The 71,655-nt window shown below is 47.0% G+C and overlaps 1 protein-coding gene across 1 annotated transcript; it reads right to left on the bottom strand.

The window, feature by feature from the left end:
• Positions 1-18,382: 18,382 nt before the first annotated feature.
• Parp1 (poly(ADP-ribose) polymerase 1) lies at positions 18,383-50,506 on the bottom strand. Its single transcript, XM_028755267.1, has 23 exons — positions 50,236-50,506; positions 45,829-45,994; positions 42,673-42,788; positions 40,999-41,213; positions 39,736-39,838; positions 37,280-37,396; positions 36,152-36,328; positions 33,887-34,034; positions 32,452-32,592; positions 31,666-31,905; positions 31,388-31,456; positions 31,034-31,166; positions 30,036-30,231; positions 27,954-28,082; positions 26,473-26,556; positions 25,330-25,452; positions 24,728-24,856; positions 22,191-22,289; positions 21,345-21,497; positions 20,546-20,673; positions 20,144-20,205; positions 19,450-19,564; positions 18,383-19,190 (listed from the first exon to the last, which is right to left on the bottom strand). The coding sequence occupies exons 1-23, from the start codon at positions 50,353-50,355 to the stop codon at positions 19,109-19,111; spliced, it is 3,045 nt and encodes a 1,014-aa protein (XP_028611100.1). The 5' UTR covers positions 50,356-50,506; the 3' UTR covers positions 18,383-19,108.
• Positions 50,507-71,655: the final 21,149 nt, after the last annotated feature.

The raw sequence follows: 71,655 nt of genomic DNA, 5'->3' as shown, positions 1-71,655 counted from the left end.
TTACTTATTTTAATTTTATATGCATGGGTGTTTTGCCTGGATGTATGTCTGTGAATGTATGTTTGTGTGAACATGTCTGATCCCCTACAACTGGAGTTACAGACAGTTGTGAACTGCCATGTGGGAGCTGAGAATTGAACCCAGGTCCTCTGGAAGAACAGTCAGTGCTCTTAACAGCTGAGCCATCTCTCCAGTCCCAAAGGCCCCACTTCTTTTTAAAATTTATGTGTTTGAAGCTGGGCATGATTTCATCTCAGTATTAGGGAGGCAGAGGGAGGCAGATCTCTGAGTTTGAGGCCACAAATTGAATTCTAGGACAGTCAGGGCTACACAGAGAAATCAAGTATGGGGAGGGTAGGTATGTGTTTGAGGTTTTCTGGGTTTTTTGTTGTTGTTGTTACCTCTCTCTCTCTCTCTCTCTCTCTCTCTCTCTCTCTCTCTCTCTCTCTTTCTTTCTTTCTTTCTTTCTTTCTTTGCCTGCATGAATGTCTTTGTGCACCAGAAGAGGGCTTTGAATCCCTCTGGGCAGAATCAACCTTTTACAGAGCCTGGCACTCCCCCACAGCACCACCAGGTAGAGTGGTTTTCAAGCATGTTTGCGGCTGCTGAGCATCTGGAGAGAGAGAGGCTGTGGGAGGGCAATGGTGAGCACACTGGTGCCTGACAGAACCGCCTGCCTGCTGCTTCTTACTGCTCTGAACGTGTCAGCTAGCAAGAAACAGTTGATGTTCTGTTTAGTGCTTGTGATGATTTGTATATGCTTGTCCCAGGGAGTGGCACTCTGAGATACGGCCTTGTTGGAGTAGGTGCAGCCTTGTTGGAGGAAGTGTGTTACTGGGAGTGTGGCCTTTAATACCCTCATCTTAGCTGCCTGGAAGACAGTCTTCTCCAGTTTGCCTTTGGAACAAGATATTGAATTCTCAGCTCCTGTGTCATACCTCCCTGGGCACTACCATGCTCCCTCCTTGATGATAATGGACTGAACCTCGGAACCTGTAAGACAGCCCCAATTAAATGTTGTTCTTGCAAGAGTTGCCTTGGTCATGAGTTTAGAATAGAATTTAAATTCCCAAAACTACCCAACAGTGCTTCAGTCTCCTCCCATTTGTGTCCTCAGTGAATCCCTGGGGAGGATTTTGCCAGTTTCTGGAGGGGGAGTAATTGTCACACAGCCTGGGGCTCTGGCTAAAGATTCTGGCTTATAACAAACCACAATTTTCTTTTTTAACAATAGACTCAGTGTCCTTGTGAGGTGAGAGATTCGAGCAGTATCCATTTAACCAATGCTCAGGTCCTGAGTTTAAAGACTGCTTTGGCAAAATTCTGTTTGAAACTCATTATTGTTGTTGTGTGTGTTTGCCTGCCTGTCTGGGTATGCACTCTTGTGTGCATGTGTGTGCGCTTGTGCATGTGTATGTGTGTGTGTGTGCATGTGTGCATATGTGCAAGTGCCATAAGCTTGTGGGTGGCACTCAGAGGACCTCTTTCAAGAGCCTGCTCTGTCCTTACATTGAGGGCTCCAGTCTGGAGTCCTTTTTTTTTTTTTTTTTTTTTTTTTTTCTTGAGGTTAAGTCTCCTTACAACACCCAGGCTGTCCTGGAACTCACTATGTAGACTAGGCTGACTTCAAACTCAGAGATGTGCTTGCCTCTGCCTCTCAAGTGATGGATGAAGGCATGTGCAATCATGCCCAGCTAGATCTGGGGTTCTTAATCTTAAGGCCAAGGGTTCCTGAGAACCTAGGGGAAGAAAAGGGCCTTTCCTCTGAAAACTCTCATACTCCCTGAATTGATAATCTATTGACACATAGAAATCATCTAGAACTTAGCAACTCATTGTCTCAGTTTCTGTGGCTCAAGAAGTAAAGCAGTGTATTGGGTGACTCTAGCCCAGGGTTCCAGGTCAAGATGTCACCTGAGGTCATAGTCATCTAACACAGCAGCTTTTGGCTCCTTAGGGGACATCTGGCTATGTCTAGAGATGTCACTGGTTGTCACTAAGTGGATGGATATGCTATTGGCTTCTAGAGGGTAGGGCAGGGAAACCACTCAGCTTCTTACTGTGCACAGCACAATTCTCTGTAACAAAGTATTATCCAGTCCATGTGTCAACAGAGGCACTCAAATACCAAGCAAGGCCTTCCAGTGTTGAGATCGTGGTGTGTCCTACCCTAAGTTACTCCATATTGTATAAAATTGTGTCTTTTCAGGCTGTGCCTTATCCTAAGAGGCTCCACTTTACAAGCAGCTTCAAGTCCACTTTGTATGTGAAGAGAGATAGATAACCCTCTCCGCCCACACTGTGCCTCACAGTCCTCCATGACTCCAGTTATTGTATAGACCAGGCTGACACTGAAACTCACAGAGATCCGCCTGCCTCTGCCTCCTGGGTGCTGGGATTAAAGGCGTGCGCCACCACTGCTCAGCTGGATGCCCTCTTCTGACCTTTGGTGACCCCAGGCGTATATGTGATGCATGCGTATACACACATGCAGGCAAAACATTCATCTGCATAAAGTAAAGAAAGAAGTCCAAGTAAAATAAAACAAAAGAGAGACCCAGGCAGGGTATAGTAGGGGCCTTGCACCTGACACTGTCACGGAATAGGTGATAACAGTGCTTGTGGCAGGAAGCTCCTGTAGGAAATTAACAATGAACTCTGACCTCTACCCCAACCCTGAAACGAAGTGTAGGCAGCTCTGAGGGAAAATCCTCAATGCACATGCTATAACTCAGGAGAGAAGGCTTCCCAGATGAAAGTGTTACAGTTCTGAGGGGAGAGGTTTCCCTCGTGTGTTAACAGCTCTGAGAGGAAAGGTATCCTGGCAGTCAGGAGCCAAGCATTACCACATACCTCATACTGAAGAGTCACACCGCACAACAAACCTCACCCAAGAGATTTATGAAAACACAACATGGTGGGTGCCTCGGCTAGGGTGAGAACCCCTAGGGAACTGAGCAGGAGGCAGCTTTATATAGGGTTTCTTGGGGGAGGAGTTTTCCAGTGTGGAGATTTCCAGAGTGGGGATTAGATGAGATTTCAAGCCAAGCCCAAGGACTGGTGGACTTCTGAGCTCAGAGATTGGTGGGACTTGATAGGTTTTCAAACCTAGAAGTTGGTTTGGACCTTTTACCCAACAGGCATCATGCAGCATCCTGATGGAGAAAGGCTCGGACTTGGCTGGAAAGGCAAGGCGTAGGGCCGTGCACAGGCCAAGATAAGTGAACAGCATTTAACAGCGTAAGTGTAACCATCTCAGCGCTCACGGAAGATGAAAGATTTTTAAATGTGAACATGTTAGTGCTATGGGTGCCCTCCTGTTCAGGCAGAGTTCTTTGTATACCGGAGAGGGTTCTGAGCCAGCCTTCCTTCTGAGCTGCCCCTGGAAGACTGAGGAGTGAGGTCCAGGCTTCCCTCCTTTTCTTTATTTTTGCTGCGAAAAGCAAATAAAGGGGTTTTCCTGCTGACTGTCACAGAGAGCAGGCAGCCAAGTCAGACCAAACATGGGAAAGTTCTTGGCTTCCAGAACCCAGTGCAGACTCTGCATGAGTCCTCCACACTTAACCTTCAGTCAGCCACGGGGCACTCGGGCTCCTCCAAGGAGTCTACCTCTGGCCAGCTGGACTTTGCCCTATAAAATGCAACTTCCCAGTCAGGAATGATACTGTCTTCTGCAAGTGATTCTGGCAGAAAAGTGAGCATCCCTTTGTCTTGACAAAAGTAATTATAGCAGACCGGGAACGAGGCACACCCAGTGCCCTTAGAGACTGAGGACAGCAGGACTCTCTCAGGCAGAGTTCTATATCTTTGGGCAGAGGCTCCAAATTTTACTGAGGATGACTGGAGTTCACCAAGCTTGCTACAGCAGCCCAGACCTGGCTAAGGAGGCTTTTCCCACCACATACCTATTCCTGGGAATAACCAGGGAAAACTAGGGACACAAAGAGGGACCCCAGGACCAGCACTTCTCTGTAGCAACAGCACAGAAAGCATGGCACGAAGCTTGTCAACTGCACGACAGAGATTTATGGTTTCATCAACAGCTTATTCAGGCTTATTGCAGAAAATACAAAAACCCAAAGAATGAGAATTACTCTGAAGATGTGGGAAGGGGAGCTCAGAGAGTGGGTGTGTGCCTTGCATATCCAAGGCTGTGGGTCCCATTCCCATATTTAAAGAATGACCTTCTTGACCAGGAATAGTGGCACACGCCTGCAATCCCAGCATTTGGGAGGCAGAGGCAGGTGGATCTCTGTGAGCTGAGGCCAGCTTGGTCTACAGAGGGAGTTCCAGGGAATAGCCAGGGCTACCCACAGAGAAAAACCCTGTCTTGAAAACAAAGAAAAGAATAATCCTTTTTTAATCACACAGAGATGAGATTCTGGCTTTACATTTTGAGGTTTTCTGTCTGTGCATGTATATTAATATTTTTCCTCACAAGTTTCTACTGTGCTATATAACACAAATTTTTTTTCATTATATAGCCTAGGCTGGTTTTGAATGCATATACTTTCTGCCTCAAACTCCCCAGGGATTACTGATGAGATGTTTTTTGTTGTTGCTTTTTCCTTCTGGGAATAACAATTGGGGTGTCACCCATGCTAGCAACCACCCTACACTGAGCCACAGCCCCAGGACCAAAGATTAGTTTTATTTATTTATTTATTTATTTATTTATTTATTTATTTATTATGAGTACACTGCAGCTATCTTCAGACACACTAGAAGAGGGCATCAGATCCCATTACAGATGGATGTGAGCCATTATGTGGTTTCTGGGAATTGAACTCAGGACCTCTGGAAGAGCAGTCAGTGCTCTTAACCACTGAGCCTGATTTGTTTTATTTTTAATTATGCATATATGTGGCATGGGGATGGAGGGTGTGTGCACCTGTGAATACAGATGTTTGTAGAGTTCAGAAGACTTCTAGGGAGTTTGGAGCCACTGGTGTGGTTGCTGGAAACCACATTCAGGTCCTCTGGAAAAGCAGTACATGCTCCTGACCACTGAGCGATCTTTTTAGCCCAAGAAATTTTAAAAAGTCTCTAATTATCTATCAATGTATCTATCTACCCATCCATCATCTATCCATCCATCATCCATCCATCCATCCATCCATCATCCATCCATCCATCCATCCATCATCCATCCATCCATCATCCATCCATCCATCCATCATCCATCCATCATCCATCCATCCATCATCCATCCATCCATCCATCCATCATCCATCCATCCATCCATCCATCCATCATCCATTCATCTATCTATCCATCATCCATCCATCATCCATCTATCATCCATCCATCCATCATCCATCCATCCATCATCCATCCATCCATCCATCCATCCATCATCCATCCATCATCCATCCATCATCCATCCATCCATCATCCATCCATCCATTCATCTATCCATCATCCATCCATCCATCTATCTATCTATCTATCTATCCATCTATCTATGTGTGTCAGGGTCCAGCTGTGGTTCCACATCCTCGGTTTCCTCCCTCAAACACTGCTGTACACCAGACTGGAAGGATGAATCTGAGCCTGGAATGGGCAGGATCCGAGTGAGTTCGGGGCTGGGTGTTCCTCTGAAGACTTTAGTGTTATAGGTCTTTTAGATGACACTCAGTTAAACAGCCTCTGAGACAATCTTCAGTGAAACAGCTTGTGCTCATACACTTCATTCAGGGTGACTACGGGCTGTATATGAACCTTGGAGAGTGGGAAGGAGTTTTCAGGGTAAATGTAAAATCATTGGCTGGAGTTTAAAGTACTGTGAATGCTTCATTTGTATGGAGAGGCATTCCAGGAATCCTAGGTACTCGTTGGGTGGGCTCTTACTGGGAAAGAGGAAGTTAAACTTGTAGTCTGCTGTGGACTATGTGACAATCCTCAGGTAGAGGATGTGGGGGTCAGGCACCTCAGATTAGGCAGGGAAAAGGAAACCCTGCTAAGAAAAGGGAGTTCTCCACTTTGCTCCAAGCTCAGAGGAAATATCGCAATGTGGTAGACTGTGACCTTAATGTATCGAGGTGCAACATTGCCTGTCTGTCTGTCTGTCCATCCATCCGTCTGTCCACTCACCAATCATTCTATCCATCCATACGTATGTGCTTGTGTGTATGCAGGTAGGAGGCCATTCTCTCTTTCCACCATGTGGGTCCTGGGGGCTCATCAGGTTTGTGAGCGAGCACCTTTACTCTTGAGCCATCTCACTGATCCCCAAACACCCCACCCACCCACCCTTTTTTTTTGAGACAGGCTGGCCTGGGACTCACAGCAATCCTCTTGCCTCAGCCTTGTATGTGCTAAGATTTTGCATGTATGTCCTCTTACCTAGCTCCAGATTTATGATTTATTTTTATTAGTTTTTAGAATGTGAAGATATGTGCATGCGAGGCAGGTATCTCCCTCAGTGAGTTAGATTCCCTCAAGAACTGGAGTTATAGGCAGTGAGACACCCGATGTAGTTGCTGCAAACTAAGCAAACAAGCATCCTTTTGAAAAACAGTACATGCTCTTAATTGCCAAGCTACTTCTCCAGCCCCCAAGTTTTTTGTTTGTTTGTTTTTTGTTTGTTTGTTTTTGTTTTGCTTTTGTTTTGAGGATAAGCTCTATTGAACAGATTTTGAACCTTTAATTTTAATCAAGTCAATTTATGTAACAGCATGACAGGTAAGTGCAATGTTGGAAGGGTTAGGTCAACCTGGGCTATACAGTTACTTCAAGGCCAGTCTGTGCAACTTAGTGAGAGACTGTCTTAAAATGCTGCGAGACAACAGCATCAAAATGACATGGGAGTGAGGGCTGGAGACATGGCTGCTTAGTGGCTGCTCTTCCAGAGACCATGGGCTATGCTCAGCACCCACATGGTGGCTTACCACGTAAGTAACTCCAATTTCAAGGCATCTGATGCCCTCTTCTGGCATCCTTGGGTACTTCACACACACAGACACAGAGACACAGAGACACAGACACACACACACACACACACACAAGCAAAACAGCTACTCACATAAAATAAAAATAAATCAGTCTTTAAAAGGAGTTGAGGGTGTACCTCAGCAGTAGAATATTTATGTGTGAGACTCACTAAATTCCCAGTGCTGCAAGCTAAATAAATATAAAAATTAAAACAGTTTGATGGAGCTCAGAGGAAAAGTTGTCGAAATAGCCAGGACAGCAGCACAAGCTGAATGTCTGGGATAGAGGCCAAGAACAGCTTAGCACTGCTGGTCAGGACTTTTCCAAGGCTATGAACCTTTGTCACTGTGGTCACATAAGTCAGCTAAGTATTCACATCTATTAAGTACAACAGCAAACCTGCCAAGATAACCTCCACCTACAAGTATTCAGAGGCGCTCCTTGAAGCAGGCACTATTTGTTGTTCCCATTTTATGGATGAAGACTATGAAGCACAGAGAGGTCCAGCAAGCTGCCGGTGGCTTCACAGTTGGAAAAGCTATCATGCACAACCCTGAAGGTTGCAGGCTGGCTTCTGTTCACTTTCCCAGCCTTACAGGGACTTCAAACCCCAGGGGTGGGGGTGGGGAGGGAGTTAACCAGGTTTGATATTGTAACATAACACCTGAGGTAGTCAACTAAAGAAGAAACTTTTGATTAGGCTCACAGTAGGCTAGGCACCACTGTAGAAGCAACTCTCTTATGGCTAGCCTCACAGCTGCTGTAAAAGAAACGGCAGGCACAGTCCTAGCTTGCTTTCTATTGCTTTGGCAAAACACTGACCAGGAGGAAAGGGTTTATTCCAGCTTGACGGTAGCTGAGGCACGAATGCAAGGCAGGAACTGAAGTCAGGAACTGAAGCAGCAGAGTGATGTAGCCTATTGGCTTGCCCGCCATGGCTCACTCAGCCTTTCTTATACCTGTTCAGGGTGGCACCACCCACACTGGCCTGGGTTCTTCTACCTCGATCTTAATTAGGAAAATGCTCCATATACCCTCCCATGTGCATATGACCCCTCCCCACCCCAGACACACATTAAAAAAAAAAAAGAAAATGAATGTTAAAAAATTAAAGGTTTATTTTGCCAGTTGGTTTCAGCCAGTTGGCCTACTTGGAACTGTGACACAGCAGTGTATTGTGGGAGAGTGTGGACATGGAGCTGCTCACCTCATGGAGCAAAGATGGAGAGACAGCTGGGGTTGGGAGAGTAGTAGCCAAAGGCCCAATATCCTTTCTAGGACATGTCTCCAGGGGCCCAAATTCTCTCATCTAGGCTTGTCTTGCTTTGTGTGCTATTGCTGTGAAGAGACACCATGACCATGGCAACTCTTTTTTTGTTTTGTTTTGGTTTTTGTTTTGGTTTTTCGAGACAGGGTTTCTCTATGTAGCCCTGGCTGTCCTGGAACTCACTCTGTAGACCAGGCTGGCCTCGAACTCAGAAATCCGCCTGTCTCTGCCTCCCAAGTGCTGGGATTAAAGGTGTGCGCCACCACCGCCCGGCGACCATGGCAACTCTTAAAGGAAAGCATTTAACTGGGGTTGCTTAGTTTTAGAGGTTAATTCCTTTCTCATCACAGCATGGGAGAATGGTGGTGTGCAGGCATGGTGCTGGAGAAATAGCTGAGATTTCTACATCCAGACCTGCAGGCAGCAGGATGAGAGAGACTCTGGGCTTGGAACCGGCTTTTTGAAATCTCAAAGACCACGCCCAGTGACACACTTCCTCCCTACAAGGCCTCGTTTCCTAATCCTTTCAAAGAGCGCCACTTCCGGGTCCAGATATTCAAAGAGTGCCACTTCCGGGTCCAGATATCCAAAGCTATGAGCCTACGGGGGCTATTCTCATTCCCACTCCCACAGGGCTCCTCTGACCCTTAGAGGGTATGCCATCTCAAAGTGTACCATAGACTAGGGACCAAGCCTTCAACACATGGCCTTTGGGAGCACGGATGAGAACCACAGCTCTCCTACAGACCACTGTGAGTAGAAGGGGAGTGGGGAGGGGCAGAGTGGAGGCCCAGCACAGGTCTCAGAGACTCTGACTGAGGTGGAATTGTTTTTACTCTGGGATAAGTATTTCTTAGGAAGAACTGCTTCCAGTTGGCCTCCCAAGGTTTTTCCAAGCCTAGAACACTATCACTGCTCAGCAGCCTCTTAAGTGGCATCACTGAGATTCTTGGACCTATTACTTCTCCTGTTGGGGCTTGCCATTCTCCTGTGGCGAGCCTCCAACCTGCCCTAGTTGTTATTCCTCCATGTCTGTTCACCCTTTGCTGTCCCTACACTATATTCTTTGTTAATCTTTAAAAAATAGTTATCTTAGGCTGGAGAGTTGGCTCAGGGGTTAAGAGCACTTATTGCTCTTGCAGAGTACCTGGGTTCAATTCCCAGAACCCACATGATGGCACACAACCATCTGTAACAGCAGTCATGGGAGATCTAATGTCCAATTCTCACCTCCAAGAGTACTGCAGCATGCAGTTCACAGATATACATACAGGAAAAACAACCATACACATAAAATTTTAAAAAAAAATTAGCAGAGGCAGAGGCAGGCAAATCTTTGTGAGTTTGAGGTCGGCATGGTCTACAGAGCAAGTTCCAGGACAGCTAGGGATACACAGAGAAACCCTGTCTTGATGTCCGCCCTCTCTGACCCTTTTTTTTTTTTTGGTTTTTCGAGACAGGGTTTCTCTGTGTAGCCCTGGCTGTCCTGGAACTCACTCTGTAGACCAGGCTGGCCTTGAATTCAGAAATTCACCTGCCTCTGCCTCCCAAGTGCTGGGATTAAAGGCATGCACCATCACTGCCCGGCTAAAAATGTGTAGCCCAGGCTGGCCTCGAACTCGTGATCCTCCTGCCTCTGCCTCCTTCAGCAAATCCTACCGGTGTGCACTACCACTACCAGCTCCCTGACCCATTTTTAAAATCTTATTTTATGTGTATGGGTGTTTCACCTGCTTGCACGACTATGTACCACATGCATGTCTGGTGCCTGCTGAAGCCAGAAGATAGTACTGGATCCCGTGGAACTGTAGTTACAGATAGTTATGAATTGCCAAGTCAGTGCCGGTGTTTTGGAGAACAGCCAGTGATCCTAACCATTGAGACATCTCTCTAGACCCAGAGCTGTGGTTTGAGCATGGACCATGTCTCCAAAGGTTCATGAATGAAAGACCCATTGAGTGTGAACCGCGTCTCCAAAGGTTCATGAATGAAAGACCTGGTCATCAGTTGGTGCTGCGGGGAGCTGGTGGAACCTTTAAGAGGTAGGCTCCACTAGGCATGGTGGTATAGTGGAAGTTCCTTTGGCCAAGGCAAGCCATGACCTTCCTGGGGCTCTAGGACTCTGCCTCTTGCTCTTTCCATTGTTGTCTCACTTCTTGCCATGAGGTAAGCAGTGTACTTGGCCACACACTGACTACGATGGCCCTCACCAGAGCCTCAGAACAGGTCCCTCAATCTTAGGCTGAGACTCCTAAAACTGAGGCAAAATATTTTGGTTTTATAAGTTATTTGCCACCGGGTGGTGGTGGCACATGCCTTTAATCCCAGCACTTGGGAGGCAGAGGCAGGCGGATTTCTGAGTTCGAGGCCAGCCTGGTATACAGAGTGAGTTCCAGGACAGCCAGGGCTACACAGAGAAACCCTGTCTAGAAAAACCAAAAAAAAAAAAAAAAAAAAAAAAAAAAAGTTATTTGCCACAGGAATCAGTCTTAGTGATTGAAAGCCAAGTAATACTGATGGGGAAAGAGGCTGTGAAATAAAGAAGGAAACTTTCTTTTCCAATGGTGGGAAAGGATGGGACCCTGGGTGAGCCAGTGATTCTCACATCTAACCTGTGAAGAGAGAAAAGTCAACATTAAATTAGTTAGAAGCCTGAAGATGGAACTGTTGGTAGAGTGCTTAAGTATGGCCCTGGGTTTGATTCCTAGCACTTGGGAGGTTAGAGGCAGGAGGATCAGGAGCTTCAGGTCATCGTCAGCTACATAATGGGTTTGAAGCCATCCTGAGAAACATTAGATCTTTCCTCAAAAGCCAGCCAGCCAACCAACCTACCAAACATCCAACCAACCAAATAAATCATCTCACCCCAATAGGCACAACCTACAGTACATTAATAGATACGTTCTCTGGGATGAGCATTTAAATCACAGAGGAGTTGACACTGGGCTTGAGTTGAGTCTTAGAAGGGTCACCATGGGGAACTAAAGAAAGAATAATAGGCCTGCAGTTTCCTTCTGGTGACATGACCAAGATTTAATTGCTCAATTCTAAAGGGCTAGTGAGAGACAAGCATTGGTTTTGATCACTCGATGTTCTGTCAGGTCTGTCTCTTTGGTAAAGGTGTTAGACATATTTCTTCAGTATTGTCACAAAGCAGACTGCCTGGAGACAGCCCTGCCCTGGGACAGTTGCCTGCCCAAGGACTTCTATTCAGTAAGGTCACTTAGAGCTGAGGCCCCAAGGCTGTTGTCTTTGAGGCGATCACTTTCCAGCTGTGCCAGGTCCTGGGTGCCACGGTTGCTGTCCGCCTAGAGAAGCAATGGGATTGCTGCCAGGACCAGTGAAGTTCTAGAACTTCTTAGACAAATAATCTGAGCTCAGAAAGACAAGCAGAGTTAGAATCCACCTTTGGGCAAAGACACAGATTCACAGAGGAAACACAAGAGAAAGAGGAAGGCAGGAGCTTAGCTGTCTTGAGTGCCCAACACAACCTCTGCAGTCACTGAGGCCTAGCCGGGGCCTGCGATTAGCACTAAGAACTGCCGTTTAAACTATTCTGGGCAACAGCTTCTATTTCTGTGCTGGTTTACAGCTTTCTTCACAAAGTCAAAAGAGTGGAGCAGCTAAGGGAGGCTTAGCAATGACCTGCAGCTGTGGTCATTAAGTCCCTGAGATCATGGATACTGGGATCCGGATGAGCACTAAGGATCACCATGGGAAGAGTAAGCATTCCTCAACCGCATTCTCCCCAGAGCAAGGCACAGAATGCCACTCTCCACTTCTTGTTTTTTGCTGAGACAGTTACCGCCTCTAATCAGGCTGAAAATGCTCAATACTTTCTGTAAATGGAGCACAGCATGTGGTCCCAACCTTGGCCAAGGAGAAGAGAGGTGTTTGTGGATTAGTGGGTAGCATGAGGGGTGGAGATGCTGGAAGTCTAGGAACCATGATGAGAGGAATGCAGAAACCTCACTAACAGGTTCTGTAATAGTTTTCTTGACAGGGGGATCCTATGTGTGCTGTTAAGGCAGGTGTTGGGCTTTCTGATTGACAGTAGCCAGAAAATAGCTCAATTAACAGGCTGGTTCTCTAAACTCTATTCAGGAAGCCTAAACAGTCTGTGCCTTCTTTGGTCCTGAATTCTCTTCATGATCAATGTAAAGAAAAGCCAACAGCAGGTCAAGTCAAGATGGTCGGTGTAAACTGCTGTCTTCTTATATTGGGGAGGGATGTGCTATGTAGCTATTTCCTTTGAACTGAAATATTCCTTCCTGGAGGGAGGCCCATAAGAATCAGGAAATGAAGAAAACTTGTTAACATCTAGGAAATTCCTGAAATCGGTCTGATCCAACTCCCCCAACACCCCGACCACCACCACAAAGTTTTAAGCAGCAACCTAGTGCTAAGAAGCTTTTCCTGTGAGGACCAACAGACTGCAAGCTGAGTGGAGCTCCCAGGATGTAACTTACATGGGTTGTCACCCTTGCAGAGTGTGGGCTTTTATTAATACAGCTGTCTAGACCCTTTAGTAACCTCTTATCCTACTGTAATGACCCAAAAAACCTTACTGGCTCACTAAGCTAGGCTTGGGTGGAGTTGTTTCATTGGTCTATTGTTAGTGCTGTCTGGGACAAATTTGTTTACATCTCCCCAGGAAAAGTTGCACATCAGTAGGGTAGGATGTCAACATGATGAGACAGGTCTAGAAGAGTGGTTCTCAACCTTTTTAATGCTGTGACCCTAAAATACAGTTTCTCATGTTACAGTGGCCCCCAAACCACAAAAAAGTATTTTTGCTACTTCATAACTTTTCTTTATTCACTATACATCTCCACCACAGTTCCTCTCTCCTCTCTTCCCAGTCCCACCCTTACAAATCTCTCCCCGCTAATACCGCCTCCGCTTGGGTTCCACCACACTCTGGGGCATCTAGTCCCAGCAGGACTAGGCACATCCTCTCCCACTGAGGCTCAAACCAGGCAGTCCAGGTCAGGGAAGGGGATCCAATGGCAAGGAACACAGGCCGAGACAGCTCCTGTTCCACTTGTTAGGGGACTCACATGGATACCAATCTGCACATTTGCTACAAATGTTTAGGAGATCTAGCTCCAGCTTCTGCATACTCCCTGGTTGGTGGTCCAGCGTCTATGAGCCCTCACGGTCCCAGGTTAGTTGACTCTGTGGGTCTTCTTGTGGTCACACGTGTAATTTTGCTACTGTTGTGGATGGTATCATTCCCTGGGTTAGGGTCCTGAACTGTATAAAAAGACAAGCTGAGCAGAGATGCATGCTTGCTCTCTTCTTCTCGGTTGGAGATGGATGCTCGCTCTCTTCTTCTCGGTTGGAGATGCAATCGACCAGCTCCTTACAGCTCCTGCTGCCTCGACAGACTGTACCTTCCCGGGGCTGCAGACATGGTTCAGGTTGCTTTTGTAGGGGAACCAAGTTTGCTTCACCCTCCCACAAGCACACTCTCCTTAAGTTGCTGATGTCAGGGTGCTAAGACAGGGTTGAGAAGGAAAAAAAGCACTTTGGGAAATACAGAAGTACAAGTTCTCCAGAGGGCCAACCCGCTGAGTCTCAACTTCCAGATCTACCAATTCCTTGTTAAGTGCCATGAAGCACCACCTATGAGAGCCCCAATGTCTTCTGGGAAAGCAGTCCTGCTGAAGCCAAGGTGACTGGCTCCATTTTCATTTTAACCAGGAAAGCAAAGAGCAATAGGTATCCCGGGGACACAAGGAAGGCAGCACTAATGACCACCTGCCCATCAAAACACTCCAGCAGTTTGACCATCTGCTGGCATCATAATGGACCCTTAATGCGGAGAAACAATATCTTTTAAAATTATTTTTCTGAAATTCCCAACAAATGCTAGGCAGACACAGAAATCACAACTCAAAACTTTGTTACTGACTGTAACCCAAAGTAGCACGCTGGCTTATTCAAATCTAGAAAGCCCAGCCTGGTCCCTGGGTGAGTAACAGCACATGGCTAAAATTAGCCTGGCCATCTGCTGAGACAGCAGCTGGCTATTCTAAGACCCTGAGAGCCTGCCTGCAAGTGGGGCTGGGCTTCTCAGGGAAAGAGCCAGAGGCCTGTGGCCTCGTGGTCAAGGGGAGGCAGGACAGCCAGTTAGACTCCAAGGGAGCCAGGTTCAGAGACTGGAAATGCAGAACTGGATGCAGATTGTATTTTCTAGTTTCTTACATTCTCAGGATCTCAGGATTCTCAGGATCTCAGATGCCAGATTGGCTGATTTAGAAGTCACACAGTTTGGGACTCTGGCTCAGATGACCTATGGAGTTGAAGGCCTTGTATGGACCCCATCTCCCATTTCTGCCCCCAGAGAGCAGTATCCCTCAGAGTGAGGACTATTTAAACATGTATCTAACGGTCACTCACTCATCCCAGGAAAGCCTCTTTCCATGGTCTGTTCTTTGACTTAAAGATGCACTCACTGTCCCTATGTTGCTGCCCCAGCCTTACCTCTGATTGGACACAAAGCCTTAGCTGGTCCTCTCGACATTTTTTTATAGCCCAGTTCATAGTTAATTTTTAAACCTTCCTCTTTTTCTTGTATATGAATGAGTATTTTTGCCTGTCTGTGGAAGCCAGAAAAGGAGGGCAAATGCCCTGGAACTGGAGTTATAAATGGTTGGGAACCACCATGCAGTTGCCAAGAACCAAACCCGGATCCTCTGCAGGAGCAAGCAAAGTGCTTCTAATCACTGAGCCATCTTCGTAGCCCTGCTCCCACCCCCACTCCTGGTAATAAAATCCGGTGTGGTGAGGGGAGCCCATCCTTAGTCACAGCCTGAGGTGTCTCAAGGGAAGCCTCAGCAGGCAGTCTATTCGTCTAAGTTCCTGTAGCAGGCTGTACACAGCCAAGGTGGGTAACACCACCTGGGTCCTATTATTTTTGGTCTACTGTGGTAAACAAGGTCTTTGAGGCCTGCTCAAGGCTGAGGGAAGGGCACACAAGTGTCTCATTGTGTAGTCCAGGCTGGCCTTGAAAAAGCCTGCTGCCTCTGCCCACAGTAGCAGAATCTTAGGCACCAGCTACCTGCTAATGTTCAATGCTGATGTGCAGAGTCAGAGAAGACAAACTTTTGAAGGCTAGGACATCACCCAACAGAAGCAGCATGACTAGCTGCCTTGTTTTTTCTTTTTTTTTTTTGTTCTTTTGTTTTTCGAGACAGGGTTTCTCTGTGTATCCCTGGCTGTCCTGGAACTCACTCTGTAGACCAGGCTGGCCTCGAACTCAGAAATCCGCCTGCCTCTGCCTCCCAAGTGCTGGGATTAAAGGTGTGTGCCACCACTGCCCGGCTTTTTTCTTTTTAAACGTAAAATCAAGACCATATCATGTAGCCCAGGCTGGCCTCAAAACTTCCAAGTGCTAGGACTCAGTAATGTAATAACATGTTATCATCAGGGTACACTATGTATACATCAGGGCCTGTACCACCCCTGGATCTCAGCTGTCCTAAACTCATTCCTAAAAGTCAGGTCATGATGTTTACAAGGTCAAGTTCCAGGCAGATCACTGTGCAGCAGCTCTGAAGTATGCTGTGGGGTATTTGTTGAAGGAATTGTCTTCACCTTCCTAAGAGGGCAACACTCAAGTAGTCAGACGGCACAGGATCCTGATGGCCAGCACACTGCAGCAGCTCACAGTGCTTCTCAGGATTTCTGTGAACACATGATATGCTATGTACAATGCAACAGTAATAGTCTGAACAGCTACACATGGGCTGAACAGACACTGTCCAAAGGCTGCTTGTCCAGACACAGGCAGGGGGCAGTTCACCAGGTGGGCACTCAGACCCTGAATTTTGGGGTAAGGTTGCTGTTGGTTCTGTGGACATGGCAGCATGGGCCTAAGCACTGGTTTATAATTTATAGTGATCTCATTTTTGGTTGCTGTGGTAATTTGAATGAAAATGGCCTCCTAAGTTCACTGGGAGTGGCACTATTAGGAGGTGGCCTTGTTGGAGGAAGTGTCACTAGAGGGGTGGGCTTTGAGGTTTGAGAAGTTCAAGGCAGGCCCAGTAGCTCACTGACCCTTCCTGTGGATCAAGATGTAAAACTCTCAGCTATCCCTCCAGTGTCATGGCTGTCTGCATGCCACCATGCTTCCTTCCATGATAACCACAAACCAAACCTCTGAACTGCAAACCAGCCCCAATGAAACGTGTTTCCAGCTGGTTTTGGTGGCATATACCTTTTACCTTTAATCTCAGCACTTGGGAGACAGAGGCAGAAGATCACTGAGTTTGAGGCCAGCTGGTCTAGAGTAAGTTCTAGGAGAGACAGGACTATACAGAGAAACCTTGTCTTGACGGGTGGGGGAAGCCTTTCCCTGTAAGAGTAGTCATGTTTCTTCACTACAATAGAAGCCCTAACAAAGACAGTTGCTATTCTCAGGGTAAGACTTGAGGTCCTCCCCCAACCCAAGGTTTCTTTGTGTAGCCCTGGCTATCTTAGAACTCAAGAGCTCCATTTGCCTCTGCCTCCTGAGTGCTGGAATTAAAGGAATGTGTTACCATCACCTGGCTAAGACATGAATTTCTTAAACATTGCAGGAATACACTTCTTAGAATAAAATAGTCAGAAATAGGAATCTGGGCTTTAGAGTGTTGGATTTTAAGAAACCAAAACCAGGGGATGCGCTCCCACAGAAACTCATGGACAGGACTTGCTGCAATCACATGAGGTTTAATGGAACTAGTGCACTAGGACTCTCTGCCATGAAGGCAAGAGAGCCCCGAGCTGAAGTTAAGAATAGTTTTTATACAGCTTACAGTTTAAGGGGTAGAATAGCCGAGAGGTGGTGGCACACGCTTTTAATCCCAGCACTTGGGAGTCAGAGGCAGGTGGATTTCTGAGTTCAAGGCCAGCCTGGTCTACAGAGTGAGTTCCAGGACAGCTAGGCAGGCCTACACAGAGAAACCCTGTCTCAAAAAACCAAAAAAAAAAAACAAAAAAAAAAAAGGTGGGGGTAGAATAGAGAAGCAGTGACTAGGCACAATATGATTTGCAGAACAGTGTGACTTTTAAACTGATTGGTCTTTGGGGAATGAGGTGGCAAGGACCTCCCTTGTCTGTCTATGTGCTCTGGGCTCTGCTCTCTCCCTCACGGTCTGAGGAATGTTAATCAGCCTCTCCCTTTCTCTTCTGAATGTTAATCCAGCAAGTGTCCACTGACTAAGGAATGTGCCCCTCCCGGAATGTGTCCAGGGACGGTGAGGTTCTTTTAATCTTAAATTCAAATCGAGGCCAGAAAATCCTGTTTAGACCAGAAAGTACCACAAGAGGTCACTTTGTTCATCAAGCCCTGTGAGGTGCTTGCTCTTCTCTGCTGGTAGAAAGGTGACTGGGAGCTGAGGAGCCCCACTGACAGTTTTCACCTACAAGTGGCTGGAAACTGAAGAGGTGGCAGGAGCTTGACCAGGGTGCCCAGACATTCACACCTCTCATCAGAAGCTTCCCACTTCCTCCCATCCCCCAGTCTGACTGCAGCCACACCTGATTCTACAGGACAGAACCCCAGACCATAAATGAAATCCAACATTCAATTTTTCTTTTTTCCTGTCTTGAGTGAGTTCTGCTTTTTGTTCCTCCCACCAGAAATCAAACCACCACCAAAACAACGCCAAGCTTCTAAGGCCTTAGTTAGGGTTGGAGCTGATCCTGGACACTTCTGTGAAAGGTCAAAAGGGGCCCTGACTTTCAGAGCTGAATGTAACAGTCAAACTTAGTTTTCAAATTGCAGCTAGCTCTAGATGGCCTGTAGTTTTAGAACAGTACAGTGCAGACAGAGGTTCCCAACCTGGAGTCGAAACCCTTTTGGGGGGTTGAACAGCCCTTTTACAGGAGACTATCGAAAAAAATCTATAGATAATTACATTATGATTTCATAACAGCAGCAAAATTACAGCTATGAACAGAAGTAACAAAAACAATCTTATGGTTGGGGTCATCACAGCAGGAGGAGCTGCATTAAAGGGGTACAGTGTTAGGAAGGTTGAGAACTGCTGGTGTAATTGGGTCCTACTGCCCTGCCAAAAGGGAGATATACTTTTGGGGTTCAGTGCTATAGGGGTTTATACCTACAGTAGTCTTCTCTCTGTGAAGATAACCATATCCCTGTCAGAGGAGATGAGGCACACTACACAGGAGTAGACAGCCATTTGCATTTTAATTGAGAACTATCAGCCCTTTGGGTGGCTGTACAGAGGGTTCAATGTGGAAGACAAAACTGCTCATGGGTGAGTCAAGAATCCCAAATGTAACTTCGAACCAATCACACTATAGGTTGAGTTTCCCCAGTTAAGTGCTTCAGGTAGCCCCTTCTTTTGGTTATCCCATATCTATCACTGAAAACCAAGCAATACAAAAGCCCAGAAGGCTAAGAAGGGAACATACAAGATAAAAAAGAAAATCTATATAGTATGAAATTAGTTTTTATTTTTAGATCAAAATAAATGCTTAACATTTGGCCAAAATCAAACCAAAGACGAACCCTTGAAAAAAGGGAGGAAGCACATTTCCCTTCTCTGGGGAAGCCAGTAAGGCAGACAGTGTAACTGTGACGTGGTGTGTTGCTTCCCTCAGGACTAGTCTAGGCAAACAACAAAAACCTCTTCCCACCTTTCCCCACCCTGCCAGCTGCGTCTATCAGGGCTGTGGCTGGTAGGGTAAGACTGTCCTGCCAGTGCAACATGCAAGGGACTTGAAACCAGAGCCCTTTAACCTGTCTGCGTAAAACCCTTCCTAAGGAGATCCGGTGAGTGTGCCACCCTTAGGCAGCAGCATGGCTGAGGTTTTGTGGTGTCTGGTGCAGAGGCACTAGGAGGAATTACCCCCTAGGCCCTGGGTGCTGGGCACAGCACACCCCCTTACACTTTACCACAGGGACGTCTTAAAATTGAACTTCAGCTTCAGCAGGTATTTCAGATTCACCTGAGCAATGTCGTACACAATGTACCTGGAAAGGGCAGTTGTCAAGGAGCCAACAGTTGAATCCCCAAGACCTCCTACCCAACACTGAATCTCCTGAAAGTGGGGAAGGCTGGTGCCCAGAGAGACAAGTTCACCCATACAGCAGGGACTCAGACCTCAAGTCGACACAGGTGACCATCCAAGAGAAGGTTGTCACTATCCCCATACAAGCTGCCCTGGGCAGTAAGAGCATCCGTACCTACTGGTACATTTCCAGAACACACAGCACGGCCATGAAAGGATACTCGTTATATAGCAGGCAGGTGTCGTTAACACCAGATGGGATCCCTGTTCCCAGTGGAACCTCTACCCCCTCCAGGGTGATGCTGGCCGAAGGGTCAGGGGTAGTTTTGCCCAAACCTGTAAGGTAGAAGGGTCAAGTGCTAGGTATAACAGGGTGTGAAAATGTCCTGGCTCGGATTTCTGAGTTCGAGGCCAGCCTGGACTACCCTGTGAGTTCCAGGACAGCCAGGGCTACACAGAGAAACCCTGTCTCGAAAAACCAAAAAAAAAAAAAAAAAAAAAAAAAAGAAAATGTCCTGGCTATGCGACATCTGGGTGTTTACTTTAAACATTCTTCAGATACTGTAAAGGAAGGTTCCAAGGCAATGCTCTAAACCAGTAAAGTCACAGTGCCCCAGATGAGGTTATACTGTGGCAAACACCCCAAGGTGGCCTTGATCATCATATGCTACCCACTCGATAATTCAGGTGTACTAGAGGTCCCTCTTGGCCCTGGTACCACTGCTCAAAAACTGAGAACACCAGTGTCCTGATTTAGTTCCTGGTATCCCACAGAACTCCCATGGTATTATGACACAAGGAAGGAAACAGTTTTCTTTTTAAATCAACCTCCAGCAGCCAGTTCCAAGAGTCCAGCCGCTGGAGGAAAGGTACCTCTTCACCCGAATCTGCCACGTCAGGCTGGAGGGACAGTACCTTTGACACTGTGCTTGCCCTTGGGTAACTTGCTGATATGTGAAGCATGCTTGAGTTCATACCTATTCAAAAGAGGACAGTCTCAGAAGAGCCTCCGATCACTGGACTCCCAAACTAACACCTTCCTGAGCATCTTTACTGGCACGTAAACTAAGTGCCCACAGAACTCTGTCCACCCTTATCCTGGCACCTCCCTCCCCAGCTCCTGGACTCTTCAGAACCCAGAATATTCTCAAGTAGAGAGCCTGCAACAGCTGCCATTGCTATGGGGTTATTTTCAAAGAAAGGGTCATCGGAGCTGTGGCCAGCTGCTTGACGGTTCCTGTCTAGTCTACCCTATGTCTGGCCTACTTCACCATCCTGTTCTGGTCATAGCTCAGGATGGAGGGTCCGGATACTCACATGTTTCCGAGGGCAACTTCTCCCAACAGTATTAAGCCAATCGGGTCTCCCTGAGATGTGTGGCAGTAGTTCGCACTTTTGGACACCATGTCAGCAAAGTAGATCCCTTTCCCAAACATGTATCCTGTCTGGAGAGTTGGAAGATGACAGCTAAAAACTTTCCAGCAGTGAATTCCCACATGAGCTGCTGCCCAGCTAAGCCCCACAGCCATCACCTCCAAGAGAGATGGCTTCCCCTAGCACAGGCCAGCACTTATAGGTGGGCTGGGGGAAGTTCTGTAACAGCCGACGGTGCCACTCTCTCTTTACCAGGAAGTTTCAAACGGTTAATAACGTGAGTTACTATCCAGTACTAACGGTTAGTAATGTGAGTTGCTATTCACTACTTGGACTAAACCAGGCACTCGCACACACCCAGCAGGCACTGACTCACCTCTCAACCACACACCAGTGCCTAGCACAGAGCTAGAGTCACCAAGCCACTTCCTTTTAGTTACTCTCTACAATGAGTGAGGGGCTGGGAGGCCATCTCAGAGGGCCTGTTCACTAATTAGGCCCCTTCTGTAACCCAGCAGGCGACTGTCATCTATCCCTTGTCCTATTTTTTTAATAGCAGAAACCTGGGAGCACATGGATGCTGTCAGCTGAGGAAAGGCAGAGAGGCATGCCTGGGCTCCAAAGCTTGTTCCCTTCTGCGAGGGCCTGCTGCAGGCTGGACTCTCAAAGTGCCCGGGACTCTCAGGAGGAGATCACTGCAAACAAGTACTTCCATACTTCCCCATAGAAGACAGCCACCTACCACAGGTGCTTCAGGTGGGGCTATCCGCAGACCCTGTGACAGGATGCCTGCAAAGTTGGTGGTCCTGGACCCGTGCCACAGCAACCTCCGGTTGTGAAGCTGCCGGAAGGGCTTGTAGCGCTGGCTCTCCCCCTCACGCTCTATCTTAAAGATCTAGGCAGACGGTTGGCAAAGGGAGACAGAGACACTGTTACTCAGGTTCAAAGAGATGAACAGACTCAGGAGCTTCCGTACTGACCATCTGTCACAAAAGGCAGGACGCTTTAGCTCCGCCACATCATCCACAGACTGGGACGATCCACGGCACATGTCCCAAGGCCCCACTTAGAGGGACGAGCCATTACAGACACTGGGGCTAATGTGCAGCAGTACGAACCTAAGGAAACTTGAGACCGTTCTCACTATGTAGACCAGGCTAACAGGGAACTAAACATGTAGTCCAGGCTAGCTTTGGTCTGTTAAGCCTCCCGAGTGCTGGGATTAGAGATGTGTACCTCATTTGTCCCGAGGAACTTTATCATGAACTTCTGGTAATCATATCACACAGAAAAAAGCCACAGCCAACTGTACAACACCACTTCTTTCCGGCTCAACAAACATGTCATTTCTGCTTATTAAAAGTGGAGCTGGGCAGTGGTGGCACAAGCCTTTAATCCCAAGCACTCAGGAGGCAGAGGAAGGCGGATCTCCCCACCATGCCAGCCTGCTGAGACAGCCAGGAGTACATGGAGAACCTGTCTCCAAAAAAACCAAAAATAAGGCAAATGGCTTACTGTCTCTGAGCCAGGCCCAGGTAAAGAGAGACAGGAGACCTGGCAGGACGGAAAAGGGAAAGAGGAGTCTTACATCTATCACTTCCAGGTCATAGGCATTGTGTGTGGTTGCATGAGTGTTCTTCACATACTTCCTGATGACCTCGGCCTCTTCAGAATCTCTGTCAACCACCTGGAAAACAGGCATCTGAAATTAGGGCAGGGAGATACCCGGAGAGGAAGGATACTGATATACTAACCTAGAGGACGCCAGGAGCAGTTTCCACTGCCCAAGGACCGACACTTGCAGGCTGAGGCCAGGGTCCCATGAGCCTGACTATCACTTCCATTTGGACTGCTAGAGAAGATGCACAGAGTTCTTGTCTACACGCTAGACTATGAGTCAAGCTAGCAACACGAGGTTCACCATTACTGAGATGAACAAGGGAACTATTCTGACCAGGAGAGTCCAGCTTACTGATGGAACACAAGGTGACATCATACAATTTCCCTCTCCGTACCCCAGTCCTAGGGATGGGCCAAAGGGCCCTTCACATGCCCAGCAAGTACTACTCCACCACCAACTATCCCCTCAGCCCCTTCTGTATGTACCACAGCTGGCTCAGTGCATGCCCAACTATATGATATCAATATAATCCACACTGAGTAAGATGAGCATATGCAGGAGACATTCACATTTTCTTATTGTAAGTTTGGGAAATCCAAGAATTCTGATTATTTGTGCTCTCTCTTAACTACAAACTTTATAATAGTAGTTAAAAATAGGAAATTTTCACCAAAAACCTTAGCTTTCCCACTAAGAAGGTACAGTTGGCATCATATCCCACTTGTGAGGCAGGCAAGCTTAGGGACCAGTTTAGCTACCTGGGACTCCGCTTGGTTTGGGCTCTGTGGGCACCTTTTTTTAACGCTGAGAGCCTCACTTGTTCATTCTGTACACATTCCTCTCCATTCAATGCACCTAAAACCTGTACCCCTCTATCTGCTGTGGGTACACCAACCTCTAAACAATGTTAAGTTAAGAACCATAGGGGCTGGAGAGATGGCTCAGCAGTTAAAAAGCACTGGCTGTTCTTCCAAAGGTCCTGGGTTCAATTCTCAGCAACCACATGGTGGCTCATAACCATCTATAATGAAATCTGGTGCCTTCTTCTGGTTTGTCTGAAGAGAGTAACACTGTACTTATATAAAATAAATAAATCTTTCTTTTTTCGAGACAGGGTTTCTCTGTGTATCCCTGGCTGTCCTGGAACTCACTCTGTAGACCAGGCTGGCCTCGAACTCAGAAATCCGCCTGCCTCTGCCTCCCAAGTGCTGGGATTAAAGGTGTGTGCCACCACTGCCCGGCAGCATTTTCTTAATTACTAAGTTATATAGGAGGGCCCAGTCCATTTTGAGTAGTGGTCCTGGGTTCTATAAGGCTCTATAAGTGAACCATTTGGAGTGGGCCAGTAATCAGCTTGCCTCCATGGCCTCTGCATCAGCTCTTGCTTCCAGGTTCCTACTGATTTCCTCCGATGAATCGTGATGTGGATATATATCTTTTCTTTCCCTAGTTCCTTTGGACATGGTGCTTCAATAGTAAGTAACTCTAATTAGGATTAACCCTCTCTTCACTATTTATGCCTCTGGGAAGTGAGGCATCACTAACCACTGAAATCACATGCATTACGGAAAGGAGATGCACAGGAGCAAAGGGCACACATAATTGAGGCTGTCAATTAAAACAGAGAATCACCCGACCTACACTACTTTTGCAAACCTTTATTTCAATCCTTTGACTAAGAGGCCAAGAATCTGGAAACATCTGGCCCAGACTTCAACCACCAGTAATACTTGGACTGCAGGGGGTCCATACTGCCTGGCAGAAACAGAGGCAGAAGATAGGTGTACTGGCCAATCTTGTGTGTCAACTTGACATCAGTTAGAGTCAGTACAGAGAAAGGAGACTCAATTGAGGAAATGCCTCCATGAGATCCAGCTGTAAGGTGTTTTCTCAATTAGTGACCCATGGGGGAGGGTCCAGTCCATTGTGGGTGCTATCCCTGGGCTGGTGGTCCTAGGTTCTAAGAAAGCAGGCTGATTTAAGCCATGAGAAGCAAGCAGGTAAGCAGCACCCCTCCATGGCCTCTGCATCAGCTCCTGCCTCCAGGATCCTGCCCTGTTTGAGTTCCTGTCCTAACTTCCCCCAGTGATGGACTATGATCTGGAAGTGTAAGCCAAATAAACCCTTTTCTCTCCAATTTGCTTTTTGGTCCTGGTGTTTTGTTGCAGCAATAGAGACCCAAGACAACGGGCATGCCAGACTCAAGCTCTGGCTGGGATAGAGGCACACACTTCAGGCAGGGCCATTCGCACCCACCTGAGCCTTCAACACAGCCCAGTTCAATTGACTGCTGGTGCCCGAAATAAAAAAGGAACTTTTCAAAACCCAGTCTCCACAGACCTGAGGCATTAGCCCACCAGCAACCCCTGGATATGTGAGAGCGCAGATTCAAGGCTTAACCACACACTTGAGGAGCTGTGAAGATGGCTCACCTGCAATGCAGGTTGGGGCCACTGATCTGAGGTGAGCTACTGAATGCTACATGGGAAGGGCAGGCCTCTCACCTTAATGTCAGTTTTGAGCTTCTCATAGTTGACATCGATGGGGTCCTTACTGCTGTCATCAGACCCACCCCTGAGAAGACTATAGGCAACCTCGATATCCAGGAGGTTGTCCAGCATCTCCACCTTGGCCTGAGGACAGAATACAGACCTGAGAGCTAAGTCCACAGGGAAGAAGACAAACAAGCCCTGAAAGGAGTACATGCAGAAAGTAGATGGCATCCGACATCTTCCCTTAAAGGGAAGAGCCTGTGCTGGCCAGACCCTGCCATCACTCCTCACTCAATAGTGGGCACCCACAGGCATTCCCCTGCATGCTAATGAGGCTCTGATGCCTGGGGAAGTGAGGGGAAGATGTCAGAACTCTTAAACATGAATGATAGGCAGGAACACAGATGGTACTAAGGATGCCACAAACTGACCAAGGCCAGGGATTCATGGGGACCTTTGTGTGGGACAGAGAAATGGTCTTCTTAATAATAATTTCCTAGACTGAGTTGGTAAAGCAAAGGAAAAGAAGGGTAGATCCTACTCTTAAAGAATGCACAGTAAGGAGGGCAGTCCCAGTAAGACCCAGCCCTGGCCCCAGCCCCATAGTCTATTACCTGCACACTGTCTGCATTGTTCAGGAGCGGGGGTTTCTTCATTCCAAAGTCATGGGGGATCAGGGTGTAGAAGCGATTGGAGAGATCCAGGATCTGAGATTCACTGCTGCCTTGAGACACTGCCTGGAAGGGAAGGGGACAGACAGAAGGAACACAGGACCAAAGCAGCTGCTGTCTATGCAAGCAGGGAAATGGTTATTAGAGCACCTTCTCACTCATGTCATGGCACTGAGGCACCCAGGATCAGGCCCTGTAACTTTACACAAAGAACTACACTATTATATACCTCATACAAAGTGCTACTGCAGAATCTACAGTGGGCTCATGGCTTCTGCTGTAAAATTCCTGATTTTTCGTTTGAAAATTGTTCAGCTAGGCATGGTGGCAGACACCTTTAATCACAGCACCCCAGCACCCCAAGGCAGTTGAACCTGTAAGCTGGAGGCCAGCCAGGTCTACACAGTTCTAGTCCAGTGTGGACTACACAGAGAGACCCTGACTCAAACAAATAAACAACAAACAGAAAACTGCCCACAGGGCTGGAGAGATGGCTCAACGGTTAAGAGCACTGACTGTTCTTCCAGAGGTCCTGAGTTCAATTCCCAGCACCCACATGGTGGCTCACAACCGTCTGTAACGGCATCCAATGCTCTCCTCTAGTGTGTCTGAAGACAGTGACAGTGTACTCTCATATACATAAAATAAATGAATAATTCTTTAAAAGCTGGGAACCCGAACGGTCTCAGTGGAAGGAGGGACACAAGTTCCCTGCTCAGAGGCAGCCAGATTCTACCGCTCGCTGGAGGTTAGTTCTCCAGCACCACCCAGGAAGTCTACTTTGCTGGGTACTTCTTTTTCTTCTCAAAGAGGCTGTCAGTGTAAAGCCCTAGGGCTAGAGACATACTAGATACAATTCTCACCAAATTTAAATTTCTACGGAGTTTATTACATATCTGATAACTAAAATCACCACCATGTGTATTTTGTAAACACTCTTTGAGCAATGAACTGGACCATGCATGATATTTACTGAACTGAAGAAAATCCAAATCCTCACAAACTACAGTTCAGTACTGTTACTGTTTCCACACAGGAGGAGGAGGAGAAGCTGACCTGGCTGGAAGACTGGAGATGACTGCTTACCTGCTGGACCTCACTGAGGATAGAGTAGGCGGCCTGGATCTGCCTTCTGCTCAGCTTGCCCAAGGGCATCTTCTGAAGGTCAATCTGAAGAGACAGGGAACCTAAAGGCTAGGCATTCTGCACTGTGGTGACACAACATTCTTCCCTCACAGGAGATCGGTGGCCCACCTGCACAGAGGCTGTAACCCTCTTATCCCACCCTGTATGCTGTGTAACAGCAGCACTCCTAAAGAAGACCCACTTCCTACCAATCCCCTAGCACAAGGCAATGGGCCTTCCCACTGTACTCTAGAGCTGGCATCCAGTTCAGAAATAAGAGCCTCAAATTTCCAAGTGGTAAATGTTATTTTTTTTAAGAACACACACCTGACTCCACACTGGCCTTTCAAATCAGCCACCCCAAAAGACTACACATTTGTTTAACAACACTTCAACTAACCACAGTACTCCAGGATCTCCTGTTAATCAGGGTTTTGAGCTGCAGAGGCAGAGGTATGATCATTTTGTTACAGTGATGAAGAACTGACAGATCCACACTTGTAAACTGGATCAACTGTTCTCAAGTCACATCTACTCTCCCCTGTGAACTGGCCTACACTGTCCCTTAACACCTGAGGTGACACACCTATGTGCCAGCACCTCACTGCTCTAAGACTGTGGCACTGGGCACATCTACCATAGCTGCTTGACTTGGAGAGCAGCCTGCAGCTTCTGACTCCTGGCTGGGGAACAGGAGGCTATGTGGCTGGCCACGCATAGAGGTCTCCGCCTCGATCAATGGCTGGAAGGCTCCAGGGGAAGTGAGAGTAGCCTCTGTTTGACTTAGCCTGCTGTCCACGCCATGCAGACCCACCCAGGAGCAGCATGGTTCCGACTGGCAACATGTCGCCTCGTGTGTGAAATGAGTCCTCTATCACAGATACAAGTTTTAAGAAACAGAGTTGACTTGCGTTTGGCTAATTGACTGGAGCACGGATCAAGACAGCAGTGGTCACAGTTTTCTTTATAGTCTAATTTTTTTTTATTATTATTTCATGTCTATGACTACTTTGCCTACTTGTATGCCTGTGTACCATTTGGGTACCTAGTACCTGTGGAAGCCAAAAGAGGGCACTGGATTCTCTTAGAACTGAAGTTATAGACGGTTGTAAGCTACCACGTGGATGCTGGAAACTAAACCCAGGGCCCCTGGAAGAGCAGGTAGTGCTCTTATCTACTGAGCGGTCGGTCGGTTTCTCCAGGCCAGTTTTCTATTTCTACAAGTGAGTAAAGGTTTGGAATTCCATTGGCATCAGCTGGCTGGTATGTCTGAGCCCCAAAGTACCAGACCTACCCAGCCTAACACAGAAATCAAAAAGAAAAGGCAACAGGGGCCCAGGGACAGTCCTCTACAGCACACTCCATGTTCTGCAGCACAGAGCGACGGGGCAGGCAGGAGCTGGGAGGGAGGGTTACAGAGAGCGAGCGCGGCCTCCACCCACCTCGTACTCCACCAAGGCCTTCTTCATGCTCTCCACGTCGAAGATCATCCCCACAAGCTCCTGCACTGGCTTCGGCAGCTTCGACTTGGTGCCAGGCGTCACTGTCAGCTTCTTCACTGCCTCCTCGTCCTTCAGGGAAGTGGGGAACCAGAAAGACAAGGATTGTGCCGTCAGGAGTTAGCTACAGGTAACTAGGAGACAGGATAGAATACTGCCAGCAAAAAACCTAAGTGTTCATCAAACTCTCCAGGCAATGGCGGCCAGCTGGACACAGGCAACGTAATTCCTATGCACTCCCCCAGCCCTCCTGACTGCTTTGGATTCATGTCCTAGCTGTTCTGACGATGATGTGTGTCTCTCTGGGCATGCTGGTGCCCTGCAGCTGCCCAGTGGGCATCCATGGCCATCTTAGAAGGGATGGCTGCTGTGGAAGTGAAGCTCAGATACTGGGCAGGAGCCTGTTAGACACTCTTCCCTTTGCCTGCACCCACTTGCCCAGGTCTGCAGGTATCCAGAGACCATTCTGCACAGTGCTGGGTTACATGGTTAAGATTAGCTTTATGGTTTCTGCTTTTAAAATGCTAAACGACTTCTCTGTCTCACACTGTGCCCCTATGGAGAGTGGTGTCTCTGGAGAGAGTGCGTGATGTGATCCTGGCCACGAAGAAGAAATGGGTGAGTACCACACGTAATGCAGGATTCCAACATTATGCTGGGAAATGACTCCAGAGGTCAAAGTAGCCAGATGAAGACACATGCTAAGACTTTGCTATGGTTAATTTTGGGCAGTTTTATTTTCTATGCCTTTCTCAAAAAAAATTCTAGAACAAATAATTAGGAGGGCACTACCTGTCCACCTCCAAGTCCAAGGTCTCGGCCTCGGCGTTATGTAAGAACTTGCTTACTTATTTTTTTTGAAACAGGGTGTCAACTATGTAACCCTGGCAACCCTGAAACATTACGAAGACTGGAGTGAACCCAGGCTCAGAGATTTGCCTGCCTCTGCTCTCTGTGCACTAGACTATTTGTGTGTGCCATCATACTGACCTCTAAATTTTAATTCTTAATGCAGAACACTCTACAATGAAAAAAATTTTCCCTTTGAGGAATGCTAGACCCAAAGCCTAAAGGTGTGGATTAAATCTGTACCCATTCCTAAGTCTCTGTTTTTACAAACTAACATGCACATGCCCATGGATAAGATTCCTAACTCTACAGAGACCTCCATAAGATCTATGTGGCCTTAAGCAATGGTGTTTTACCAAGTATGGTGGTGCTCATGAACATGCCTGCAAGCCCAACATTTTGGATGCTGAAGCCAGATGACTGTTAGTTTGACTTGCTAAACAGCACCTCCCTCCCACCCCCTCCATCAACCAAAACATAAACATCTAGGCACAAAAATATCACCTAAGAGGTAACCAGATGATGCTTAGGACCCACAGGGAGACACTTAGAGTAGACAGTCTCCTGCTCCCGCATCATTTCACTTCAGTGGTTGACACATGGAGTCTACATGGTAAGCATTACAATGATGCCCCAGAGCAACTTCAGAAACTACCTTTTCCTGGTGTCTCAGCATCGCTACTGCTAGTGGACAACACTTGTAATTGCACACACCTGTAATCCCAGCGCTCAGGAGGCTGAGGAGAATGTGAGCTCAAATCCAGATTGAGCTCCCTCCACTCTGTTCTTCCTTATCTATGCTTTATGGGATACATTTTACAAAATGTTTTCTGTAGCTACTGAGATGCTCATGTGACTTCTATCCTTCATTCAAAGGGCATACTGAAATGTCAACCACCTCAAATTCTGTTTGTATTACACTTGAGCTTGGTGTACTCACTGCTTGATTTACTAGTTAGGATTTTTATGTTACAGAGATGGTATCCAACACATTCCTCTCACAATCTTGGGTAAAACCGGCCTCATGGAATGAGTCGGTATGTTTTCTTCCACTTTAGGGGGAAGAATTTGTTGTCCTGGTATTGTTAACTCGTCTCTAAACATGTGTCACTGTTCACTAGTGTCACCATCTGAGCTACATTGCGGAGTTAAAGGAACAGACCTTACTATGATTACCTGGCCATAGTCAATCTCCAGAGGATAGAACTTTTTGGGATATTTTGTGAAGTTTTTCGAGTGCCAGGCATTTCCAGTCTTCTCTTCATATAACTTCATGAAGTGCTCAACAGCATCCTCTTTGGAGGGCATCTGCTCAAGTTTGTTACTGCCGATAACTGTGCCCACTCTGCCCCAGGATCGGAATATCCAGTACCTGTAAAGGGACAGAGACCAGGGTGAATTTCTGTTCTGTTAGGCCTTCCTCCGTAAGGGGCAGCTGTAAAAGCATGTTCTCTCCCTCATGTGTTGGTTGAGTGGTGCTGCAGGTGGAACTTAGGGCCTTGAACACACGAGGCAAGCATTCTACATCTGAGAGAGGATGCTTAAACACACCAAAACCATCGCCTGCCTTCACTCTAGTAATCAGCAAGTGTGGACTAGCATCAAACAATCAATTTAAAGCCAGGTGTGGTAGTGCACACCTGTAATCGCAGCACTGGGACACAATAGGAAGGTGGCTCTCCGAGTTTGAGGCCAGTTTGGTCTACAAAAGTTCCAGGAGAGCCAGGACTACAAACAAAAAGAATAAAATGTAATCTTAACGTGTTCCACAGTTTGTTTGTTTTACCTTTTTTTTTTTTTTTTTTTTGGTTTTTCGAGACAGGGTCTCTCTGTGTAGTCCTGGCTGTCCTGGAACTCACTTTGTAGACCAGGCTGGCCTCGAACTCAGAAATCCGCCTGCCTCTGCCTCCCAAGTGCTGGGATTAAAGGCGTGCGCCACCACAGCCCGGCTTTTGTTTTACCTTTTTAATGGCTAAAGGAATAGCCCAGTGGGATTGGTGAAGCTGCACCAGTGATGGCCAAGCACAGCAACATAACTGACAGCCAGTACTGTCTATTTTTCATGGAGACTTCAAACACTATGGGTTTTTGTGACTGTTTCTCTTGCTCCAGGCCCTGTAGCAGCCGGACTTCCCAAGGTGGGCAGCACACTCAATTTGGAGGCCCGGGCTCACCTGCTCTCCTTGTCGTCTTCCAGAAGTTGCAGTTTGTAATAGGAGTTCGTCCCTTTCACAATGTCCACCAGGCCAAGTGTAGCACTGAACACCTTCCCGCCTTTCTCCAGGACATGTGCAGAGTGCTCCAGACCTGCCCCAGAGGCAAAGCTCCTAGAGTTTTCTCCCTCGATGGGCTAGGGTGCAACCGAGGGGTCTGTGGGCCTACGTGTCCCCAGTTAGTTTCATGTCACACCACCTTTAGAGGTCTCCACTGACCCACATGCTTCCAGGAGTGGCCTGCTCCCCTCTGGCTACCCTGACTAGAGACATCTCCTAATCTCCCACGGTGCATGGGTGGCTCTGATCCCTCACCAGAGTCAGGATCGACAGCTGCTCCTCCCTTCAGAGTTAATTTCATCCTCTTTTCAGACTTGTTGACACCTTGGGAAGGAAGGGACAGAGGAACATCAAGACTCAACTAAGACAAAGGCAGAAGAGTTTCCAGAGGCATGTGTCAGGATGCCTGCACACCGACCTGCCGCCCGAGGGCCTGCTGCTTTGTGTTTGCTAACACTGAGGTAAGGACACGGCTCGCCCAGCACTTTAGGGACACAGAATGGAAGGTCACAGGCAGGGCAGCTGGGCCTCACCTTCCTCCTTGACAGCGCCTTTGCTCTTCTTGGAGGGTGCAGATGACTTCCCCTTGGGGACCACCACTTCACCAGGCTCCACCTTCACCTCAGCCCCCCACGAGGACAAACTGTGGGTGGAGAGGAGCTCTTGGAGGCTCTTAGTGGAGGCAGACACGTCCTGGAGGAAATCCTCACACACAACTCGAATGTTGGCCGCTTTCACTTCCTCCATCTTCTTATTCATCTTCTCCACCTCCTCTGTTTACAAGCAGACAGGGAACCCCAGTGATAGGCTGAACAACAACCTTACTACAGCCCGAGAACGCCAATGATCCCCATCACCAACAACTTCTCTCCCAAGCTGTAGCTGAACCTCTTCATCTCAGCAGTCACGCTCCAGCGCCTGGCTGCCTCTCGGGTATGCAAAGCCAAGGGAGGCCACCTTCTTTACACCCTGAGTATGGTGTCAGGAGGCATGCTACAGAAAATGGACTCTTAGGCCCAGACCCATAGCACTCAGCAGGACAGACTATAACATAAACGTGGGCCTGGGTTCCATCACGGCTACAAAGTAGTAACCTCCACCCTAACTACAAAGGAACCCAGGGACATCCTATGGAACACTAAGCAGCGTAAGCTTACGGTCTGACTGGGACTAGGAGCCACTGTAGAATACATATGATACAGTACACATACTAGTTTTACCTTCAAGCTATAGTGCTAAGAGTCTGAACCCTCGCTGTGCCACACACGTTCACTGAACCCCCACCACATCATTGAGAGGAACACACCCACTAAACTTACTTTTAGTGCTGACACACAAGGAGGCCTTGCTGGCAGATCCTGTTAACTTGCCTCCGAGTTTCTCAATCATGGCCTTTGCTTCGTCTTTGCTCTGGGAGAGCTTACCGAGAGTCAGGATCTTCATGTTAGACAGGGGCTTGTCTGGAATAAGAGATCAGAGGTGTCAGGCTAGGACTACTCTGCCCCACAGGAAAGGATGAACAGAGGCAAGACAAAACAGCTGGCTCTTTAGGAGAAGCCATAGAAGCCACAGAGCCTGGCCAGCTGTGGTCTTCACTCTTTTCTCTTTGGAAAAATCTTATGAAGACAGAAGCCAACCGGCAGTGGGGAAACAGAGGACAGAGCAGCAAACCCAAGAACCCAACCCACATGAGTTCTGCAACAGAGAAAACTGGGTAGGGCACAGGCCACACACAGAACAGCCTGGCCACCCTGGGACTGCTCAGGGGGCGGACCAGAAAGGCTGCATCTAGAGATGAGAGACCAGAATGCTAGGAAGAAGGTGGGTGGTGAGAGCTCGAGTCCTTCATCCGTTCTTCTCCCAACTCCTGAGTAAGAAAGCACAGCTCTTGTTTGTAAATCAGACTTCTTGTTGACAAAGCTGAAAGGTTTAATCAGTATGGTTAACACTGAGTGAAGTTGTTCTAGGCAAAGGGTGGCCAGCTGGCACCAAGAACCCAGCACTAACTGTCAGGATGGGATGGATGGGGCCTTCTGTGAGTTGAAGGTAGAAACACAGCACTGGTTATAGCCAGGCCACAGGCCATTGCTTCGGATATCCCAACTGGGAGATCTAACCTGTTCTTTCTAGGGGGTGGACACTGAGGACACCACCTGCATTTCACTGAAGTCTCTGTAGAACAAAATCTGATTTGGGTGTGAACTGCCAGCAAGGAGACAGCAGAGGAAGGGAGGGCCTGTCAAGGAGGGACCAGAGAGCAGACCCTAACTGATCCCCATGTGTGTATGCAGACCCCAGGCTTCAAGCAGCAGAGAGGACTTGGGGCAATGAGGTCACCAACAGACTTGAGGTGAGGCAGACTAGGTGCAGCTGGTGTCGGAAGCAGAGCCTCGTCCTCTGCCCACACCAGCATGTCCTCCACCTTTACAGCCGAGGAGTCTCCATGCCTGAAGGAGCAAGCAGGAGCCTCCTTTCTAATAAGACACATGGATCTAACTGCTTTTGTGGCCTAGGTCATGTCTATCCATGACCAGGGTCTCCTCAAGCACTTGATGGTCAGTGGTACAGGGAGGACAATGGGCCTAGAGCCTGGGGACCTGTCTGACGATACACTGGTGGTATATTCTGAACATGCCCTAAGGAATGTTAGCCACATGGCACACAGACCACAGGACATCCACTTCATTATGCTATGTCCTTGCATAGTACGGCTCATAGGTCAAACCCAGCCCACAATCCTTCCCAGAGCCATACCTGCTGGAGCAGAGGAGTTCACAGCTGTGGGTGCTGAGGTGACAGAGGGGGTTGGTGCCAGTGGTGCTGGGGCACTGCTCTCCGGAGGGAATATCCGGTCCTGCTTTTTGACCTTTAATTTCTTGAGGTAGGATATTTCTCGGAATTCCTAAACAATATTAAGTATTAGTTTTAAAGACATCAGAGGTGTCTTAAAATAAACTTACAATAGACTAAGTAGGATTTGTCCTGTGAAATTAAATAATCTTTTAAAAGTCCCTATAATTAAATAGGAAAGACTTAAAGTTCCCAGGAAGAAAGCATGTTACTGATATGTTTTCACAGGACTTATTTCCTATATCTATGATAATCTAGATACTATGGGTGACCTAGGAGAAAAACCTCACCCTTTAGGAATATACAAGGCCAGTGAGGTGGCTCAGTGCATATGACAAGCCAAGGGTCAGAGTTTGACCCAGAGCCCACATGGTGGAAGAATCTCCCACAAGCTGTCCTCAGCCTCTACATGTGACCCCCAGCCCCCAGTTAAGGGTAAGATTTTAAAACAAAAACCTCAGCTGACAGCTTAGTGGGAAAAGCATCATTAGATCTAGAAGGTACACTGGTACCGCCCTGCCCTCAAGTCCCTTCTTTCTAGTGACTATCGGCTTTCAGGTGCTATGGCATGGCTTAAAGCCCCTTAAGACTAGCACACTTAGGCCAGGGCTGGGGTGGGTGACAGACAAGAGCACACCTTTAATCCCAGCACTTGGGAGGAAAAGGCAGGCAGATTTCTGTGGGTTTAATGCCAGCCTAGACTACATAGTGAGTTCTAAGACAGCTAGGGCTACATAGAGATACAATGAACTATTATCCAACATCAAAGTCCAATGACATTCCCAAGTAAAAGAAGCTAGCTTGACAGGCCACACAGGGCATTCTAGGCCATTCACCACATAAAGTTCTAGAACTAGGAAAACAAGGAGCTGATGAAAAGATCAGTGGTTTCCAGAGGCTGGAAGAGGAAAGACAAGGAGAACACGGAGAGTCTTGGGGCAGTAGTAGATGTTGTGAATGATGCTTTCCTGATGGGTACATTATCAAAATCCATGGGCTGCACAACTCCAAGAGAGGGCCTTGATGTAACCTACGGACTTTGGGTGATGCTATGTCAATGTAGGCTCATCAGCTCTCAGGGCCACCACTCTGGTGCAGGGCATTTACAGTGGGGAGGGTGTGCAGGACCCGAAACCAAGCAACAGAACACACCCAGTAACAGATTTACAAAAGTTTCCCAAAGGAGACAAATCTAAGTCACTTGCTTGTTAGGGAGGAGCCTGCTGTGAGCCCTCTTGCATTTACTGGGAATTATTATCATAATCATTAATTATTATCATAATAACAATAGGCCTTGCCCTAGGGAGGTTGGTCACTTGATGTCTGGTGAAGAGCAATCTCTCTGCTCCAGAGTATCTAAACAGAAAGGTAACTTTCCCAGCTGTGCCCACATTCAGTGAATGGTAGGTAAGTTGCCAGACACCTCAGACTCACACTCACCAATGCCATGTGGCACAGGAAGGTTAGATAGAGGATTTCTGCCCTCAAGAAAGCAGTCCTGTCTGAACTGAGCACAGCATACAAGAGCCAGGAGGTAGAGTACTCAGGAACATGTGCAGGCAGTACCCTGACAGGTCTGCCAAGAGCCAAAACAGCAGAGCTGCCTGGACACAGGCACCTGGGAACACCAGTAGCCTACGGGAACCTGGGGTGTAGAGACTTAGACAGGAAGGGTCAAGAGGGCTCTAGGGGACACCATGGAGCTGACTTTTAGTCTGAGGTAAGCACCTAGGGGAAAAATCTAGCCATGAACTCCACACTGTACAGGCACAGCAAGCATCAGCAGATGGTAACATATCTTGCAGCAGCACCCCAGAAGACATCAGCACACATCTGCATCTGACAGCTAACCCTGCTCTTTATCATCACACAACTGTCCCCACCAAAGGCAGCAAAAGGCACACGATGCTGTGAGGAAGTAAAGCGGGCACGCTGAGATTCTAAAGGTGGGAGAATAACAACTGGCGGGCTACAGAGTGGCTACTCAGGCCAAGGCAGAGAAAAACCAGGAAGTAGAGTGTAATTACAGCAGTGAACAGGACTATCTCTACTTAGTATTATGAGAAAGGGTGAGAAACATGGACTGTCATCTTGTGACATGGACATGCCCAGGAGGTGGAAGGAGTCATGATTTCCTGCTGACAGATCCAGGATGTTCCCCAACTTTACCTTTGGAGTGACCCATTCCTTCCGGCTGGGATTCTGTGTCTTGACCATGCACTTGGTCCAGGCAGTGACATCCCCAGTACAGTAGTAAGCGTCACTCTTAAAGACCAGCTGGCCCGAACACTCCTCGCAGGGCAGAAGGGCCCCAAATGCCATGCCATCAGCAACTCGGTCCAAGATCTGAAAAACAATTCCAGACAGCAGGGGCTTAGGAAAGGACAGCTACTTAAAGCAGGTGGAGAAACTCTCACACAGGTTCTATTCCCCGGAAAGAATGTCTCTGGGCGCTACCACAGCCCAGCTTACAAACAGCCCAGGCTTTGTACTTTCATCTCTAAGTGAAACAAAAACTGCCTGCAGCAAACACTGACCCTCAATAAGTGACCCACGTAGGTGCAGGGTGAGACTAGCAACCCTAGGACATGTGGCAGCAGACAGCAGACATAAGGAATGTGTGGTATAAATCCAAGGCAAAAGCGCCTGCCCACCTGGATACCACACCAGGTTCTAAACCACGACAAACATGTGGCAGTGTATTATGGTACAGCTGGGGTGCCTACCTGCTGAAGGAGATAGTCACCATGATTGTTTTTAACAAAATGTCATTAAACATTGGATTGTTGGGAGGCAGAGGCAAGTGGATTTCTGAGTTCAGGGCCAGCCTGGTCTACCGAGTGAGTTCCAGGACAGCCAGGGCTATACAGAGAAATCCTGTCTCGAAAAACAAAAAAAAAGAAAGGTAAACATTGGATTGTACCAATAAAGACTTGGGAGCCAGATGTCTGGTGCTCAGAGACGCAGAGACGCAGAGAAAGCATCTAGGTCCTCCTCAGCTGGGGTCCCAAAATGAAGCTCTCCTACACCATGCCATCTCAAAAAAACCCCTCAAGCTCAACGTCCCTGCCCTCTACTTGTGGTACAACAAACAGAAAGCTATTAGATTAAAGGTGTGTGCTAGGGATAGCCACACTATAACTAAAAACAGGTTTTTTTCCCAAGGAAATGACAATAATCTTGGGGGTGACCAAATATCCTGCAGCACAGGATAAACTCCTGCCATGCGACACCACCATGAAGACTTCATTTCTTGCAGGCCCCCTGTGTGTCCCCCACAGCATAAAGGGCACTCACCGCTGACTCTCCAGATGGAACTTGCTGCTGATTGAAGATGAGCAACTCCTTCAGGTCGTTGGTGGAACATGCTTTCTTCAGTTCATCTTTGATATTCCAGATCAGCTCATTCTGAGCCTGAGGATGAGACCCCTCAACTGAGATCAGTTCTTTTCAAAATCTTCATTAATAGCTTAACTTACACTAAAAAAAGTTACATTTCATTTATTAATGTGTGTGCACAATCATGTTCCATAGGGCATGTTTAGAGGTCCAAGAATGTGGGAGTTGATTTTTTTTCCTTCCACAAATGCAAGAGTTGGTTTGTTGTTGTTTTTTGTTTGTTTGTTTGTTTTGGGGGGAGTCCTCTCTCTGTTATGTAACTCTGTATGTACGGTTGGCTCACTCTGAAAACTCAACTCCGGTTACTAGACTAGGTGAACAGCGTTCTTCTTCCTGGCTGAGCTCGAGCACCAGTGCCAGGCCCATCAGTGAGCGCGCCCTCTGCAACTGCGGCTCTGGTGGAGTTGGGCTGGCTCCACCTCCAAAGCTGGTCTGACTCAACCCCACCCTCAGGTTACCCCTCAGGCAAACCCTATACATATCAAAACAACGCATAGACAGTCTCTTGTGTATGTTCCGGGAGCATCACCTGTCAATAAAAAAGTTGTTAGCTTAGGCAGGAAATAGAAGGTGGGAGGTTCAGTAGGAAGAGAGGAACTCTGGGACAGTCAGGCACAGGAAGGCGATTCGCTGATGGAGGTGGTCTGATGAACCTAAGAGGCCATGTGGCAGGACTTAGAATACACGGGACAATGAGATACAGAGTAAGGGGAGCTAGCCCAAGCTTTTGGCCTAGGCATTTATTCATAAATAATTCAATCTCAGAGTTGCTATTTTGGGAATCTGGGCAAGGATGGAAAAGCCCACAATTACAATAAAGCCAGGCAATGCTCTGAGAAAACATTTGCCAAGTATGAAGGAGACCACTTGTAAGTAAGACTGAATGAATCCCTTATTGCATGGGTCCTGGTGTCAACTGGAAGGTCTGGGCCCCCATTTTTTTTCCCAACTTATAGACTTTCATGCACACTCAAACTCAAGCAGGAATATATGCAGCCTCTTCTAGAACCGGGGTTTAAAATCTTGACTTCAATGTCTAAGTGCCTACACTTTACTGGTGTTATGTGCTATCTCATTCAATCTCACAACCCTCTGCCAGGAGGTAGGCCAGGATGAGGCTCCATCCTCGAGACAGCAGGTAAGGCGAGTTGAGCAGCAGGCTGATGGAAAGGAAAGCGCTGCTCCTACCAATGCCAAGGACAGACTTTTTCACTCCACCGACGGAGGCTATCACCCGTATGCTCACTCCCTGTTTCCCACTTCCAGTGCTGGGCTCTCAATACCAACATCCTTTTCATTACTCCCCATGGTAGGGCACACAGAAGCCAGAAGCAGCAGTCTACGAACACAGGTCTCATGGAAATAACAGACCTATTATGGCTGAGGACAGAGACCTACAGAGACAGACTGGAGTAGAGAAAGGAGCTGAGAGGGTAATTCAATCTTCTGACTTGCTTTTTCACTGGCAACAGTGGTGAGAGAACATCAGCACATCCACTGAAGGGCAAGTGCAAATATGTGAAAGTGAAAAAAAATGTCAACTCTGGGGATGACTGGAGCCATGACTCACTTAGGAGCACTGGCTGCTTCTGCAGAGGACCTGGATTCAATTCCCAACATCCACATGGCAGCTCAGACACACTGAGACACACAGGGGGCAAAATACCCAAACCCAGAAGAAAAAAAAAATGTATCATTCACACTTAAACAGAGAGCCCCACCAGTCAAAGCCAGATCACAGTGCTTATAACCGAGCCACTAGCAAAAGCTGTAAATCACAAATTCAAGCTCCTGAAAAATCATGTTCCCAAGAAGAGACCTACTGTTGTGTCTGACTGTCTAATGCCAAGCATTCTACAGGCGGTAACTGTTTCTCTGCTCCAGCACAGCATAGCCAACACTAACGAGCCCTCCCGGGTCAACAGCCACCAGGCTAGTGCAGCTATTCCTTTCTTACTGCATGCTCCCCAGTCCTCTGCTGACCTTCCTAGGCGCCTGCACTAAGAACTTCTGGCATCTGTGGACTCAGCCACAGTCTCCAACACTCATGAGTGGGCTGCAGGTGCAGGATGCCGCGTGATGCCTTGACTGGGCTGAAGCTGTGTCACACAGAGTGTCTAGGAAAACACAGGACATTCTACATTGCATGGTCCTGGCTGCAGACCTGCGTCCAAGGCCTCATGTGTGTTCCGTCGCATGATTTCTATGAGCAAGGAGAACAAGCCGAGAAGAAAAGCCATGAGTGTCAAAAGCAGCCGTGCACACGAGAGTTCACATTGGTCTTGGTGAGCAGGCACAGCTGTGTGTGGCTTTCTGCAGGAGAGGTGACAGAGGGGCCAGGGCCTAGGACTCACCTTGAGGGCCTTTTCCAGCTTACTGCTATCCCTGTCCTTTCCTTTCTTAGACTTCTTTTTGGCCACCTCATCTGCTCCATCCACCTCGTCACCTTTTCTCTTTCTGAAAGAAATACAGACTAAATAAGAACCTTTGAGACCAATGCACCCAGGTGACATGCCTCAATGCCACTTTAGCTGTATTAGTGGCTGTCTACCTGCCCTCTTAGGTACAGGTGCAACCAGGCAGACAGGAGATGCTATGCCATTCAGGACTTCTGCCAGTAAGAAGGGGCCTGGAGCCTCATGTCCAGAACAACCAGGACAGACCAAGGGCTCAGGTCACATCTAGTGCTAAACACCACATGTCTCTTGCACACAAAGTGACAGAGAATTGTGGAAAAGCCAAACACAACCATAAGAACTGAGCTTGGAGTGAGACACAGAGCTGCTCTCCAGATCACCATGCGGCTTGAGTTCACTCTGGTACTTTCTAGAGCCACATGCTAGGGACCAGCAGGACTTACAGGACTACGGTGATGAGATTAGGCACAGAGCTAAGCATGCTCTAGTTCTCCAGCTCATGTCATAGAGACAGCGGAGAACCCGAACACCCTGAGCTCTAACAGTTCAAGGGCATCCTCACCCACTGGCCTGATTCGCTAACTTCCATTCCAAAGCCACCTGTGCTGCTCTACAAACTTGTGTTAGGAGCACGGATAGTGCAAGAAGCTGCTTGGTGACAGTGGCACAGGTGCTGCTGTTGACCACAGCACATAACTCCCCGCCCCAGCACGCTTATTAATAAGCTACTCCAGAATGAGGCCCTTCCCACTCTAGATGCGAAGTCCTGCTCTGATTCCAGGCCCTTCCCACTGTTCATCTTTAGTGACAGTCATTATTCTCCTAGAGATCCAGACACAGAAACGCCTCTGCTGCATGACTATGGCGACCTTAAAGGGTTTGGAGCCATGGCCATCACCCGTGCCGGGAAACGTGGATGGTCCACAAGGGTGGTCTCTTAGTATGTGAATGAAGCATGTACGAAAAAGTGGCATAGTCTGCTGTGTCTAGCATCTGGGGGCAGGAGTTGGGAGAGGTTTGGATGCCCGGGGGCAGATGTCATGCCTGTGAGCTGCTGGGTGGGTACTGGAGCAGCAGATGTCCCAGTCTCTGCTGTCCTCTGCTCCTGTAGCCCCACGGCTCCTGACATTCTGATCAGCATCAGATGAGTGGAAGCCACAGGCTCCCCATAGAACTCTGCACTAACCACATCCCACTTACCCTTCATTCTTGACTGATGGGAGCTGCTTCTTCAGCGCTTCTTTGTCTTCTGCAGAGAGGAGGCTAAAGCCCTTGAGCTGGCTGGCACTGTACTCAGGCCGGAAGCCCAGCTCGTCTCGGTTCTTGACAAAGCAAGCTGGATGGTACCATCGGTCAATCATACCCAGCTGTGGCTTCTCTGGATCCAGCATCTTCTTGGACAGGCGCATCTGGCCCTGTAGGGAAAACCATGTGGTATTTAGGAAATGACAAGGCAGGACAAGGAGCAGCTATCCTAGGGCCTTGAGTCCAAACAAAGGAACATGTAGCCAACTTGAAGCTCTCAGAGAGTTCTGAGTTTTATACCATCAAGGACTGTGAAGTACTGTTAGGTCCTAGCACTCACATTCTACGAGAGACTGTCACATGACCTGCTGTGCTAATAAGACACCTTGCTCACACGTCCTCAATGACTATCTACACACCGATACTTAGACAAGTAACGGAAGTGCTTGTCCAAGTGCTAACACTTCCCGGGGAGGGGTTAAGATGCTGACACAGTGTGCTGGACAGCAGTAGCATTGCACATTCTGTGATGGCTTTAGTGTGGCAACTTACCCCAACAGGGACTTTTTGTTCATCCTCACCCTCTATGGACTCTCTGGTTACAATAATTAAGGCCCGATTAAGCTGCAGTGATAAACCTGCCAGGTATACAATTCACATGACTGACATTGCTGAAGTTTCCCATCTGTGAGGCAGCTGCAAAGAATTGGGCCAACAGGGGTCCTGACAATTCAGAAACTCCATCTCAGGCTAACTAATACTCTAGAACACAGAGCAGATGCTGTTCTCTCAGAGACAAGAGGACCACAGGTTTTGCCTCTAGTTTTTAATGGTAAAAGGTGAGCACATTTAGGAACTACACTTTCCTTAGTTTCGCATCGGCTACATTTAGATCCTGAACCATTCTCTAAGGCCCTTCTAGCACCAGGCTGTGGTGCTGTCTTGGGCGGTAGTAGAAGTAAGGCCTATTAGAAAGAATTTAGAACTTTGGGTTTCCCCTGATATTAAGACGTGGGTCTTCCTTTTATATCCCACAAACTAAACAGGCCTCCCTTGCCACAGGCTCCTGCCATGTGGAATGCCACCTGAAACACCTGAAACTGTGAGCTGATGTCAGCCTCCGCCTCAGGGGGACTATCTCTGGCACCATATTGTCTACCACACAAAAAAACTGACTCACGCACTTCACAATACAGCTAATGCTAAATGAAACCAGAGAAGGGAATGCTAGCAAGCACAGGCTACCTTCTACTGTTCCCAGCAACACAGCCAGTCATCCATGCACCCTGACTGGCCGCCAGCCTTCAGGGACAAGAACTGGTGGCAAGGGAGGTAGCCTGTGAAGTTTCTCTGATTAAACAGGAGAGTTAAAAGCAGGATAACCCACCTAACCTCAGACCCATCAGACAAGAACTGTCCCATGCCTGCTGACTTTGGGCAGACCTATGCTGGTGCTTCAGGGCCCCTACCCATAGAGACAGCTAGGTCTGGGCCTGCCCAGAAGAAGAAACCATCACCTCCCACCTCCACTGCATTCCTGTGTTGCTCTTTTATCCTGACATCGCCCCCCCCCCCCCCCCACTAAGGTGAGCACCTCGGGAAGTGCAGGCTCTGGACCCCAAGCCCTACCTTCTCTATCTTCTCCATGCAGCCCTTGCATGTGCTCCTGTTGGACTTGGCATACTCGGCTGCAAAGTCACCCAGCGTCTTCTCCGCCTTGCCGCCACTTCCATCCTGGCCTTTGCCTGAAGAACCAAACACACGACTCTGCTCAATTCAGCAGCCTCACGCTGCAGCTCCCAAACACCCATCTTCTGTCTTCCTTCTCCCAGGACTCTCCCACAAGAACACTGTGTTTCTGGTGACCACAATCATCTCTACTGAACAACTGTGGCCAATTTTTCTTTTAATTTCCACTGCACAGCCTAGGGCTACTCTAGTCTTTAAATTATGTGTGTCTCTGTGTCTGTGTGGGGATGTGTGTATATGAATGCAGGTGTCAGAAGACAGCATTAGTTATCTGACAGTTGGGAGCTGGGAGCCAATCTCAGGTCTACCCTAACCAGTGATTAAAGAGCAAGCAGTCTGTCTAGTCCCTTACTTTTAGTCCCTTATCTTTTGACACAGGGTCTCTTACTAAACCTAGAGATCACCAAGTTAGCTTGACGGCTATCTAGTGATCCCAGAGATCTGCCTGTCTCCCCAAGGGGTGCTGCCTACACCCCAAGCCTACAGCATAGCAGGTTTCTGACCAGGGGACTGCAGATTTGAACTCATCTCCATGCTTACATGGTGTACTCTATACACTGAGTTCTCTCCCAGATGCTTTACTAACATCTGTAAGGAATTACAAAAGACCACAGAGAAGTAGGAGTTATACTGTGTAGTGTCACAACTTCACAAAGCCACAGTCATGGAACCATGGAACTGGAAGACAAAGTGAACCATACGGAATTCAGACACAGGCCCTGGTGGTTTGAATGATCAATGTCTCCCATAATCTTGGGTATGTGAGTTGGTCCCCAGACAGTGGTCCTGTTTGGACAAACTTAGGAAGGTAATCTTGCTGAGGAAGGATGCCATTGAGAGTTTAAAACCTTGTGCCAGTTTCCAGCTCTTGCTATCGTTTCCTGCCCTGTCCACACTCAATGTCACACTTCCCTGTCATGAGATACTTAGGCCCAAATAAATTCTTCTAGAAGTTGCTTGGTTGTGCTGTAGAGAGGTAACTAATATAGAGCCTTCTCCACAAATACTACTGTAACTACAGGAAAATCCCCCATTGTCTTCCTTAGAGCTAACACAAATTAACTTAAGCCCAAGTTCCATCCTTGGGACCCAGTGGGAGTTAGGAGAGAATCACCATGCATGGATGCAACCCCTCCCCACATAAATAAATCAATCAATAAATGTGAAAATTTACAATTAAACTGAAAGTCAAGCTACAGACTGGGAGATCGTAGCAGTTACAATATGTGTGTTTACCCAGGGATCTGCAGAGGCTAAGCACTCAGAGAGTTCAGGAGTAAAGTCCACACTAGAATCACAGCAAGTAGGCTGGGGAGACGGCTCAGTGGTTGAGTAACTGTTACTCTTGTAGAGGATCCAGGTTCAATTTTCAGGACCCATACATGGTGGTTCACAACATTCCATAGCTCTAGTCCTAGGGGACCAGAAATCTTTTACTGACTCCATGAGAACCAGGCACAAACATGGTACGCGTACATACATGTAGGCAAAACACTCATACACATAAAATAAAATAAACCTAAAGTTTAAAAAGAAAAAAGAAACTACAACAAGCTACAAGCTGAGTGTCTTCTGTGTAAAAAGACTTAGTAACAGAACTCTTCAGGTGTGCAGGATTTTGTTTTGACTTTTGAAATAACTTCACATACATGTAAAACATCCTGGATGGGCTGCAGGTCTATACACGAAATCCATCTGTTTCACAGACTCAGTATGTGCATAGCCTGAAGGTTAAAGGTACACAGTATTTCTAGCCTGTCTACAATTGACTCCAACATGGCTGTGAAATCAGGTGTGGAATTTTCCACCCGTTGTAGTGCATAGCTGCTCAAAGATTCGAAGTTTGGAGCACTTCAGATTTTTGGATGAAGGACACTCAAAACTTTATCAATATTAGAAAGCTTGCTGGAATGAAGTCAACTACCCAGAGTCACCAACAGAGGACAAGACAAGCAAAGTGTGGTGCTTAACAAAGGAACACCATTCGGTAGCTAAGCAGGACCAAGGGCATCACGCTGAATGAAGAGAAGAAAGTGCATAGATTTCCTTTTCTCCCTGAAACTAAACCTAGGCAATACTAACCCATGAGGCTAGAAATCAGAACAGAAGCCAGGGGTTGAAGGTGCACACCTGTAATCCCAGCACTCAAGAAGCTAAGACAGGAGGATTGCTGACTTTGCAGTCTGCATTTGAGATGTGGTCTCCCTACATACCACTGGCTATCCTTGAATTCACAGAGATCTATCTGCCTGCCTAAGGTCTGGTTTTTTGGTTTGTTTGTTTTTAAGTAGGAAAGAGCCAGGCAGTGGTAGCGCACGCCTTTAATCCCAGCACTTGGGAGGCAGAGACAGACAGATTTCTGAGTTCAAGGCCAGCCTGGTCTACAGAGTGAGTTCCAGGACAGCCAGGGCTACAGAGAAACCCTGTCTCGAAAAAAAAAAAAGAGAGAGAGAGAAGAAGTAGGAAAAGAACTGGCAGAGGTTTCCTCCTGGGTGCCATCTGTGTACAGGACCTGGAAGGCATCAGTGGTAGGTACATTATCTATCTATCTATCTATCTATCTATCTATCCATCCATCCATCCATCCATCCATCCATCCATCCATCCATCCATCCAAGCCCACAGAACACACAACAGCAAAAGACTGCACTGAGGGTATCAGCTATGGGAGCACTGTGGTCTTGTATTTCTCTCTCAGTTTTCCTAAAACTGGTTAGATGGCTTGGCTATAAGGCACATGCTATGCAAACCTGGCAACCTGAGTCCAATTCCTGGAGCCAATGGGAGAGACCCAACTCAGTAAAGCTGTCTTCTAACCTTCATGTGTATGTGTGTGTGCACGCGTGTGTGTGTGTACCCCTAATAAAATAAAAAATTAAAACCTATTAAAAATAAGAACCATGCAACTTTAAAGGGTACCTTTCCAGCATCTGGAAAGAAGAAACACCAAACCTCATGCAATAGACAACGTGGTCTGATGAGGAGCCGCTGACTAGAACTTCAGCAGAATACTCTTGAGCCCCTGGCTATACACACCTGCCACTCCTCCAGCCTCTGCCGTCTTCTTGACCTTCTGCTGGTCGTCCCATCGCAGCTCAGAGAAGCCATCCACCTCACTGTCAGGGTGCCGGATGGAGTGGCCCACCTTCCAGAAGCAGGAGAAGTGGTACCAGTGCGGGACTTTTCCATCAAACATGGGTGACTAAAGGACATAAAGCAGAGGCGAGGGGCTGTTAATCTCCGAGCAGGCCACAACCCTGCCCCCAGCCCAGGCAGCAATGGATTCCTATTTTCCCTGAGGCTGCCTGATGCTCTCTCAGGTCACAAAGTGACTTCCAAATAGAAGAGAAACAGCTTCTGGCTTCTTATCTAAGGTATTTTCCTAAAAGCCAAAACTTCTGGCTGGCCACGCCCAAATCCACTGTCTCAGGATGAGAGGGTAACCTCAGTTCCTTTTAGGGTGTGTGTTGCACTTCTGACTTGATGCACAGCCTGGTGTGACATACAGAATATCTACTTAGTGTGCCTAGACCTGTTAGAAGATCCAGGAAGCAGCACTTGAGCTCAAGGGTCTGGATGGCCCAGAAACGGCTCTTCAGTACCTCTGTGGTTAAAAATAATAAGGAACAGGACCTAGATAATGAGCCAGGAAGAGAAAATGTGTCAGTAGAGTTTCAGGTGCAGAAAGGCAAGCATGCATAGGTAAGTAGAAGGAACAGCTTCTGTGAGGGGATGAAAGAGCCTGAGGCACAAGGCTTCCAGGCCTGGAGACAGGCGGAACACTGCCAAGGAGGTACCTGATCCCCCCAATATGTCCGAGGTAAGAAGCACAGTGCCACTGCAGGTGGTTTTTTTTTTTTCCTATGAGGCTCTACACACAGTACTGCTTGTGTTAGAGATGGTGACAGTGCCTGAGATGAGGGAGACAAAAACATTAACCCAGTTCCCTGCTACCCTTCCTTCACAGGCCATGCCTCTGGGAAGGCAGCAGCAGCAGCATCTCACAGATGGTGGCAACAATGGAGACACAGTGAGGCAGATGAGACAAGAATCTGATACAAGTTCTTTCCCCACCCTGACTTCCGAAGAGCTACTTAACACAAACTGCCTTCTGACCAACCAAAGCAAGAGTATTCATTATGGCTGCTTCAAGGGGCAGAGAGGGAAAGCTCATGAAATAAACATATTAAACACTATTGAAGTTTCCACTGAAGCTTTAGGATGGAGTTGCTCTCCTTTTTAGCTACATTAAAATGCAAGGCAGAGGGCTGAGGAGATGACTGAGTGGCTAAGTTGTTCTTCCATAGGACCTGGGTTCTATTCCTAGCACCAATAAGTTCGTTGATAACCATCTGTATCCCCAGTTCCAGGAGATCTGACCTCTTCTGACCTCTCTTGGCACAGACAAACATGCATGCAAAACACCCATAAACATAAAAATTAAGTAAGTAAATAAAAACTTAAAAAAGTAAGGCAAGACCTGCCTAGGCGACCCGATAGTAATGGCCTGCTCCTGCAGAGCTCCTGAAGGAAGGAGCTCTGCAAACCTCCTCAGGAGCCAAGGCCCCACCCTCTGCTTCCCTCAGGGCAGTGTTACACAGAATCTACCCAAACCTCGACCTAACAGAAGAAAGGCTGGGGAACTGCAGCAAAGACGGCCTCTAGACCAGACAATAAATGGCTTTTCAGAGAGGACTCAGCTTCTGCCTCTCGACACTCCACTGGATCAGGCCAGGCAGCAGCTTCAGATCCCTGAGCCCTGTGGCAAGGGGCTTGTGCTGGCTCAGCCTGTATCTACGACTGCCCTCTAGATGAGGTGCTGTGGACTAGTGACACCAAGAATTCCCTAATGGGGTACTTAAGATATAAAACCAGAGACATCCATACTCCATAAGAAAAACAAAATTCCTGACCATAGCAAGGCCTGAGAATGACTGGTGGTAAAGGCCGACACCCTAAGTTGTTTGTCCCTACCTGAGAGGCATGAAAGAGGCCAAGTACAGAATCTAGGACTTAGACCTATGAAGCACAGTGTATCAGCCATGGACCAAGTGCCTCACTCAGCCCCCAACAACTGCAATGTTCACCATTTCCTTCCAGGTAAGGCAGGCCAAGAGCCCAGCCAGCGGGAGGGAGAGCCTCCTCCCAAGGTCGGCTCTGCCTCTCAGTTAAGCTGCTTCCCTCACCCAGGGCTTGGAAATATCAGGTTATCGGATGCTCAGAGAACAATCCTCTCATTCAAATGTAAAAGAAGGTATTTAAATTCAAGTTCCAGAAAAAAAAAAAAGGTTTCTTTCTTTCAGGCCCTCCCCAGCTAGCCCAGAAGACCAAGCTTAAATTCAGACCTAAACTCCCAACCCCAACTAAGGCAGAACACTGCCTTCACTCTGAATAATAGTTTCTTTCACAGTCAAAAACCTGGAGGAGGGTCTTGAATGCTAAGTTATTTATGGTGGCCTCAGCCTTCCCAAAATCGCTTTTTTCCTCTTTCTAGGCAGTACTGGGGGTCGTCATTTCACAGGAGGGCTATTTTGTGGCTAGTAAAAATGCCTAATAAAATATGTAAGGTATGTATGGAAGGAAACTGTTCATTTTAAAGGCCAGGTGTGGTAGTGTAGTAGACTTCAATCTCATCACTGGAGAGGCAGAGGCAGGCAGATCTCTGTGAGTTCAAGGCCAGCAGGATGACAGTTAAGTCCAGGTCTCAAAAACCAAACCGTTTGAAAGGCTGGGTGTAGCAATACAGGCAGGCCTGTAATTCTCAGCACTCCAGGGATGGAGGCCAGAGGATCACCAACACCAACCTTGAAATCTGGTCTCAGAACCAACCATCCTACTTGTGGAGGTACCATACTTCATACTTTACTAACACCCCTCTAATAGCTGCTACAGTTGAGGAAGCCCCAATCATAGAATAACATGAAGATATAAGCCTAAGACACTTGTGCTTTTCTGCTTATACTCAAGACAGAAGGAAATAACAGGTTTAATCTATAAACTGGGAAGGATGTCGATGTTTTTTCTCTTAAACCCAGAGAGCATTGGGTTCTATTTATCTTTTCACAGGGAGGAGGGAACTGGGGGGTAAAGTTCACAGACCTCAGTGGGCAATAAGGCTTTCAACTGTCCTTCAAATTTTAGCTATCTCCATCTCCCTGTTCCACTTCTGTGAATAAAGACTCTTAATCAAGTTCCCACACTTGACTGGGACATCTTGGGCTCTTCCTCTCCAGGGCACACTGCCCAGAGCTCAGCTCCATCAGATGCAAGGCTTATTAATCCTCCTCACACCCCCTTAACCAAGCAGAAAGAGCCCAGGGTGGGTTCCCTGTCCAGTCATAGATGCAAGCAACAAAGGTATGTCTAGCAGTCCTTGGGATTTTTGTCACTAATGATAATTACAGACACTAATGCAGTGCCTAGCTGCTACTTAATAAGTATGTATAGAATGAATGAGAACTGTACCATGAATGCTGAGTTAGGCAGTTTCTCTGAGGGCACCAAGATGACAGCTTCAGTTCTTGCCATAAAGAGAAATAACAGAAGCAGTGTGGTATCTTGGTACCCACTGGGTGACTGTCTTCTTCCCTTTTGCCCCCTTAAGTACTGAAACCCAGTTGAGGGCTAGCCTGCCTCTTCTGAAACACATTACTGCAGCTGGACAGCAAGGGAAATCAATTACCTTGACCATTAGCAGTGTGAGCTTGGGTTACTGAGTGTATGGGGGAAGTGGGAACAGGGCAGATGAGAACCACACTTGCAAAGACAGTTATCAACAAAACCAGAAGCCCAGGTAGCAGGAGCCACCGGAACTGCAAAGACCCTTGATCCCACCACCTCCTGACCATCTTGGAAGCATCAGTGAAGAGACCAGATAACTGCAGAAAGCGCCGACCTCGGGAAGTTTGGAGAAAATGTTATTTCCAAGTAGTAATCAGGCCCAAGAAACGGCACTGCTTTGCATAATTAAAATAGAAATACCGAGAGTGAGCGGATGTTGAAAGAATAATCAAACAAAAATAGGCTTAAGGAAGAACAACAAAAAAAAATCTTCTGTACTCATGGAGGACAAAAATCTTCCAGGACAAGATAGGCCCAAATCAGAGCAGCTTCAAAGACCGTGCGCACACCCTCCACCCTCACGCCAAGAGAAGGCAGTGAAATAAACAAGAACTCTGCGACCATCCAGACCCAGCGAAGAGGCCCTTGTCTTTACAAAGGCAGAGGCGCCGCCAGATGCTCTTATTTCCCGGGCTTTTTTTGCAGGGTCAGTGCAATGTCCCGGAAGGGATCGGCCCAGTGGGCCTTAAGGACCGCGGCGGGCGGGCCTTTCCCGCCCTTCTCTCCCAGTCACGCTGAGCCGCAGGGGGAGTGCGGCGACCCCGAGCCCACCCAGCCGCCCGGGCCGCGTCGCCCTGCGCCTCCGGCCCAGCCCCGCCGCACCTGCACCATGATGGCCATGCGGAGCGAGTCTTTGGGAATACTCTCGCTGCATTTCTTGCAAGAGGCGCGCCCGCTCTTAGCGTACTCCACTCGGTAAAGCCTCTCTGAGGCCTCCGCCATCCCTGCTTCTTGTGCCGCAGCGTCAACCAGACGCCGCCGCCGCCGCCGGTCCGCTCCGCTCCGCTAACGTGTCGGTTCGCCGCAAGCGTGCGGAGCCGCCTCCGCTCCGGATAGATTGCTGATGCCTGGCGGCGGGACCGCCCCCTAGCTCGAGCGCGGGGCGGGGCCTCAGGTCATAGGGCGGGGCTTAGGCACGCGTCTGTGGGGGAGGTTCCAGCGCGACTGCGCCTGTGCGCGCTGGTCTCACTGCTTCTGGGAAGGGGCAGGGGCGGGGTCCCGAAGAATGTAACAGGCGCCACCTCTTTTGTCGGTTTGTCCCTGAAAGACTTTTTTGTTCACTCAAATAATTCCATCTCACCCCTTTCCATTTTTTTTCTAGAGCGAACCCTGGTGACCCTAAGTAGGGTATTCTGGTTTGCAGCCTCCAGATTGTTGGCACAGAAAACCAACTAAAGCCTGACTCTTCATTCTTAGTAAATTTAAATGCATAATTTATAAATTCCAAGAGAATGAGTAGTACCCGTGACTGTTGACAGTAGTTGCAACATATGTCATATGTCCTCAACCCCTATCTCCGCTCTGACACAGGGTGTCTTGGTGTAGCCCTGGTTGTCGTGGAATTTGCTCTGTAGACCAGGCTGGCCTTGAACTCACAGGGATCCACATGTCCTTGCCTCCTGAGTGATGGGATTAAAGGCGTGCGACACCATCACCGGCAACAAATATTTTATGGGGAGATCTTGAAGAAGCCGAGTGGCTAGCACCGGCCTCAGCACTTCCCCCTCAGCCCCGCGCACACAGAAGCTTCCCCCACCCCCACCCAACTCTCCCAAAGGGGCCCACAAATCCTCATTCCAATAGCAACTCCCTAACGCCATCCTGGGAACGAAGGTATCAGCCTGTGAACAGATAAACATATGCAGCTTTCAGCCTCCATTCTCTCTGCACCCTCTCTGATGGATGGCCAAGCACTCCCCAACACAGATGGCTTATGGCCTTGGGAAAAGCAAAAACTATACATCCTTAGAGAGATATCAAGCCAATTAAGCATTCCCAGGCAGCTGTGATCGGTTTGTAAAAACATTATAGCGTCCCTTATCTGCCGTGTATCTCTGAAGCCCCCATGTAACCTGCTTGTATATATTGCCTAAACCCCTAGACGTGGGCCCTGCAACTTTGCTCTGTGCAATTTGCGGTCCAAACCTGGGTTTGAAATAAAGGCTCTTATGTTTCTCTACTGCAGATATGGCAATTCTTTGAGATCTCTTGGAGACCCCAAGGCCTGGGTATAACAATCTCAAAATATTTAAGGTTATCAGCAATTGAAGTTATGGGTATTATTAAACTTGCTGCCATTAGATCTTGTTATTTAATGTAGCACTATGATCTTTAATATAATTGGTCTTTTTTTAAAAAAAATAATTATATGAACATGATTCAGGGTCTCACTTTTAAAGCCCTGGCTGGCCTGGGATTTGCCATGAAGATGAAGTTGGTTTCAAACTCACAGAGATCCACTTGCCTCTGCCCAAAAGTGTGGGTAAACTGCATGACTGGCAGCAAACTGGTTGGTGAGCTGTGGCCTACTTGCCCATGAGTCTTTCTGATTCAGCAAGTATGAACTGGCTCTAGGTATCTGCTTTGTGCTGCCTCTGTCTCTGCTCTGGTCTTCTAATCCTGCCCTAGGTGAGACCCTGTTGAGGCAGAGAAGAGACAGGACACATGGCTGTTCCCTAACCTAGTCCAACTGTTGGAGTCCTTCCATTTTGCTTGTGTGAATCCATCTGAGCAGACACTCCTTTGCTACAGAGAGTCTAAACCAGGCAATCTAGGCTAGCCCCGACTTAAAAAACAGGAACTCTCCAAGACCAAATTACAACGTGCGAATTACAGGCATGTTTTGCCTATATAAATGTCTATATTTCCCATGTGTACAGTGTTTGAAGAGCCTAGAAGACGTTTTCATATCTCCTGACTGGGGTTACAGATGGTTGTGAGCTGCCATGCAGGTACTGGAATCGAACCAAAGTCCTCTGAAAGAGCAATCAGTGATTTTAACCTCTGAGCCATCTCTCCACACCCTCCCCCTTGCAATAGGTTTAAAAAACAGGAACAATTGCATTTACTTAGAAGTATTCAGCATGTCCACAAACAGCTGCAGCTTGCCCATTACAAGGAAATATGCAGTCTACAGCCTGATCTCATTTGATCTCAGAAGCTAAGTAGGGTTGGGCCTGGTTAGTACTTGGATGGGAGACAAAGAAATATTCAGCACACATACTTCATTTGTCCATGTTATAGATGATGGTTTATTTGTCTTCAGTCCTGTCTGCAGAAATGTTACATCTACTTCAAGCTACTGCTGCCTTGACTTACCATGATGGACTAAGAGTGAGTAAAATAAACACTTTCTCCATAACTCACTTTATTGTTTCATGCTGATGAGGAAGGAAACCAAGACAGCTTAAAATGTTTTTTTTCTAAATTACATATTATAAATTATAATCATGCATGCACACACACACACACACACACACACACACCCATATATTTTGGAGATAGAGTCTCACAGAACCCAGACTTATCTTTACCTTGCTATATAGCCAAGGTTGGCCTTGAAATCCTGACCCTCCTGTCTCTCCCCTCCGAGCACTGGGATTACAGTGTGTGCCACTATGCTTAGCTCTTAATATTATTAAGAAAAATCCCAAGGCTTTTTTAGATTTATTTTTGTTTATGTATATGTGTGTGTGGTTGTGTGGATATATACCCGGTATGTGGTTGTGCCCTCAGAGGCTAAAAGAGGGTATCAGAACTTCTGAAACTGATGTTACAGGGGGTTGTGAGTTACCCAACATGGGTACTGGGAAGCAAGCATGAGTCCTCTGTGAAAGCAATACTTCTCCACTAAGCCATCTCTCAAGCCCCCGTTATTATTTTTAACATACTTTTGGATTGCCAATAAGAATGAATATATATTCATTTTCTTCTTTTCCTTCTTTTCTTTCTTTCTTCCTTATTTTATTTTGGTGAGATGGTGTCTCACTGTGCTGCCAGGCTGGCCCCAGCTCCTGGTTCAGTGGTTCTCTTGCTTCACCACATGAGTAGCTGGGGCACAGCTACCCCTGCCCCAGCAGTACTGAGACTATCTTGTATACTTCACTGATCTTTTCGACTTCCTCTGTGGATTTCCTGTGCTACTTTTGCTGAAAAACTTGCCCACGCCATTTGTTAAATTTCATAGCTTCACAAAAGATTTACTTATTTTTATTTTATTTTGTCTGTATGTATATGTACATGTGTATACCGTGTGCCTCTGTGTAGGTACTGGGAACCAAACCTGGGTTCTCTGGACAAGAAAATGCCCAAAAGCCCTTAACCTCTGAGCCATATCACCAGCCTCCAGTTGTGTGTGTGTATTTTAATGACATAGACTTGTCTTACTTCTTTACCTTGTTTGCTCTTAACTCATGAATGCTCTTTCTTCACCATAGTTTGTGGCCTGAGGCTGAGATTAGAGACAGAAAGCAATATGATGAAGGAAAAAGGAGCCGGGCCGCTAGATTAGTGAGGCCTGTGGTGTGGGAGGCAGCGCTGTGCTGCTTTGCTGGCAGCCTCCACCACACACTGCCTTTGCTACGCCCCTTCTTTCCAAGGATGTCAGACAAGAAGTGTTTTTTTTTTTTGCATTGCTGGAGATAGAGCCCAGGACTAGGTAAATCTTACTGTCTTACTGTAAGCCTTACTGTCTTAATTTTTTTTACATTTATTTATTTATTTATTTATTTATTTATTTATTTATTTAGTGTGTGTGTGTGTGTGTGTGTATACATGCCATGATGTGTGCAAAGGGGCTAGAAGACAATTTGTGGGAGTTGGTTTACTCCTTCTTTTATGTGGATCCTGGGGATTGAACTCAGATCCTCAGGCTTGGTTATAAGTGCCTTAACTTGCTCAGCCATCTCACCAGCTAGCAAATAGGTACATATAATGTGCATTATCTTGTATTCATAACCTTTAGTCTAGTACCTGGCATATGGTAGCTATTCAGTGAAAATGTGCTGGATGAACAAATGATGTATATATAAATAAATACGTACAAAGAAGGTGGATTTTTTTTTGAAAAAAATCAGGACAGATCCCCAAGGACATGCTGAAGAGTTGGGAGCATTGTGTGATGTTAGGTGGTTAATTCCATTTATCCCAGGTGGGCAGAGCCCAGTCATGTTCCAAAGGCTCTCCCCACGTGGAGCAGTATCTACTGAGCACATTTCTCACAGAGCAAATAAACCCAGTTATTTTAAAACACAAGGCCAACATCATGAAATTCACAATTGCCTCTGAAAATTATGTTCCCTTCCAAGCCTACGCAGTTGTCCTGGCTGCTGATTTTCTGTCAGGAGTGGAGCTTGGTTGTGTGGGAGCAGCCATCCCAGGGAGAAGTAGCTGGGCCCACAGCTCATTGGAATCACAGCTGAGGGATGTGGAGAGCTCCTGGACACAGTGAGTCTGTCCTTTGTCCCTCCAGTCCCTCCAGTGATGGCAAAGCAAGGGCAGGTGTGCATCCTCCTAGCTAGTCTGAGAACCTTCATCCTCATTAGCTCAGCACTGGCATGGATCTTAGAAGTATAAGATCCTCTTGGTTTTTGAAAACCACACATACAGGAGTATAGGAAGGACAACCGCAGATAGACATAACTGTTAGGTAATTCTGTTGATCCCGGGCAGGCGGAGGATAGGAAAGAAAACTGCCCCAGTCCAAGAGGGAAATAGTTTCACCAAACCAAAGTTACCTTACAGCCCAGCTGGGAAGCCTTGTGCTTATTAAGCCAGGTTCCTTTTGTCAATGGTTACATAAGTCTAATCAGAGTGTAGATTTCTTAACTGTATTCGCACACAGGCACTTTTCAATCGCAGTGAGTTATTTTTCAATAACACTTCCTTTAAAAAAAAATAGCTTCAAAAATTCTGTCATTCTCCTTTCCGTATAATTTCCAAGGGCAGAAAATTTCAACTAGAACTGAGTAAACACACATAATTTCACGTTTTTTAAGATTTGATTTTTTGAATTACAGTTGAGCCTTATTGAAGCATGAGTTATTTGACATATTGAGATATAATTGAGGCAGATCTTGTTCCCTAGAAGACAATTACATGCAGCGAAATCTCCAGGATTTTAAAACAGGGAGGGATTGTACAGGCATGGGGGCGGAGTGCTCTAGAAAGCAACAGTTTCCGGTTTTTTGAAGGTTGCATAGCTAGTGCAGCCTGGGATGGACACAGAGTGGCCCAAGTGTCCTCAGTGCCCCCTTGAAGACTTGACTTATTGACAAGCTGTGGTCAATGTTCTGAAAGGCATATTCTATAGCACTTAGGTGAGGTGGGGTCAGTGCTCTGAAAGGCACACTCTATAGCACTTAGGTGAGGTATGGGGTGTAAGACCTAAGTACTGGTCAGCAAGCCCTGAAATTCCTCATACTCAGGAAGCTGGGTCAACTCAAGCCAGTCTAGGTCATCAGATTGTACCATAGATGGTGCCCGGCTCACCAGGCCCCTTTCCAGGGTCAGGAGGGGACAATATTTAGGTAGCTTGACCCATGAGGCCTTTGTACAAAAGTCTTGAGTTAAGAACTCAAGGCATGGCTGGCTGTGGTGGTGTACGCCTTTGATCTCAGCACTCAGGAGCCAGAGACAGGCGAATCTCTGAGTTTGAGGCCAGCCTGGTTTACAGAGTGAGTTCCAGGACACCTAGGGCTACACAGAGAAACCCTGTCTTGAAAAAACCAGCCCCCTACCTCTACCAAGAAAAGAACTTAAGGCAGGATCTTGATACCTGCCACAGCCCAGTCTAAACTACGTGTGTTTCCTTTCACCATGAGTTAGATCCTGCTTTATAATAATCCTTTCATGTATCTGGCCTTTCTCTTTGTCTTAGTCTGTTCAGGCTGCTATAACAAAATTCCACAGACTCGACGGCTTACACACAACAACAGTTTGTTCTTCACAGTCTATAAGCTGGGAAGTCCAAGCCAGGGTACTGGGAGAGGTGGCATCTGCCTCCTCACAGTAGATGTGTTTTCTATTGTTAACTTCTCATAGCAGAAGGGATGAGGAAATCTCTGGGGCCTCTGTGTATGTTGTACTTGTATGCATGTGTGCATATATGTGTTGTATGCATGTGTATGTGGAGGCCACAGGAGGCCATCAAGTGTCCCGCGCAGTCGCTCACCACCTTGCTCCTTTGAGACAGTTTCTCCTTGAGCCTGTAGCTACGCTGGCAGCTAGCAAGCGCCATGCCCTTTTCTCTGCCCCCTCCCCCACAGTGATGGGGCTACAGGCTCGTGTGGCTGAGCCTTATTTCTTCTTTTTCTTTTGTTACATGGGTCCTGGGGGTTTGAATTTGGGTCCTTGTGCTTGCACAGCAACTGCTCTTACTACCACCCTCAGCCCCTGGGGTCTCTTTTATAAGGGTGCCAGTCATCTCTCAAAGGCCTCACATCCAAATACTTTCAGAAGTCTGTAAGTGGTGCAAGACAGATGGCTCAGTGGTCAAGAGCTCTTGTTGCTCTTCCAGAGGACCCAAGTTCAGTTTCTAGTGGCATGACAGGGTGGCTCTCGACAGGCTGAAACTCCAGTTCCAGGCGATCCAACACTTTCTTCAGGTATCTGTGGGTATCCACATGTACATGTGCATGCATGTGTGTGCATGCACACATATATGTACACATTAATAATAATAATAATAATAATAATAATAATAATAATAATAAAGAATTAAATCTAGAGGGATCATAGATACTTAGCCTATTAAACCTTCCAGCCAGTGAGATACTTTAGGACAGTGACAATATCCTCCTCATCCTTCAGCTCTAGTACTTGGCACAGTGTGTGCACAAAAAGAATTCCATGTGCTGGAGAGATGGCTCAGTGGTTAAGAGTACTGACTGCTTTTCCAGAGGTCCTGAGTTCAATTCCCAGCAACCATACGGTGGCTCACAACCAACTGTAATGGCATCCAATGCTCTCTTCTGGTGTGTCTGAAGATAGCTACAGTGTACTTATATACATAAAATAAATAAGTAAATCTTAAAAAAAAGAATTCCATAAAGTTATGTGGCATACATGAACAATGGCAGTGGCCCCATACAGGTCCAACTCCAGAGTGGTACAGCATGGCCAGCCACTGCCTAGTAAACCTAAACCTGACCCATGATTATGTTTATAGGTGTGTTCTAGAAAAACTTGCACTTGAATAATGGGGAGACAAGAAGATTACAAAGACATTTGTAGAAGATTTTTCATAGTAGTACCCAGTGGAACTAATATAAATATTCACTAAAGGTAAAATAAATACATATATTACAGTGTGTTCCCAATAAACTTCCAACGCAGCAGTGTAAATGAACAAATTACAGCTCACATATCAACACACACGGACCTCAAAAACAGTGCTAAATGAAAAACCACATCTGAGTTACTAAACTCCTTTAATGTGGGTAGGTCCATTTGTACAAAATCCAAAGTCAAGAAAAATAGGATTGTACACCACTTAAGTTCAGTGTGGCCATGTAATATTGTGAAAATATCTCTTACATGCTAAGAGACTCGAACTTTTGCTGATCTCACAGCCAAAGTTAACAGTATACCTTAAAGTCATTTAAGACTTAAGGCTGCTATCCTATAGTGGGCTCAGCCTGTTTGTTTAACCTACCTTTAAAGAGAACAATGTAACAGCCAATCTTACTTGCCTTGGGTTTCCCCAAGTAATCAATGTTTACAATCTAAGCTAAGTGCACAGCTGTAATCATAAGTTACACACATTTCCACGCCTGGATCATCTGCAGAAAGCAGCAAATGCAGAAGTTGGAAGTAGCTGGCTAAAATCTACCATAAGCCTGCCAGTGGTGGCGCATGCCTTTAATCCCAGCACTTGGGAGGCAGAGACAGGCAGATTTCTGAGTTCAAGGCCAGCCTGGTCTATAGAGTGAATTCCAGGACAGCCAGGGCTATACAGAGAAACCCTGTCTTGAAAAAAAAAAAAATCTACCATAAAGGGTGAAAGCCACAGTTTATGGATATTGGATCATGAAAGTGATGTTGGAATACTGTTTGTTGTCTGGGTCTCTTGGGACTCTTTGGAGCCAGTGACTTAATCTCTTAAAAAACTCTGTTAACACTTTTGTAAAGTATCTCATTCCTTCCCCAGGCAAAGCTTTTTATGCTGTTCAGTGAATACAGAGAGAAGTCCTTTAATAGAGCAGACACATGCAGCTCACACAGCAGATCACCACAGAGACACACATACAGAGACAACACAGAGGCGTATAGACACACACACACACACACACACACACAGATTCAGAAGACAAGTCTTTAGGCAGGCACAGATGCAGACTCACACAACAGATATCGAGAGGACAGAAGACATAAGAATCATTAAGTAGAGAATTCAAAATCTGGACTCACTCTTGGTTAAAGAATTCTGAAGGGAAACACTTCTTTCTTTCTCTCTCTCTCTCTCTCTCTCTCTCTCTCTCTCTCTCTCTCTTTTAAAAATGTGATATTACCTATGCATTACTGATGACTCAGAGCTAATTAATAATGTATATAATCTGTGCAAAAGTGTTGACATTTCAAATAGTTATTTTAGGGGATTATGTGAAATAAAATGGAGGCAGAAAGCACTAGAAACTTCAAGGTAATTTTTTTCAGTTAGAAAATGAATGTATGGGGGCTGGTGAGATGGCTCAGCGGTTAAGAGCACTGACTGCTCTTCCAGAGGTCATGAGTTCAAATCCCAGCAACCACATGGTGGCTCACAACCATCTGCAATGATATCTGATGCCCTCTTGTGGGTGTCTGAAGACAGCTACAGTGTACTTACATATAATAAATAAATAAATAGTTTAAAAAAAATGAATGTATGATTATTTGGATTCTTTTGAAAGGTTATATATATTATATACACTCCTGTATTTTCACAACAAAAAAACTTCAAATAGCATCAACAATGTGAAGCCCAGGTGATGTCCTCTAGAGCACTTCTGACAGGAATCTGGCTTCGGAGGTAGAAAGCAGAAACTGAGAGCCCACAGCTGACTATAGAGGGAGTAAAAAGTTCTGACGGGAGGCACTGTCTCATGGTGCCTATCTGTGAAGTGATGTCCAGATTGAAGGAGTGTGCCTGCAGGGAAAACGAGGCCCAAGGGTGGTGTTCCTAGTCTCCTGACAGGTTCATTCTTTCTGAGCACCATTAAAGGAAGAATGGTTGAAAGTCTTTCTTCCATCCTCAAATTATGGTTCACCAATAATGATGAACACAACATGCCTATAGGAACAGATGGTTCCTATAGGTCCTTGTTAAATACCAAGGGCAGTGCCCTTGTCTCTGGGAAACATAGAGCTAGCCCCTCAGCAAGTGCAGAATATAGTTTTCTTAGAAGGGGCCAGTGAGATGAGTCAACAGGTAAAGGTGCTGTACAAACTGGATCACCCAAGCTCAGGTCCCTGGAACCCACGTGAAAAGACCAGCTGTGGCAGCATCTGTAATCCTAATGCTTCTTTCTCCTGGGAGTGAGATGGGAGGAGACTGAATCACTTGGAAGCTCAGCAGGGCAAGTAGCCTGGAGAACACAGCAGAAGCAAAAGAGACTGGCTCTAGTGTGGGAGTTGAGAGAACAGCTTTTAGGAGCCAATTATCTCCTTGTATCATAGTACACACACCATATCCCCTGTCTTAGGCAGGGTTTTATTGCTGTGAAGACACCATGACCACAACAACTCTTATAAAGGAAAATATTTAACTGAGGCTGGCTTATGGTTTCAGAGGTTCAGTCCATTATTGTCATGGCAGGATGCAAGGTAGCCTGTTGGCAGACATGGTGCCGGAGAAGGAGCTAAGAATTCTACATCTTGATCTGCAGGCAGCAGAAGTGTACCACACTGGGCATAGCTTGAGCACATATGAAATTTCAAAGCTACCCCTCTAAAAAGGCCACACCTACTCCAACCATACCATGCCTCCTAATAGTGCCACCCCCTATGGACTAAACATTCAACCATGAATCAATGGGGGCCATTCCTAATCAAACCACCACACACCCCAACAATAATAACAATAATAAATTATTAAACAAAAGAAAGCAAAGGAGAAGGAAGAACATTTTTGGTTGTTCCTCACAATCTATGTCCCTCTTGGAAATGAGTCATGCAAATGCCATTGAATTACCTAGGTTGGGGTGGAGAGATGGCTCAGTGGTTAAGAGCACTTGTTGCTTTTGTAGAGGACCCAGGTTCAGTTCCCAGCACCTATGGTGGCTCATAACCATCTGTAACTCCAGTTTTAGGGGACTCAGTGCCCCCTTCTGACCTCCATGGGTACCAGCCACACACACACAATGCACATATATGCATGAAAGCAAAACACTCATACACATAAGTAAATCTCACAACAAAAACAGCAACAACAAAAATCTACCTCATTTAAATCTCCTAGGTTGTGATGTCCCAGAAAGACTTGAACTTGCCTTTTGGAAGCTTTGTGCTGTGAGCACAGTGTCTGGCTTCTCTACAGCTGTCTGTTGATGGTAGTAACAGATACTTATGTGTACTACGTGTATTTGGTGTGAATACTAAGATAATACATGTTTAGCCCCTTTCCCACAGAAGGTCAGTCGATTTCTGTTGACAAAATGCCCACTGTCCAGAGCTTGTTAGTCTTTAAAGACTCTGAACAGTTACATCTTTTGGATTTGACTGTGGTGATGACAATGGCCATTCCACAGGGAGACTGGCTGACTGGTGCTGGGAAAGAGTGTCACCTTAATGGACTCACCACGTTTTAGGCCCTTGTCCTTGACTTAGTCTTATAATTCAGATTTGTCCACATGTTCAGAGAGAACCATTTGGGAACCCATTGGGACAATGATACATAAATCATGACAAGAGTTTCTTACTTTACTATAGTAAATAACAAAGTTTGGTAGACTCAGATTTACAAACTATGGGCCCAACTGTGTTGTCCCTTTAGGAACTTGATGGAAGTCAACTGAGAGTCTGAAGGGACAGGGTCAGGTGTTAGAGCTTAGGCTTGGAATAACACCAGAGTGTGAAGAGTTTTAGCTTGGTGCTTCTGGAAAGTTGTATGACAAGTTTTCTGGGAAGATGCAGCACACGGCCCAGTCACCCCACAAGGGATCCCACGACAGACCAAAGTACTGATACCACCAAGGCCCAGCTTGTGCACTGATGAGTTTTATTGGGGTTCCTTCCAAGAATATGGGTGAGGGGTTCTTACAGGAGCAGAAATGGCTCACAGAAGCTGCATCACCAAGCACCCCAGCGTGGGTGACAGCTCACAAGGCTGGGAACCTGGAGCTCACTGCCCAGGCTGCAGGCAGCGCAAAAGGTTGAAGAGGGTCCTTCCAGGTGCAGCAGATGGTCTAAACATCTTCCAGGCAGGGCTGCTGGTTCTGCTTCTACCGGGCAGCTAGTCTGGCCTCAGAGTTTTCTTTGCTCAGTCTAAGAGGGGCTCTCAGCTTTTGTTGCTTATTTTGACAGGGAGGGGTCTAGCAGATCTAGCGAGTTTCAGGGATTTCCTGAGCCCATTTTGAGTTGTTTACCTTCATGCTTAAAGAACTTACCTTCCTGGATGGCTTGCTTCAATGTCCCAGGAAACTGTTACACAGTTGAAGGTGCTGAGACCTTCAACAAGTGGGGTCTAGTAGGAGTTCTTAGGTCATGTGGACATGCTCTTGAAGGGACACACCCTTGAAGGGTAGCTGGATCTCAGCCCCTTCCTCTTTTGCATCCTGGCTTTGAGCTGAATGATTCTGCTCTGCCGTGTGATGTCTTTCATGAAGCTACCGCCTCACTACAGGCCCAAAAGTAGCAGAGGCAACCGGTAGTGGATGGAAACCTCCCAATCCATTGAAACAAACCTTTTTTTTTTCTCCATAAGTTGATTATCTGAAGTATTTGTCATAGTACTGGAAAACTGACAAACAGCCTTGACCCAACCTCCAGGGCACCGATGAAAGGCCGTTGGAGGTGAGGCAGCCCTCAGCACCATCCTATCTCCTCCTCCCCATCTCTGGCTTCTGAAGCAGGCTTTGACGTACTGATCTTATAATGAAGTCAAGTCAAAATTCTCCTAATATATGGCTAACAAGCCATTTTTGAAACTAGGAAGATTGATTTGGAGCCTTTGGAGATCTTTCCATAGCCTGGAAATAAATTACCCTAATGTCCACTAGATGGTGTCCAATATACACCCACAGTCCCGCCTCATGCTGCTCTGGGAAGGCACCGGAGATCCTGACTGGGCCTCTGACCAAAGGAAACCTGTGAAGTGTGACATACCTGGTTTGGTTACTATGCTTTGTTTTCTGGTAGTGGAGAAGAAAGGAGAGCTGCTGGGTTGGAGGCAGAGGTTTCTGGAGGGAGAGGTGACGGGCCTGGGCCAGGACTGGGCAGTGGAGTGAGGGAGGGAAGGATCAGAAGGACAGGAACTGAGGAGCAGTCTGGTCACAGCCCTCTTTCTTTTTCTCTTTCCTTTACAGGTTGTAAGCCGCAGGAGCACAGAGATGGGGTTTTATCCGTGCAGATGCTTTTCAGGGCCTCATGACTAGATCTGCAGTGTATTTATGATGATAATGAGTCACAGAGTTCAACGGTTAATATTCATTACTTTGTCTGGATTTGGAATTACCTAGGGAACATCCTGGGTTTTTCGAGACAGGGTTTCTCTGTGTAGCCTTGGCTGTCCTGGAACTCATTCTGTAGACCAGGCTGGCCTCAAACTTATATAGAACCACCCACCTCTGCCTCCCAAGTGCTGGAATTAAATGCATTTGCCACCACCACCTGGCTCCTTCCTTCTTTCCATCTTTTCATTCCATCTATCTGTCTGCCCATTCATTCCTCTGTCTGCATCTGGTCTAATCCTTCACCTCTACAGGCTCCAACTACCTTGACTCTACAGCAGCATCTAGCAGAATTCCAAGCCTGGTTGGTTACCTGGTCTCCCACGGAAACTCCCTTCACATTCTTGTCAGCTTCTCACTTCTCCCTCTAAGTTTGGCCTCTCTGAGACTCTGTTAACTCATTGTAGCCGTTCTTTAACCTAAACACCCGTCTTCCTGCAGACTCTATGATGTATCACGTGTGTTTTGAGGGTTTATACTAGTTACGATTGGAACAAAAGAACCCGTCCTTTCCTTGGCTGCATAGCAAGGAGAGCAGAGATACTTGGCAAATTGCTGCCAACAAAACTTCCATAGCTTGAGAGTTTATTATGACACTGTGGGAAGACACAAATGTATTCATCTCTGTTCCTGACACAGTGAAATCATGACATATGGCTGCAAAATTGAAGTGTGCTTCTCAGCCTGTCTTCTCTCCAGAATATATCCAGCCTGGTTCATTCACTGCATCCATCATCGCTCAGAGATGTACATCTCTGTGTGTACGTACATCCATAGTGCTGGTCCCCCATGCACAGACTCCTGTGCTCTAGCTGTCTTCCAGGGTGTCCTTGCAAGGTGGGCAGCTCTGTTTTCTCTCATGTCACACAAATTCCTGGGCTCATGGCTGTACATCACAGCAATCCTCAGTCCTCTCAACAACCAATCACTTGAATCAGGGCTCCTAGTGGCCAGAGGTGTGGCATCTCAGCTCCTTGCGTTCTGTCTTTTAGTGCCTGGAAGTGCATGAAGATATGGAACCCAGGCCACAGTGGTAGGTGTAGGGACCTGGGCAAGACTTTTGCTTCTTCTATTTCTTTCCCAACAAAAGCACAAAATGTCATTGTATTTTATTCAGTTCGACAACCACTCGTGGGAGAATCTCTGTTTACAGGTCATTGTCCTAGGCTCTGGCTTGCCACAGCGGATAAGATACTCTTCAGTAGCCGGGAGGTGGTGGCGCACGCCTTTAATCCCAGCACTTGGGAGGCAGAGGCAGGCTGATTTCTGAGTTCAAGGCCAGCCTGGTCTACAGAGTGAGTTCCAGGACAGCCAGAGATATACAGAGAAACCCTGTCTCGAAAAAACAAACAAAAAAAAAACCAAACCAAAAAACAAAACAAAACAAAAAAGATGCTCTTCAGTGTGTGAGCCTCACTGCCATTTGCAGTGGTGTACAGTTCCCTGTAGAGAGAAGCTGAGGCATGTTTAGGGACACTCAGAGAGATGAAGGGAGGCTGAAAGACTCTGAGAGCTCCAGGAAGCCTCAGCTCAGAGGCCACCTTCCTGTGGACAACCTCGGAGCTCCTCTTTGGTAGACCCAGGGCTCATTAACAACAGTCACCAGCTTTTAGTTTCCCTGTATCACTTAATATGCCAAATAAAGAGCCCGACTCCAGGCTCACCCTCTGTGAGCAGCAAGGGCTTGGTGCTCTGGAGGTCTTCCTCTCCTCTTCTGAGTGAACGCAGTAGGTGCTCTGACTTTGCCTGTGAAATGACTGGGAGCTGCTACTCATGCAGAGTCTTGATCAGGGAGGACTTGAAGAGCTAGAATCATGGAGGTGACACCAGGAAAGCAGGTGGTAAAGGCACCAGTCTGTGGAGGTGTCCCTCTCTCTGGGTCCTCTCAGGAGCCTGCGCAGCAGCCCACTCCCGCTCCAGAATCCTAGTTTTACATGAAGACTCTTCTTTAGGACAAAGTGCCCTTACCCAGATTTGCATGGCCTTGAATGGAGATGTGGTCCCTCACAGCCCTTTGCCCAGGGACTTTCCGTCTTTTCGTCTTTTCGTGCCGCGCCCCTCTCCCCACCCCCTGTGGCTCTGCAGCTGAACCTGTTGTTTGTAGTCCTGAGCGAGCTCTAGAATCATCAGGGGAGCTGTTTGGAAATACCAGGCTTTATGTAATTGACCAGAATGCAGGGGCGGGGGCAGCCTCATTTCTCCAGCTTCTCTGATGATAGTTGCAGCTCTGTCTGGAACAGAGCTTCCTGGCCCCGCAGCCAGCAATCTGCTTGCTTTGATCTGCTCCAAGCCGAGCCGTTCCAAGTGGCCCGTACCAGCCCAAAGAGTCTCACGGCTCTGAGCCCTCTCAATACTGACTTTATACACGTCCCAGCAGACTGTTGCTGTGTGAATTACAGAGAGCAGAGCCATAAAGACTGTACCTGGGAAACAAATTAAAACACTCAATCATTCAGGCAAGACAGAGAACAGAGGTAGAGAGACTCTCAGCCTCCAGAGAGGAACCAGGGAAGGAACCCGAGAGGGGAGGCAGTGGCTGGATCACAAGAAGATGTTTATGAAAAAAGCCACTGAGGCAGATGGAGGAGAAAGAGGAGGAGGAGGAGAAAGAGGAGGAGGAGGAGGAGGACGAGGAGGAGGAGGAGGAGGAGGAGGAGGAGGAGGAGGAGGAGGAGGAATGAAGGGCGCACAGTAGGGGGCACATGACAAAAGGGTCCCAGTGATGGTTACTATGGACTATCAACCGACAGGATCTAGAATCACCCCTGAGACAAATCTCTGGGCATGCGTATGAGGAAGTTTCTAGATTAGGTTAATTAACAGCCAGGCTGAACGAAGGGAGCAAGCAGGCCAAGTTTACAGCGTTTAGCCCTCTCTGCTTCCTCACTGTGGACACAAAAGTGATCAGCTGCTTCTGCACCTGCGACTAACCTTCCCTGACAGGATGGACCTCATCCCTTAAATTAGCCAAAGTAACCCCTCCCCCACTCAGATGGGGGTCTCACTCAATGGCCCTGGCTGATCTGGAACTCACTATCTAGGCCAATCTGACCTCAAATCCAGAGATCTACCTGTGTCTGCTTCTCAAATCCTGGGATTAGAGACATTTGCCGCCATGCCCTGGAGATGCTCCTTTTTATGTGGCTATTGTCAGGGAATTGGTTGAAGGGATGAGATAGATAACAATACAGTCCTCCCTGATGACGACCACCTCTGAGGAGGGATAGGACAGAAGACACCTGACAAGGAAGGTCCAGTATGCCCGATGTTTGTGCCAACTGGGCGTGTGTGATATTAGCCAGATAAAAGTGGAATGTCAGAGTTTCTCTGATCACGTGGTAGGAGTTGATGGTTAGGAGTCAGCAGTGAGTGAGGCTTAGGGAATGGTGGGTTGGTTAGCAGGTACCCTTGGCCTATCCACTGACTAGACAGTCAGACGCTCACATTGTTTTGGGCTAAGACAAACGTCACCACCACATATCAAGGCCAGCTTGGTTTAGGGTCAGGGTATGGCTATGAACACACACACGTACTTGCACTAGCCTGTGCAGATCTTGGTGGAGGTATTTCTGTGAAATTCCTAATTGCTCAGTTTCTTGGTTACATAGCCTGTTTGTTACTTCTCTCACGGCTTTGGTAAATACTCGATGACAGGGACTTAAGGAAGGGAGGGTTTGTATTTAGGTTCATGGTTCAAGGACACAGTCCATCATGTGGGAAAGGGGAAGGTTGGTGGTTGTGTTGTAGCTAAAGTGATGAAGGAGAGGGAGAGGGACACTTGACCTTCTTATTTCCCCCTTTCCATTCAGTTTGGGATTCCAGTCCGTTGGCATGTGCCACCACCACCCGGCCATTTTGTAATTTATAAAGTACAAGATAGACCTAACACCCAGTCCATCATTATTGTTAATAAAAAGACCATTGTCATCTATCCAAGCTTAAAGACTTGAAGTCAAACTTAAAGTTCTGTACCTGGCTTATATCCTGGCTTTAGAATGAATGTCATCTGAACACCATCCTCTCAAATCTGTTCTCTCACAGTAAATAGCCTGGGTTGGTTATGAGACTATAAGTCTTCAACTCTGTCAGAAATCCAGAATGACTGAATTAACTGAAATTATGGGAAGCACAAAGCATAGCTTCTAAAACTTAGCCAATTTATAGAGACCACTGAACACCTGGACAGTCCCTGTACTTCAAAATGTTGGAGCATCTGGTCTTCAGCCTTCTGGCTCAGGATCATCTGACAGACCTAGTAATGTAGACTTTTTAAGGGCTGATCACTCTGTCTTGGCAGAGATTATCAGTCGACTATTCCACAAGTGTGTCCTTTTTCTGGACAGTATTTTGTCTGTAGATAAAAAGACGCACTGAGGGGGGCTGGAGAGATGTCTCAGTGGTTAAGAGCACTGACTGCTCTTCCAGAGGTCCTGAGTTCAAATCTCAGCAACCACATGGTGGCTCACAACCATCTGTAATAGGATCTGATGCCCTCTTCTGGTGTGTCTGAAGACAGCTACAGTGTACTCACATACATACAATAAATAAATCTTTGAAAAAAAAAAAAAAAGAGGCACTGAGCAGCAGTGGCGCATGCCTTTAATCCCAGCACTTGGGAGGCAGAGGCAGGCGGATTTCTGAGTTCAAGGCCAGCCTGGTCTACAGAGTGAGTTCCAGGACAGCCAGAGATATACAGAGAAACCCTGTCTCGAAAAAAAAAAAAAAAAAGAGTTTTCTTTCTCCTAGGTACCGCAAGGATGGTGGTTATTGTCTGGGGTCGAGCTGAGCACTAAAGGGTGGTGGAGTTGGCCCCGGGCCTAGGTACAGGGCCATGGACTCCATGGAGCTGACTAGTGGAGGCAGCAGCCACACCAATGTCTCATGGGTTCTGGGCCAGCATTCCTGGCCAGCCTGTACTGTTAGTGCAGGAACTTAGTGTGGGAACTTAGAGTGGGGAACATGGTGGCCGGGAGCTAGCCGGACCATGCCATCGTTTTTTTTTTTTTTTCCAATAACCTCCAGCAACAGGCATGCACACAGTGCTCAGATATACATGCAAGAAAAAACTCAAACATAAATAAAAAAATATTTAAACATTCACACACCCCCTGAAAAGAGTAACACCCTAAACAGGAAGCCATTGAAGAGAACTCTTAGAAAGTGTGATAGGGATGCTGATTTCCTCAACTGATCGCTTCCAGCTGGCGTGCAGGAGAGGCAGGACGCAGCTCTGTTTAAGGAGCAGACCACTGAGAGTTTGACCACGCTCCAGTGAATATATTGATAAGACAAATTTTTTTTTTTTTAAAAAAAGAGAAATCAATCCAACTGTAAATAAACAAGAGGGGACTATTTATATGTCTGGGTAAGGGGCTATTATTTATTTATTTATTTATTATCTATCTATTTATTTATTTTTATTTTGGTGTCTGTATGTACATGTGTGCACAGATGTGTGGAGACCAGAGGTTGTATTTTCTTTTCTTTTCTTTTTTTGGTGTGTGATCATTATTTCTTTTTATGTGAGACAGGATCTGTCACTGAGCCTGGAGCTCACTAATCCAACTATGCTGCCTGTCCAGTGAGCTTGAAGGACCCCTTGTGTCCGTCTCCCCAGCGTCAGAGTTATAGATTTGTGCCACTGCACCCAGCTTTTATACAGGCACCGCAGATTTGAACTCTGGTCCTTATGTTTACTCCGCAGGTACTCTAATGACTGAATCATCACCCCCAGCTTCCTGGTTAAGAATTTAGAGTTGAGTTGACAAGATGGCTCGATGGGTAAAGGCTCTTGCTACTAAGAGCTGACTTGAGTTTGATACCTGGGACCCACACAGAGGAAGAAGAGAACTGACCCCTACATGGTGTCTTCTGACCTCTGTGTGAGTGCATGATGAGCCCCACCTCAATAATGAAATGTTTTTTTTTGTTTTTTGTTTTTTGTTTTGGTTTTTTCGAGACAGGATCTCTCTGTATAGTTCTGGCTGTCCTGGAACTCACTCTGTAGACCAGGCTGGCCTCTAACTCAGAAATCCGCCTGCCTCTGCCTCCCAAGTGCTGGGATTAAAGGCGTGCGCCACCACTGCCCAGCTAATAATGAAATGTTAAAACAATAATGCTGCCCTTATTAACCTTCTAGACTTTCACATGGTAGCCAATAGGCTACTGTGGGGTTGCCCTCTGTAATGTTTTGAATGCCTTCCCCTAGGCTCACACACTTGATGGGGTCTTGGTTGCTGGGTGAGAGGTTTTGGGGAAGCTGTTGAATAGTGAGGATTCTGACCTACTCAATCAACCCCTTGGTGGAATCATAATGTGGAGGAATAATTAGGAGATACTGAAAACTAGGGGCCAGAACTAGTTGGAGGAAGTGGGCCTCTGAAGGCATGCCTTAGAAAGATGTGTCTTGTCCCTTGTCCTTTTTCTTGCTTCTGCGTCTTTTCTGCTGTGAGCTAAGCTGCCCTGCTTCATTATAAATCCTGCCAGGATGGTCTGCCTCACTCTGAACCCAGAAGCTAAGAACCTAGTAACCCTGAACTAAAACCCCAAACCATGAACCACAACAATCTTTTCTTCCTTTTAAGTCATTTTCTCAAGTATCTGTTGTAGCAACGGAATGCCTGACTAAAACACTACTCATCTGGGCAGCAAAGTCCAGCCTGTGTGGGATCGGAGACCCAGAGACTATGGGCAGAGCCTGTCTTCTTATACCAGAGACTGTCAATTTCCAATTAGCTGGAGGCTTGGCTGCTCTGGGCTCCAGACAACACATATTAATGAAGGCAGGGTCCCTGCTGGAGACAGCATTGAATGAGGAGAGAAGTCAAATTAGGTTCTCCTTATGGAGGGACATTAGTCTTTGGTTGGGAGCTGTTGCCTTATGTCTGAAGAGGATGGACTGGACATTTCTTCTGGTTTGTTGAGTATTTCAACATCCTCCTCTGGGCTGTGGTACTTGGATGGAGAATTTTACCCTTCGAGCTGAAACTTAAGACTTCTACATTTCTTCTAGTGGAAGCAAGCAGAAGCTATAACAGAGATAGCAGCTTTGTTATACATTGGACTTGGGGCAGGGAAAAGGGGTTCCAGAGAGTCCTAGTTAGTGGGGCTGGGGCTACTGTTCCTGAGTAGACGTGTCCTTTGGGTGATAAATGCAACCCAGACTTCATGATAGGAGTTGACCAAGCCTCAGACTGAACTGAGCCTGTTTGCAGTAACAGGAAGAAGGGGGAAACAGAGACGTCCAGTTCTCCATTTAGAAAGCAGACCGGCTGTGATGTGGCCTAGAGGGGGTCTCCAGTCAGAGGCAAAGCCCCAGAGAGTAGCAGCTTCCTTTGGTCAGCCCCAGACTGTCAGAGGCAGGCAGGTTTTCATAAAACCCAAGGAGACATCTGCTGAGGAAAATTGAAGCATTTCTCTGGGGAGCCATATGCTTGTATTTTTCTTGGCAGTCTCCTTGAGGGCCTGAGGCACCTGCAGCCCAGGCTAGGAGCCCTTCAGGGAAAGTCCCTGGTAGAAACCACTTTGGTGGGGATCTCAGTTGGACCCCCCCTTTTAAACGTCAAACATTCTAACAAAATGTAATACAAAAATACACTAAATTGATCCTTTAATATTTATATGCTAGATTATAACCTCAAAGTATGAGCCAGAATCAACCTTTTTTCCCTAAGCTTGCTTTTGTCAGGGTATTTATTATAGCAACAGGAGTGTAATGAAAAGTACTGTTGAGCCTTTAGGCTGTTTCTAGAATTTTGCTGTATTGCAGTGGAAAACTTTGTACATAAATTGTTTTCACATGTGAACACTATTCCTGTAGCATAAATTCCAGAAATGTAATTGCTAAGTCAGTGGAACATATAGTTCCAAATTTGATTAATTTGGGGAATTGTCTTCTAGAAACGACCTGCTTGTTTGTATTACCACCAGCAAAGTTACAAACAGCAAGAGTACTCTTTCCCATGTGTACCAACAGGCTCTGTGACCAAGTGTTAGAATTCTGTCATTATGATAGGTAAAATGTATTCCAGTACCATTTAAATGTTTCTTTACAGAACTAGTGTGTGTGTGTGTGTGTGTGTCTGTCTGTGCGTACTGGCTGGTTTTGTGTGTCAACTTGACACAAGCTGGAGTTATCACAGAGAAAGGAGCTTCAGTTGAGGAAATGCCTCCATGAGATCCAGCTGTAAGGCATTTTCTCAATTAGTGATCAAGGGGGAAGGTCCATTGTGGGTGGTGCCATCCCTGGGCTGATAGTCCTGGGTTCTATAAGTGAGCAAACTGAGCAAGTAACATCCCTCCATGGCCTCTGCATCAGCTCCTGCTTCCTGACCTGCTTGAGTTCCAGTCCTGACTTCCTTTGGTGATGAACAGCAATGTGGAAGTGTAAGCTAAATAAACCCTTTCCTCCCCAACTTGCTTCTTGGTCGTGATGTTTGTGCAGGAATAGAAACCCTGACTAAGACACTGTGTCCGTCTGTACACTGGGATCTACCTATCTCTGTCCTCAACACTGGTATTATATGCACTTATAATCATGCATGGATTTTTTTAAGGTTTATTTTTATTTACTTATGTATATGTATGTGTGTTTGTG

The sequence above is a fragment of the Grammomys surdaster genome, unplaced genomic scaffold (genome assembly GCF_004785775.1).
Source record: "Grammomys surdaster isolate TR1022 unplaced genomic scaffold, NIH_TR_1.0 126051, whole genome shotgun sequence".
Lineage (NCBI taxonomy): Eukaryota > Metazoa > Chordata > Mammalia > Rodentia > Muridae > Grammomys > Grammomys surdaster.
This window is presented reverse-complemented; position numbering and strand designations above follow the sequence as displayed.

Bases quoted from the DNA above. Each gene is read 5' to 3' on its own strand.
- Parp1 (XM_028755267.1), bottom strand. From the start codon at position 50,355: ATGGCGGAGGCCTCAGAGAGGCTTTACCGAGTGGAGTACGCTAAGAGC. The intron at 36,329-37,279 runs GTGAGTGCCCTT...ATTGTTTTTCAG, and splicing joins TTCCATCTGGAGAGTCAGCG to ATCTTGGACCGAGTTGCTGA. The intron at 32,593-33,886 runs GTATGGCTCTGG...CTCTTATTCCAG, and splicing joins GAACTCCTCTGCTCCAGCAG to ACAAGCCCCTGTCTAACATG.